The following is a 72,089-nucleotide window of genomic DNA, read 5'->3' as shown; positions in this document are numbered from 1 at the left end:
TTGCTAGAGTCCAGAAGTTGGGAATCCACTGGCGACAGTAGCCCACCATTCCCAAAAACTTCCTCACCTCCCTCCTTGTCTTGGGTGGACTCATTTGAAGTACGCTTGTTATTCTTTCCTTCATTATTCTCCGTGACCCTTTCTCTATCTGGTGACCCAAGTATTTCACTTTCTTCTGACAGAACTGCAATTTGGAAGGAGACACCTTGTGTCCATTCCTTCCCAAATGGTTCAACAGAGCAATGGTATCGGCTGTGCAGCCACTTTCTGTCTTTGACGCGATCAGTAAATCATCAATGTACTGTACTAGGGTTGACTCAAACGGCAATTCTAATGCTTCCAAATCTTTCTTTAGAATCTGATTGAAGATTGACGGTGACTCAGAAAACCTTTGAGGAATTCGACACCAACTGTACACTCTGTCTAAGAATTTGAAACAAAAGAGGAATTGGCTGTCCTCATGAAGAGGCACAGAAAAGAATGCTTGTGACAAGTCGATGACTTAGAACCATTCGGCATCGCAAGGGACTTGAAACATTATCACAGCTGGATTTGGTACGACAGGGCAACACTTGACTATGATGTCATTTATTTTCCTCAAGTCCTGCACAAGTCGGACCTTTCCACTTGGCTTTATTAGTCCCATTATTGGCGAATTACATGGACTGCTTAACACTTCTTTCAGTACTCCCTGCTTTACAAATTCGTCAATAAGTTTGAGCAACTTTCATGAGGGTATCTTGTGCCATGTGGTATTGTGGGGTCTGGGGAAAGATTGCATTGGGCTTTACAGTCACTTTCACTGGTTCCACTCCTTTCATCAATCCCACCTCTTTCCCTGTCATATCCCACACTTCCTTTCCGACTGTTTCCCGTAATTCAGCTGGAATATCTTCTTCAGTTATCATCGGGAAAAGACAAATCAGAGGATACTCTTCATCGACAGTTTCCATCTCATCCCCCTCTACACTGTCCTCTTCTTCCCCATCACTGCTCGTCTGGATTGTTATTCCTTCGTTCGAACACATGATCGAACAACCCAATTTGCACAGCAAGTCTCTCCCTAACAGTGCTATCGGGCTTGAGTCACATACCACAAACTGATGCACCCCTTGATAGTTACCGATGCTGACTGGTACCGGATCTGTTATTGGGTTCGTCAGGTGCCTGTTTGCTACTCCCACCACTTGAACTGTCCTCCCTGAGAGTGGCAAATTTGGTACTTCACTGCTCTTAACAGTTGAACGTGTGGCTCCTGTGTCAACCAAGAATGAAACACGATGACCCATTACTCTTCCCTCAACTTCCAAGAATGCTGCAAGCACACAATCTCCTTCTTCTTCTGAACTTTCACTCTCCCATACATTGTTTATTCCACTCTCACTGTGTAGTGGGAACTGTTGTACGGTGCCATTTGTACTCATTACCTGACCCGAGACCTGTGGAGGAACCATCACTTGCTGCTGACTCATTGGTGCCAAAGGTATTTGCATTTGCTGATTAGGTACCATGGGTAACTGCTGTTGCATTGGCTGCATTTGCGTCATCTGCATACGAGGCATCTGTATCTGCTGCGGCTGCATAGGTTGTAATCCCTGCAACTGATTTACGGTCTGAAAATTTGGGTTTGGACCTCTCATTTTCGGTCCCCTCATTGTCTGAAATGCATTGACATCATTGTTTTGCTGACCAACACCTGCACCTGCACCTGCACCTTCCTGCACCACCATCGGGCACTCGCGTTTCCAATGACCGACAATTCCGCACACGTGACACGGCATCACCTTCTTCATTGCCTGCACACCAGTCACAACAGTGTTCAAATCCGGACCATTATTCACAAAACCTCCTCTGCCTCTGCCTCTGGGCTGTGGCTGAAACATCATATTTCCCTGCAACTGCGGCTGCGGTTGCGGTACCTGCGGTTGGAACCCTTGCATCCCTTGCAAACCTTGCAGACCTGTCTGAGCTGCTTTAAGTTGCATCATCATCACCTTCTCTTTCAACTTTTTCTGTTTCACTTCAATTTCGTCGCTACAGTATTTCGCATAATTCAACACCTCATCGATCGGTTTCGACTGCCAGCAAATCAAATGCGACTTTATCATCTGACTTATCTCTGGTCTCAACCCTTCCACAAATCTAAACACAAAATGAAGCATGTCCTTCGCCTCTATTGTCTCCGTGCCACTGTAGTTCTTGAACGCCTTCAACAACCTCTCATAGTAACTATGAATCGACTCTTTAGCCTCTTGGGCTGTTCGATCGATCTTCTGCCAATCCACATTTTTCGCGGCAACCTTCGTCTTCAAATGCTCAATCACCTTGTAGTACAAGCTCATCACCATAGGTGATGGTGCACCCGTCTCCCTGTCTCTTTCTGGTTCACTTGTCGGCCAACCTACAGCTCTTTTGCAATCCTCCCATAAATCTGCTGGAACTACAATCTCAAAGAGAGTGTTCAGGTCTTCCCAGAGACATTTTGCAAGCTTCACAAACCTGTCAGTCTGCTGTCTCCCTCATTGGTAACATGGTTACTGCCTCGCTACTCTGTGGTCTTTTCTCATCGTGCTCTGTAGCACTGTCCCTCCTCTTTTCCTTTCTCTTTACCCATCTGCTTACCCACTTGTCTAAGCACCTCCACACTTGTGCACTCTGCAGCAGTTCTCTAAGGTGTGCCTTCATGCCTGCTGACCTCATGTGTTCAAAATCTGCGGTCCCAAAATCCAACCTATAGCTCCTGCTCAAGTGTTTCGTCTTGTCTATATCAACCCCGTTTTTGTCAGCTACTTCATGCAAGCTTTTGTGTACCTTGTTCACTTCTTTTGTTATCCTGGGACATAGATACCTCAGCTCTTCTTCCGAGTAGGACTCTAACCTATTCACACCCATAGTCCCTTCCACCAATTCTTGTGCTTCCATGTTCAACCTCATCCTATTCACATAATCTTCTCCCTTCCCACTGTCCGAGCTTTGTGTGGAATTTAGACTGTTGAACCATTGTGTCAGCTGTTGCGCATTCAACCCCATCAGTGTAGCGTTCACATCGACTGCCATTGATGGTTGCGGCAACTTTTCAGTGTTCGATGACAGAGGTATTATCAGTGGGGGACTCGACCTCACCAGTGTCGACTGAGCACATATGGGACTACACTCCATCAAGGTCCCAGATCCTGTTGGCTGAGCCGCTATCGGAGTTATCCCTGGAGTGTTTTCTATGCACCTCCTCTCTGTCCCATTCTGCAGCATTGATCCCTGACTGCTCATACCTAAGTTAGGCTGACTGTACAGAGGTACTGGCGGACCTACAGTAATGGGTAGTGATATCGCATCTGGGTTTTGTCCATTCCCCATGTTCTGAGGCATGTTCATTCCCACACCATGGGTCATCATTGCCGGCATGCCCATCTGACTCCCCGTCATCTGAGCATGTGCTGTTCCCCCCTGCATCTGCTTCTGATGCATCAAAAACTGGGTTGATTCAGCTTGTGCCATTGTTTGGTTGTGACCATTCTGTACTCCTCTTACGGTTGGATCTATAATCATCCCTGCACTGTTGTCACTGCTGTAGTACCCTGACATCTGCGGCTGATAATTTTCTGCTGGTTTCAACATGGGCACATCTGGGTACATTCTCCTAACCTGCGGTATCTGCGGGGTGAACAGTAAACTCGGGTCCTTAGATCCCGATGAAGCTCCTGAACTCTGAGTTTCACCGTTCCGTACCGATGCCGGAGGGGCAGAACTGGTACTTGGACCTTGTCCACTCTCTGCATAAGGTGGTGGACGGTCGTTCAGCAATTGCATGATTAACTCCTCATCCTCTAACTCCTCTTCTCTTCTCAACTTTTCCTCGTCCTCTCTATCCTTGGAACACCTCCTGTTTGTCTTACAGGTAGCTTTCTTACCTGTCTCCTCTTCTTCCTTAGTGATTGCGGGAAACAATTTTATCCCCTGCAGTACATCTGACCTCCACACCTTCTGTGCATTATCCCACCTAGCGTCCGCTAGTGTCTTTTCTACCTTCCTTATCCTGTTCTCGAACTTATTTTGCTGTTGCTGTCTAGCCATCAGTTCCCAAATTGCTAGCGCCTCAAACTGTGCTGGCCTTGGAGGTACCTTCATGTCGTACATCGTGAATCTCAAATTCTCCAGAATCCTTATATTGAATGTCCCGTGGATCGGGAATGCTACGCTCCCATGTTTCTCTGTCAGCTTGTGCCATTGCTTTAGCCAAAGGCACGGAGCTACCCCCTTTTCCTCCATTACAATATAAGCTGGTGTACCTTCGGGCGGCGTCTCCTCTCCTACGCTCGCTTTAATGTAAGACTCCCCCTTCATCGCACTCCTTAATGCTTTAAAAAATGTCATTTTCTCGTCTTTTATTTCACAAAGTTTGTAATCAATAGGTGACTTTAATTCCCGGAATACTCTTCGCTTGCCTTTCCCCTTTCAATCGAGCCCCACGGACTGCGTCCAATCCGTGCGCGACCCTTCTCTCCAATCAACCTATCCCAGCGCGGCTCCTAGTGACGTCACACTCACACACACTGCGGCTGGCAAAGCCTCGCGGCTAGTCCTACTTCACTCAGCTCCTCTCGTAACAACTTCTTGCATGTATCGCGAGCTACCAAAAAATAAAACAGATCTGTCGGTTTACTACAGGAAGGGTAACACAATCGCTTCAGGACCTTAGGGACTTTTCACTAGCCTCGGCCGCTATTCCGTCTTTCTCGGTCCCCACGTTCGCAAGCAAATCTGACCCGCAGACTTACTCTCAACTTGTCAATGATCTATTCTAGTGCACTTAGAATCTTGTCAAAGCCCGAAGTCGAAGTTCCTTTCACTCCCTAACACACGTACCGACTCGTTGACCACGCCCGATCAACCTACTAAACCGCCCAGACCACAACATGGATCAACATACTCCGGAGTCTCTTGACCTCGCAGGGCCCGTCTCAACAACAACAACCATGTGGACCTTTTTATGCACAAAGCGCCACACGCACATGAAGTTCGACGACTTCCCTACTCTCACACTCGGAGTCGCACCTCCGCTATTTCTATGAAGTTCGACGACTTCCCTACTTCTACACTCGGAGTCGCACCTCCGCTATCCTCTATAAAGAAAAAAAATCCTCGCAACCTTTTCACACACCCTGCGGCAATAAGCTGTGCAAGCGCAAAATCCTAACTTCACTCATACCATCACTAGTACTGCCAACGCCGATTCCACACCTCCGTTCTCTTCATTCGCAAGCTCCGAGATCCCGGGAAAGTCGCGGTGGACCTAGCCCATCATCATTCTGTCAATCAGTTTTATCCAAGAAAAATCTAATTCAACTTCTCGAATGGGGTCTCAAAAGTCGAAACCGTTAATTCAACACCATGTACTTTAAGAGTACAGGGTCCCAAAAGACGAAACCGTCCTCTGCTACCATCTACTGATAGAGCGGTCCGTACTAATAATTTACCTGTATTCGGACGCTCTTTAGGCCGATGAATCTTTTGGCTAAGTGGGAACTCTCCATACTCTTATATCGATCAATTGCATCAAATCAATAATCAATAACGAACATAAGCAATACCCTGATCAACGTAACACTTGACAATTAATCCAGAATACATTTCGGCGAACCCTGACCTTTCAGTCAGGAATAACCACACCAGTTTATTCAAAGTTAGTGAATTTATTTCCCTATATTAACAAAGCTAGCACAATATAAATGTGTCTTAACACCAAATGATAAACATAAATGAACATTAATAGTTGTCCATAACGGCGAAACAGGTGCAATCTATGTAGCATTTGAATCACAAGACATTCGATAATAGCAATGCAAATCACTAATACGATAATCTGTAATGAGCTAATTGCATACATTTAGTCAGCATAACAAGGTCTCAAATTGCATCGTGCAACAAAAGGAATCCTCATCTAACCTCAAATTAGCATCGGCATGTGGGACTTCATGCAAAAACAATTTAGCAACATTAATTTAGAAAACTCCTAGCTAGGGCTCTTATCAAAAATCAGCAGTTGGTTACCTAAGAGAAACACAATGCAATTGTACAATTTCCTTTCATATTTACCAATTACGATCAGCATACAAGGAAGTCTTCGTCTCACAGGTACCGTTTCTTGATCAGCATGGGTATCGTTTCGATCGGCATGGGACGGGGCAGAGGGGCAGGGGTGGACGGGGCAATTGCCTCACGGCGGCAAGGTAAAACTACTACTTCATGCAAAAGGGACAAATCAAAGTTAAAGTCTCTAGGGCAAGAATCATTTAAAGTCTCCTTCTCTCGATTAGAGAAAGCATCAAAGTCTCTCAAAATGGCGTCGCAGCAAAGTTGGCCATAATAGCTACAAAAATGGCGCAATGGGTGCAATGTCAGGTAATGGCTACTTTCCTCTCGTGCACCTGGTTTTTATAGACAACAGTTCAAATCCAGTAGGGTCTTCCATTGGAGGGTTCATAGGTTAGCTTCAAATTGTCCAATCAAAAACGACAGTTCTCAAGCTTTTACTTAAGCATACATTATCCTTGGAGATGGGTACGCAAGTTGCAACATTTTATACCAATTAGCTCACTTTCAGAGCCTCCATTGTCCGCACCTGCAGATTGACCTTGGAGTAAGGAGAGAAATATGCCAGGCTGGCACGAAACTTTAAGATAAGCATGTGAACGATCTCAGTGGAAAAGTACAGCTTCAAGCAAAATACACGTTTAATAGCACATTGGAAAAATACGAGCATCTAAACCGTGAGACCAGGCAACTAGGCCAAAGCCTCCGCTAAAGTTATGCTAAGCTAAAACATTTCAAGCAAGCAAATCGTAGCACACGTTTATGATTATGTCGGATTAGTGCAATTCTAATACATCACGTTATATAAAGCACGCTTATATATGTTGGCAAACTACTCTAAGGGCACATTTTATCCCCGTACAATCTTTATTAGTTCGGTTAAAGTCACACATGATTATTTCAACACTACGTTTAAGCGCTAATAAATGTAAAACCTTCATTTCTGCTTCATCAGACTCAAGAACGTGACATCTCAGGGGAGTCGTGGCTAAACGGAGAGTACCCTTTTCTCACGTGAGCAACAAGTCTCAGTCACACGCAGGCAACAAAGGAGATGCAGTAAAGTTTTCAATAGGTTTTATTAACAAGACTGCAATCTACTGTAAAATGCATAAGCCGCAATGATTAGGATAATGAACAATGCAAGAAGCAGAATTGTAAAAATGAGAGTCATGTATATAAAGACCCCCACCATCTTGCAATAACATGAGATGTCAATCAGGTGTGAAATAAACCCTAACACCCTAGCATGATAAACCTAATCTCTAACCTAAAGAGAGCTAGGTATGTTAAACCTAATCTGCCAGTACCATGTCCATGAAAAGAGCCCCCCTACCCTCGTTTTCTTGGAATGAGGTCTCGAGATCAGCCTCCGTGGGGACACGAAGGCTGGGTCTGCATCAAGGCTATGTGTAGCATCGATAGTAATGATTGCATCTGGTATAAATCCCTCTGATAACCTTGTCTGCATGAGATGTATTTTTACAGATCTTGTAGGACCCCTGACACAGGCATGTTCCCAAACAATAGATAAGAAGGCATGCTTGGGGCGGCAATTATATAAACAATTCCCTGAAAAGTAGATTATGTTCCTGTCACACTTAAGTGGGAAAGGGACATGATGAGAATACCTGCGTATATCACTTGTCTTTGACACTGATAATGACGCCTTCACGGAGTGGCACTGATAACGTGAAATCAAAACATCTTCCTAACTATAAACATAGCAGCTATCTTGGAAGAAATAATTAAATAAATGCGCTAAAAGAAAACAGGCTAAGTAGGTTCAAAGTCACTAGATGACAGGGGCACAGGTCTGCAAGCCAGAAGGCTAAGCGAACTCCTGATTCCCAATAAAACTAAATAGGATCCACTACACTTTTTTAAATATGGAAAGGTAGCCAGCGGTCAGCTGAGGAATTTGCCAATGAGGTTAATATGAATGACTTGAGTCTAGTGTTTACCCATAAAATAGGTAGCTGTGAGATGGAATTTCTGAATGTATTTTTATGGGTGGAAAAACAGAAAATGACAACTACATCATAAAGAAAATTGTCAGCAGGTAATAATAACTTAGGTACTCAGTGTTTCCACCACAAGTGTCTAATCAAGAATATTCCATTTAGTGATTTTTTTCATGGCAAGAGGGTTGTGCAGCACAGACATTGAATATGAAAAGACAGAGAAAGAAAGGAGGAATAGATTTAGACAGAGGGGCTACACACACACACAAATGTCTAACAGCTGCCATAAAAAGAGTCAGAAATATCAAGCGGGAAGAAGCACTGTTTAAGAGTGAAAATAAAGCACAACAAGGGACCCAACATAGATTAATAACTACTTTTAATGAAAAATATTTACTAATGAGATCAGCTTTAAATAGGCACTGGCACCTAATCAAGAGTGACCCCATTATACAGTAGGTGTTATAGTGGAGAGATGGCCTAAAACTTGTTACAGAACAGAAGCCTCAATGAGGGCCACCTAGTAAAATAGTGAAGTAAAACAGACACAGCAGGGTAGCAGCTGGTTAAAACCAAAGTAGGCTTTATAAAGTGTACCCACTGGAAAGCCTGCAAACAAGGACAGAATAGGAGTAAGAAACAAGTTCCCATTAGGGAAAGAATCACATGCAAAGCTAGGTTTGTGGTGTACATGTTAGAATGCCCTTGTCCTACGATAGGGAGCACTACCTTTCCACCCCATAGGAGGATTTTACAGCATTTGAGGGCAATAAAGAATGTAGACACCACATATGCAGAATTGGAGCATTTTGACAAACCGCATGAAAGGGGTGAGACAAAATTACGGCACAGTGGTTTAATAGATGTGTTCAAACAATGGAGGGGAGGAGACAAAGATCTAGAGCTGAGGAGATGGGAGGCCAGCCTTATTATAGAAATGGACAGCAAAAAGCATGTAGGGTTTAATGGGGATGAAGAATTGCACTGTTTTCAGTAACTACTATCATGTTTTTATGGTTGATTCTAACATTGTCTGATTTTTTAATCCTGAGACAAGGCATCAGTGGCATTTGGGATTTTATTTATTATACTGATTTACATTTTCTCTGGATATGGGAACTGAAAAGGACACTGACAGGCAGAATCATTACCGACTGGGGTGTTATTCTGATTGAGTAAACATAAGATAGTAACCCTGCCTAAATTAGGTGTAGTGATTAAAGGTTTTTGATTTACATTGTGTAATTGATTTTATTTATTTGTTTATGAGTAGCAAGGGTTGTTCTACACTTGGGTGATATATTGTTAGAACATTGTAAGGAAGTTAAGACCAACATTAGGATGAAGCACTGTTGCACATGGTGCTCTGTAGGGAAAAATCCTGATGCTTATCGCTCCCCCCTCCAGCCTTTGTAGTCTCCCTATGCCTGACCTTAGTACTCTGGATACTTCTCTGCATTTCTGGCAAAGGGGAAATGAGTCCTCGTCCTACCGAAGGTAGGGTAGGGTGGGAAAAGATGATGACTGGAGTGCTGCACCCCAGCTGGCCCCATATGATAGGTGTGCTAGATACCTGTGGGGTGCAGACCGGATTCTGAAGGGAAATTCTGGTCCATATGCTGCCCTGTTGGATACCCTGTTGGCCACGTCCGAGGCTTGTTTGAATAGGTCTGCAGGCACCTGTGCCCAGGCTAGGAATTCCTTGAAGTGGAGTAGCTGGTGCAGTAGCCCAGAATGCACCTGACCACTTCTGGGCACTATACGACCTAAGGGCCTAGAATTTGTGGATTTGAGTACCCAGGCTGTGCCAGGTATGGGTAGGGTTTGAGCTCTCTGGCCTGGGTGTTCATGTCTATGACCAGGTGGGGTGGCTCCTATGTGTAGACGCACAGGGCCGAAGTGACCACAATGCATGTATTTATGCACAAGTACTTCATGATAGGAACAGAGCTGGAGGGTTCAGGTCAACTGAGGCACAGTGGTGGTAGCTGTAGCCAAAGTGTCACCTCCCTTGGCAGGTTGGTGCGTGCACCAAGGTATAAGTGCCCAGGACATGCAGAAGAAATACACATGTTCACAGTGCCTACAAGAGCTGCTCTACCCCTTATTATATGGGATGCAGAGACTAATAAATTCCAGTTTCAGTAATGGATTGCAGGGGCGCAGCCTGATACTGTTTGGTATCATTGGACTCAGGATGACAAGGCCGAGCAGTTGGTAACTGTAGTTTCATCATCCCTGCCCAGGAAGTGTCACTCCTAGAAAGTTGGCATTTCTAGGCACAGGGACTGGTTCTGGTTCCTCCTAAATTAGGTGTCATTCCACACGTCTCGGGGGAGGTGCATATCTGCTGATTCTCCAGATGACCGCTATAAAACTCTGGCATCCAGAATGACAGATCCCTGCCATTTGTGGCCTGGTGAGATAGATGGGAGGAAAGGTTGTGACACTTGGCCTCCCGGAGCCAGAGCCTAGCACCCATAATGATAAAGATCTGAATTCCAGGTCTCAAGAGAAAATAAGGAGGGAATTCAGGGGAAACATCTGTGGTTCAACGGAACACCCTTTGTACCCCCCCACTTCAAAGGGTTTACCCAGTATAAATAAGGTGACTCAGTGTATGCAACTACAGATGGATACATGGGACGAGTGCAAGTGGACCATGTCAGCACACAGTCAGAGAAGTCTGGGTGCCCAGGAGGATAAGTGTCCAAGGAGGGGGATCTGCACACTCTTCCCAATTAGAGACTGGCCTGAGGCCGATTCCTACCTTAGTGTGATATCCTGAAGTGGCTTTCCAAGGGCAGGTTGTCTTGCTCCCTGTTCTTTGCGGAGGTCTCAGGGACATCAAAGACCTTCAGATGGGGATCTATCTCATGAACAGTGACATCTGGAGAGCGGCGCTCTCTTTTTCCGCATGCATTGTGCCTGACTCCACCTGGCAGGAGCAGTGTGCTTAAGGACCAAGAACTAAGTTTGTAGACCGGGCACAACAGGTGTGGGGTAGCAACGTACTTCTCGCATGACTGATGTGTGGCCTTCATTGTGAGGACCACTGCACCTCGAGACAACTTGTGAAGTGAACGTACCACTACTGCAGGACCCTGATGAGGGCTCGTTGAGGTTGAGTGTGAAGCATTTCTCTTGTGTGACCCTCAGCTGCATGCTCATTGTATGATGTGCCCGTTCAAAGGTTGGGTGTGGGTACAACCCAAGAAAGTACTTTACATGACTTAGTACTGCAGGACGGAACTTGCACCAAGCGTGTTCATCCGGAGAGTCTAGTACTGCTAAGGTCATCGCATACATGGGCAGAGTATCTCAATCCAGAGGGGTACGGCACTGAGCACTTTCTACATCAGATCAAACCTGTCTGTGGCCACTGGAAGTTCACGGGCACCAGACAGGGTGTCTCCAGTCCAGAGACATGAACCTGGTAACTTATTGTGTACAACCTGAAGTGTTGAGAGCGGTTCGAGTCAACACACCCGGATGGTGCTTCTCCATTCTGGAGGTGTTGAAGTTGGATACTATTTGATAACATTGGATTATGTGGCAGGGCTGGGTGCCTCCAAGTCTAACGGATGACCCTGGTGACCATCCCTCTGTGTTTTGCAGACCTCTGAGTGAACCTCCTATTGAGAGCCTGAACATCTCTTCCTTAATTGTTTACTGCCTATTGTCTTTCCAATCCCCCCTTCTTGACCCTGACACCTGTGGAGTTAGGAGCAGCTGGGTGGCCAGGAGAAAGTACTATACACTTTGAGAGTTGCAGTGGGGCAAGATTAACTGGAGGATAGTTGGCAGGTGGTGGTCGGGTTAGGATCCAGAGGGTTAGCAAACGTATGGGCATCCACTTACCAGTTATCACGGCATTGCATTAGGGTGCCAGAAGCTAGGGTGTTCGAGAGTGCGTGCATGCATACCTGCAGCAACTGATACCCAGGCCAGTGCATAGGTGAGGGTTGGATGTGAGGGAGTGAGTCTGAGGGAGAACGAGTGAATGCAGGGGCAGCACTGTGGTGTTGCTGGGTACTCTGGTTCTGCCAGGGAATTTATGAAGTTGGCATCACACATACTAGGCAACTGAGGCCATGGGCCCAGGCGAGAGTGTGGATATACTGTAATATACATTTTTTCAGCTACTGTCAACCCTGAGGCACATCCTGGATTGAACATGTTACACTGATCATGGGGAATGTGAGGGTGGACCTAGTGCTGACAGCAGGTGTACACTTTATGCCGGTGGGGGGAGGGTATCAGTGTTTTCCTCCAGTGTATATACAGTAATCAATGTTTAACACTGATGGGCTTATTATTATGTGTGGTGTTGTTCAGTGAGATTCATGCCCAAATTGACATTGCATATTAATGTGTGTTGTGTGCTTATTGACATTTACACTGAGTTCACATTGCAATCAAACTGCATTAATCATGTGTGGTGTTGAATACATTTTTTCTATACATACGACCTGTGTGAAGTCTCTTTTTGGGGTCGTTCAGCTGGGGTGTTGTGGAAATGTGCTGTGCTGTTGCTTTACACATTACCTCCGAGATAAGCCTGACTGCTCCACGCCAAGCTACCCAAATGTGAGTGCAGGTTATCTAGTACTTGACCACCTTGGACAGGAGTGGCACTATCCGCCTGACTAGGCATATGCTTTCTCCAACTGGACCGAGCTGCATCCAACCTGAATTATGGCAAATCTGCCTACTTTAGATGAAGGATCTGTTAGGCTAATGTGTGTCATGTCTTCTATTTGTATTTTTATTTATATGCGCCAAATGTGATAAGCATGTTGTAAGATTTGCAACTCTGAGCAGATTCAACGAGGGCTGTTTATAATATCCTGAGTGATTGTAGTTGACATGAGTGAGATTGATTGTAAATGTATGATAGATACCTTTGTTTTCTTTACTTATAAGTTTGTGACTATGTACAAACAGAGGCAAACATGAGTGATCAGGTTGTTTCTGACGTTTTGTCCTGTCTATGTTGAGCAATGTGGAAACTACATCTTCTTTTAACCCCTTCTGTGCCCAGGACGTAATGGTTACGTCCTGAGGCACAGTGATCGTGTGCCCTGAGGGAGCGCTATCACTCCCTCTGTGGGGTTCCCCCCTACCCACCCAAGGCAGGGATGGAAGGGAAAGCCCTTCCCCTTACACCCCTGACCCCCGAACCCCCCACCCCCATGACGTCAACACGCGACCGCGCGCTATCACAGAGGCCTCCTCCCATCGGAAGAGAAATGCAAAGCATTTCTCTTCCGATCACGTTGAGGAGGCCTGAGAGGCTTCAAAGGGAAGGAAAGGAATTTCCTTCCCTTTGAAGTCTCTCAGAGCATTTCAAAAGCCGGATTGTAAAGCAATCCGGCTTTTGAAATGCCCACTAGACACCAGGGATTTATTTCTTACAGAAAATTGGCATAAGGGGAGTGACTCCTTGGGCAAGGGTCGCTCCCCAGGGGGGTATTTTCTTTTAAGGCCTTTTAGATCGGCCTATTATTAGGCCGATCTGCCCCCAGGGGGGGGCAGAAACCTCTAGGCACCAGGGATCATTTTATTTTTTTTTGGTTTTTTTTTGGTTTTTTTAGAGGTGGGGAGCGGCCCCTTAGGCAAGGGTCTCTCCCCTAGGGGGCAAATTATATTTATGCCATTTCTGCCCCTCTTGGGGGCAGATAGGCCTATTTTTATTGGGCCAATCTGCCCCCAAGGGGGATAGAAACCACTAGACACCAGGGAGTTTTTTTGGGGGGGGATTTTCACGCAAGGGGAGCGACCTCTTAGGCAAGGGTCGTTCCCCTGGGGGGCACATTTATTTTAGGCCATTTCTGCCCCCCTGGGGGGCAGATCAGCCTATTTTAATTAGGCCGATCTGCCCCCAACGGGGACAGAAACCACTAGGCACCGCGGATTTTTTTGTTGTTGTTGTTTTACAGATGAGGAGCGACCCCTTAGACAAGGGTCGCTTCCCTGGAGGGGCAAATTGTATTTAGGCCATTTCTGCCCCACTCAGGGGCAGATCAGCCGATTTTAGGTCAATCTGCCCCCAAGGGGGGCAGGAACCACAAGGCACCTGGAACCTTTTTTTTTTGTGCCAATGTCACGCAAGGGGAATGACCCCTTAGGCAAGTGTCGCTCCCCAGGGGGGTGAGGGGTGGGGAGGCAGGGGGGCAAATAAATTTTAGGCCATTTCTGCCAACCCTGTTTTTTAGAGGTGGGGAGCAACCCCTTAGGCAAGGGTCGCTCCCCAGGGGGGGGATTTATTTTAGGCCTTTTCTGCCCCCCCTGGGGGGCAGATCGGCCTATTGTTATTAGGCTGATCTGCCCCCAGGTGTGGCAGAAACCTCTAGGCGCCAGTGTTAAAATAAATTGTTTTTTTGTTGTTGTGTTTTTAGAGGTGGTGAGCGACCCCTTAGTCAAGGGTCTCTCCCCTGGGGGGGGGGGGATTGTATTTGGACCATTTCTTCCCCCCTTTGTGGCAGATTAGTCGATTTCTGTTTGGCCAATCTGACCTCATGGGGGCAGAAACCACTTAGGCACCAGAAACCAATTAGGCACCAGGGTGTGTGTGTATGCGTGTGTTTTCTTTAGGGGGGCAGCCCCTTGGGTAAGGGTCGCCCCCCATGGGTGCACATTACTGTTGTCCATATCTGCCCCCGTTGGGGCAGATGGGCCTATTTTTGGAAGGCCCATCTGCCCCCGGGGGGGGGGCAGAAAGCCCACCAGAGGCCAAGGAAGTTTTTTTTTCAAAAATAAGAGTGTGGGGGTATGGCCATACTCCCACCCCAAATAAATGGGGCCAAAGTTGTTCTGCCCACCAGTAGGCAGATGGGGCAATTACCCCTGATCCACACCTGGGGGGGCAGAAAGTCTACTAGATACCAGGGAATTAAAAAATATATATATATATTGGGGTGGTGGCTACCAACCAGTATGGGCCTGATTACGCCCCCAACTCAACTGAAGGGGTAACAGTCTTTCAGTTCTACTCCGCACTCTAAAACATCTATCCCACAGCAAGCAAGAAGACGTTTGATTATTTTGAGTTTTAGTTTTACATTTGGGCCATGAGAGCTTGGCTTACTCTCAAAATCGTCCCACTTGGAATGGTGAGGGCTGCACTTTATGGACTTTGGGACGCTGCCATGTAGAAAAATCCACAAGACCTAGACACATCTGAAAACTAAACATCCGGGTGATTCCAGGGTGGTGTGTTTCACATGCACCCTGCACCATTTTTCTACCCACAATCTCCTGCAAACCTCCAACTTTCTGGAAATCACACATTTTTCCCATATTTTTGTGATGGAACCTTCCGGAATCTGCAGGAATCCACAAAATTCCTACCACCCAGCATTGTCTAATCTATACCGATAAAAATTCTGCTGCACTTGTCAGCCTAAAAATGTTTTTTTGCAAACTACCCTTTTGGACCCCTTTGTTCTCCCTCAATATTGACATGTTTTTGGCTCTTCCCTTTCACAAGCACTTGGCCCACCTACACAAATGAGGTATTATTTTTACTGGGAGACTGAGAGGAACATTGGGTGGTATGAAATGTGTCCTAGTGCGGTGATCCCACACAGAAATGTGGGAAAAATGTGATTTTGTTTGCTAAATTTGAGGTTTGCTGAGGATTCTGGGTAAGAAAACATTAGGGGATCCACGCTAGTCACACCTCACTGGACTCCCTCGGGTGTCTAGTTTTCAGAAATGTCTGGGTTTGGTAGGTTTCCCTACAAGGCTGCTGAGCCCAGGACCAAAAACGTAGGTGTCCCCCTGCAAAAACAGGTAGTTTTGTATTTGATAATTTTGATGTGTCCAGATAGTGTTTTGGGGCATTTCCTTTCGCGGGCAGTAGGCCCACCCACAAAAGTGAGGTACCATTTTTATCGGGGGAACGCTGGGTGGAAGGATATTTGTGGCTCCTCTCTGATTCCAGAACTTTCTGTCACCGAAATGAGAAGAAAAAGTGTTTTTTTGGCCAAATTTTTGAGGTTTGGAAAGGATTCTGGGTAACAGAAACTGGTCATGGCCCCACAAGTCACCCCATCTTGGATTCCCCTAGGTGTCAAGTTTTCAAAAATGTGCTGGTTTGCTAGGTTTCCCCAGGTGCCAGCTGAGCTAGAGGCCACAATCCACAGGTAGTCACTTTGTAAAAAAACACCACTGTTTTCTGTGAAAAAATGTGATGTGTCCACGTTGTGTTTTGGGCCATTTCCTTTTGTGGGCGCTAGGCCTGCCCACACAAGTGAGGTACCATTTTTATCGGGAGACTTGGGGGAACTCTGGGTGGAAGGAAATTTGTGGCTCCTATCAGATTCCAAAACCTTCTGTCACCGAAATGAGAGGAAAAAGTGGTTTTGGGCCAAATTTTGAGGTTTGCAAAGGATTCTGGGTAACAGAACCTGGTCAGAGCCCCACAAGTCACCCCATTTTTTATTCCCCTAGGTGTCTAGTTTTCAAAAATGCCCTAGTTTGCTAGGTTTCCCCAGGTGCCGGCTGAGCTAGAGGTCAGAATCCACAGGTAGGCACTTTGTAAAAAACACCTCTGTTTTCTGTGAAAAAATGTGATGTGTCCATGTTGTGTTTTGGGCCATTTCCGTTCGTGGGCGCTGGGCCTACCCACACAAGTGAGGTACCATTTTTATCGGGAGACTTAGGGGAACGCTGGCTGGAAGGAAATTTGTGGCTCCTCTCAGATTCCAGAACTTTCTGTCACCGAAATGAGAGGAAAAAGTGTTTTCTTGGCCAAATTTTGAGGTTTGCAAAGGATTCTGGGTAACAGAACCTGGTCAGAGCCCCACAAGTCACCCCATTTTGGATTCCCCTAGGTGTCTAGTTTTCAAAAATGTGCTGGTTTGCTAGGTTTCCTCAGGTGTCGGCTGAGCTAGAGGCCACAATCCACAGGTAGGCACTTTGTAAAAAACACCTCTGTTTTCTGTGAAAAAATTTGATGTGTCCACGTTGTGTTTTGGGCCATTTCCTTTCGTGGACGCTAGGCCTCCCACACAAGTGAGGTACCATTTTTATCGAGAGACTTGGGGGAACGCTGGGTTGAAGGAAATTTGTGGCTCCTCTCAGATTCCAGAACTTTCTGTCACCAGAATTAGAGCAAAAAGTGTTTTTTGGCCAAATTTTGAGGTTTGCAAAGGATTCTTGGTAACAGAACCTGGTCAGAGCACCACAAGTCACCCCATCTTGGATTCCTCTAGGTGTCTAGTTTTCAAAACTGCACAGGTTTGCTAGGTTTCCCTAGGTGCCGGCTGAGCTAGAGGCCAAAATCCACAGCTAGGCACTTTGCAAAAAACAGCTCTGTTTTCTTTGTGAAAATGTGATGTGTCCACGTTGTGTTTTGGGGCATTTCCTGTCGCGGGTGCTAGGCCTATCCATGCAAGTGAGGTACCATTTTTATTGGGAGACGTGAGGGAACACGAAATAGCAAAACAAGTGTCATTGCCCCTTGTCTTTCTCTACATTTTTTCCTTCCAAATGTAACACAGTGTGCAAAAAAGACATCTATTTGAGAAATGCCCTGTAATTCACATGCTAGTATGGGCACCCCGGAATTCAGAGATGTGCAAATAACCACTGCTTCTCAACGCCTTAGCTTGTGGCCATTTAGAAATGCAAAGGTTTTCTTAATACCTATTTTTCACTTTTTATATTTCAGCAAATTAATTGGTGCATACCCGGTATAGAATAAAAACCCAATGCAAGGTGCAGTTCATTTATTGGCTCTGGGTACCTAGGGTTCTTGATGAACCTACAAGCCCTATACATCCCTGCCACCAGAAGAGTCCAGCGGACGTAACGCTATATTGCTTTAAAAAATCTGACATTGCAGGAAAAAGTTACAGAGTAAAACGTGGAGAATAATTGCTGTTTTTTTCACCTCAATTTCAATATTTCTTTATTTCAGCGGTTATTTTCTGTAGGAAACACTTGTAGGATCTACACAAATGACCCCTTGCTGAATTCAGGCTTTTGTCTACTTTTCAGAAATGTTCAGCTTTCCGGGATCTAGCATTGGTTTCGTACCCATTTTGGTCACTAACTGGAAGGAGGCTGAAACCACAAAAAAATAGTAAAAATGGGGTATGTCCCAGTAAAATGTCAAAATTGTATAGAAAAAGTTTTTTTTTAATTCGAGTCTGCCTGTTCCTGAAAGCTGGGACGATGGTGATCTTGCCACCGCAAACCCTTTGTTGATGCTATTTTCAGGCAAAAAACCACAAGCCGCCTTCTGAAGCCCTTTTTTCCATTTTTTTTTAAAAAAACAAAATTTTCACTGTATTTTGGCTTATTTCTTGGTCTCCTTCAGGGGAACCCACAAAGTCTGGATACCTCTAGAATCCCTAGGATGTTGGGAAAGAAAGGACGTCAATTTGGCATGAGTAGCTTATGTGAACAAAAAGTTATGAGGGCCTAAGTGCGAACTTCCCCAAATAGCCAAAAAAAGGCTCGGCACAGGAGGGGAAAATGCCTGGCAGCTAAGGGGTTAAATTCAGAACTTTTGGTAATGGCATTTATGGTGAACAAGGCTTGGTCAAGCAGAAACATGTATATTGTTGCTTCTGCACATTAATAAATCAGGAGGAGTGCTGATCTCTTTTATGAGATTTTGAAAGAGGCTGGAGGATTTGTGCACATGCTGCAGAGTGTGTTTGTGGCACACCTGGCATTTTGGAGCGTGCCAGCTACTGCATTGTTGGATTCTGCAATATATATATATATAGATATATATACACACACATACCAACACACACACATTGTTCTGTATATCTGTATATATATTTTACCTACATGTATCCTTCCCAGCAACAAAATAGGAAGGAGCTTCCACCTTCGGATGTCCTCCAGTATGGCACGGCAGAGAGGAGGGCAATTTGCACTCGACCAGGTGACGAGGGTGGGTGTGAGGAATGGACCAGATATTTGATCTTATCTAGGCACCATTGAAACAGGGCCAGGCTGTTGAGGATGCTCGATTTAGCCATGTTAAATTTAAAGCCCAATACCATTGCAAAGTCTTTCAGGGAAGACACCATTGCTGATAGGGATGTGGCCAGTTGTGAGAAGGTAAGTGGGAGGTTGTGGGCAAACAAATTAATCTTATGCATCTGACCCCCAAAGGGTATGCCCTCTATGCTGTCAGTGCATCAGCTGGTAATGGCCAAGTGTTCTACTGCCAAGGCAAGTGGGGTGGCAAGGGACAGCCCTGTCTCGTCCCTCTCCGCATAGCAATGGGTTGGGTAAATGACCCGTTGAATCAGATAGTTACAACTAGGGCTATGTACGAAGCCATAATTCTGGAGCTCATGAGGAGGCCCAGTCGAATTTTTGTCAGAACTGCAGACAGGAAACCCCAGTTAACCCAATCAAAGGCCTTCTCCGCATCCAGCGATAGAAGGCAGGGCGGGATATGATAGCAATGAACTTTTTCCACTAAGTGTGCCACCCGACTGACATTATCAGTCTCCTGCCTATTGCAGATGATAACGCTCAATCCTAGAGGCCAGTACCTTAGTAAAGAGTTTGACATCTATATTTTATAATCCAATAGGGCGATGAGGGGAACGGAGTGTCCCGTCTTTTCCCGCCGTGGGGATAAGCGTGATTTCTGTGGTTGCTATGGACACAGTGAGGCCAGACACATGCCTCAATGAGTTAAGCAGGCGTAACAGGTGTTCACCCAGCTTGGAGAGAAGCAGCCTGTAGAAGCTAACCGGTATGCCATCTGGCCCTGGCGTACTGCCAAGTGACAAGGCTCGGAGTGTTAAGTGAAGCACCTCCATTGAGATGAGTGCCTCCAGTAGCTCCACATGTTGGGGGTGCAGGGGTTCCCACCCACAGCCCTCCAGGTACTTCTGAATGAGCATCTGTTGTGCCTCTATGTTGTTATAGAGGGCTTGATAGCAGTTAGAGAATTCACTCTGCTTATTGCGTTCAGATGTCGCCCAAGCCCCTGCCTTCAAGCACAGATTGGCAATGTGTGCTTTTGCCTGAACCTGGTCTCATCTATAACCGGAAGTGTACCTACTTTGTTACCCCCTTCATAATACTTTTGGTTGAGTGCTAAAAGGGAGCACTCTGCTCTGTTCATCCTGTGCACCCTCAGTTGCCCGCTCAGTACTGCTAAGTGTCTCTTGAGTCGCCGGTTGGGTGTCAGCGTGTCTTGATGTTTTAGCATTTTTATTTCTTCAGGCAAGTTATCCTCCACAATACATGCCTCCCTGTGTTGGGCTATGGCTATGGAAGATATTACCCCCTGAATAGTTGTCTTAACCCCATCCCATAGCATATGTAGTGTAACATCTTGTAGTGTCTCTGTGTGAAGTAGTCTACTATACCCTGGCAGATCTCTTCCACATCCACTGCGTCACGGAGGACTCGTCGGAGCAAGGACCAGCACAGGGAAGACCCAGAATGTAAAGTTGAGTGTCCACATCAATTCCAAACATGCATGGACCGAGATAGAGATGTCACACATGTCCACCATGTTGAGCGTGTGACACGAACAGGTAATCAATCCTAATATAGAAAGTATGAAAATGAGAATAGAAGGCGTAATCCCTAGTGTTGGGGTGCTTATAGCGCCAGGCATCAATGAATCCCAGGTCTATTATCTTTCTTTTCAGTTGAGCTGACATGGCCACCATGCTCTGCTACGATGAGGAGGTTCTGTGCATGGCAGGAGCCCATATCAAACTTGAATCTTTTCCTACAATCATGTCTCCCTCTGCCCCCCATAGTTGGTCTTGCAAACCTCGCCAGAGATGGAAATCTTGTGATGTTTTACGGGCATAGGCATTAAGCAAGCCGACCGTCACTGTCCCGTGCCACTTTAGTGATATAGGATCCAAGGTGTGAATTGCAAAGAATCCCCACACCCAGTGTTTTAGAATTCGTAAACGACCAGTGTCACGCGAGATATTTAGGATGTGCCATTCTATTTCTATCCGTCCCCAGAGTTGGGTCTTTTGTAAGAAGACCATGTCTGGGTCATGAAGAAGGATATATACTCAGGTTTGTTTATATTTGGGGAATTAAGGCCACAAATATTTAGGGAAAGTAATTTAAGACTTGTATCCATGGGAGGGGAGTGCAATAGTGGTAGCGGAACAACGGATATTGTGCTCAATCCTCAGCACTGCCCCCCCAGACAATGTAGGTGTTAGTAGCAGTGTCCATGTAGTCCTCTTACAAGCATCCCAGTCCCCACATTTGGTAGAAGACCTGAAAAGGAAAACAGTCTAAGACAAAGATCATTAGACTTTAAACAATATAAAACACACAAACGTTGATCATCTTGAATAAATACATCCCCAAAAATGACATACAGGAATTCAAATAATAAAAACCACACATAAAACCCAGTAAAACCCAGGACCCATATTTAAACTTTTTTAGTGCTGCATTTGCGCTGTTTTTTGACGCAAAAAACGGCACAAACGTACAAAATACAGTTGTTTTTTGCAAGTTTGCATCGCTTTTGCATCAAAAAATGACGCAAATGCAGCGCTAAAAAAAAGAATATATATAGGCCTCAATGTCATAAAATATGCACAGTATTTTGAGTCTCTACCTAGGCTTTGTGACTTTAGCACCAACACCTCTTCCTAAAGTGAATAAAAATAACTAGCCTTCTTATATTCCCATAAATACTTCTAAGGGCACATGCTATATCCAGGAAGTGCATGTCAGTTAAAAGTGCCACTGCTTGCATGCGATTACTAACACTATATTTTGTTTTTTAAAATAGGGCATAAAATGGTTTTCCGAACGGGCAAAACTTTTAGACAATCTATACGAATGTGCAAGTTTTCCTATTTAGAACTCAAAACGCAGATACGTTTACCCAATGAATCTACAATGCATATTTGAGGACATTTAGGTTTTACTTCTTTTTTAACATTTTTGTAATATTTTAAATTCTGGATGTCACTTTAGGGAATGTGTTTATTCAAGATGATCAATGTTTATGTGTTTATACTGTTTATGGACTAATGGTCTAAATAAACATACTTTGACTGAAGGTTGGAACTCTGTGACCCAGCTGGTTCAGTGCACTTACATAGGCCCTGAACAACAGATAGCCACCTGGGGAAATGTGTGGACAACTCCCAGGCTTAAGAACAAAGGAATTTGCTGCCAGGGCAAGGTGTGACCTCCCCTCTCAGGAAGTCAATCAGGGTTTTAGCTCAAAAGGCGAGCTCCAAAGGGGAAGCCACCTTTGAAGGGCAAATGTTCATGACACGCCTGAGAGTCTGTTTATTGTTCACTAAAACTATCTGAGACAGGGCCAGAGAGGGAAAGCCAGTTCTCAAACAGGTTTTCCTGTGAGCGTGTAGCCCACAGGTAGCCACATCTCTAGGATGGGCTACCAAGCTCCTCAGTGTCGAGGAAAGGTCCCAACATCTGCAGAATGGCAAGGTTATTGGAGAAGTGTGGCTCAATGGTTAGAGCGGCAGACTCTGAAGCAGAGATCTGGCTCAAGACCAGGGTTCAAGTCCCGCTTCGGCAGGTCTTGGGCTCAATTCCCCTTGACCAGATAATTCTCGCCTCGGTGCCTAATCTAATTCATGGGTCCCAATCCGCAACTCTGGGCAATAGCTTGCTTAATCTCCACAACGGCCCCAACAGCGCTTGGATGCCTGGCTTCACCCTGGGGGTGCTCAGGAGTGGGCACCTCACAGGGAAAAGCCAGGAGGGGTTCCATAGCGGTATGAGTACAGCGCCTTGAGACCCTAACGGGTGAGTAGTGCGCTATACAAGTGCTAATTTACATTGCACTCTCAGATTGCCAGGTGCCACACATCTCCGTAAATGTGATACAAAAGAGGAGTGGGCCAACTAGCCCATTGGCTAGTGACTGAGTTGTCACCTCTGGGCATTTTACCTGGATATGATGGGTAACCCCTGGCACCCGGGACCTTAGTACACTGTGGATTTAGAGAAAGGATCAAATGAGGACCATTGCTTCTAGTGCTGAAAGAGCACAAAGAGAGGTTGCACTATCAGAACTGTACATGCTGGCACTTTCTTTCTTTCCTTCTTTCTTTTTTTCTTTCTTTTTTCTTTCTTGCTTTCTTCTTTCTTTAACTTTCATTCTTGCCTTTCTTCTCTTTCTTTACTTCTTGCCTTTCACTTTCCTTCATTTGTGTTTTCCTCTTTCTTTCTTTCTTTCTTTCTTTCTTTCTTTCTTTCTTTCTTTCTTTCTTTCTTTCTTTCTTTCTCTGTTTCTTTCTTCCTTTTTTCCTTTTCTTTCTCTTTCTTCTCTTTCTTTACTTCTTGCCTTCCTCTTTGTTTTTCTTTCATTTGTTCTCTCTTTCTTTCTTTCTTTCTTTCCTTTTCTTTCTCTGTCTTCTCTTTCTTTACTTCTTGCCTTCCTCTTTCTTTTTCTTTCATTTGTTCTCTCTTTCTTTCTTTTTCCTTTTTCTTTCTTTCTTTCTTTCTTTCTTTCTTTCTTTTCTTTTCTTTTCTTTCTCTTTCTTCTCTTTCTTTACTTCTTGCCTTCCTCTTTCTTTTTCTTTCATTTGTGCTTTCTTTCTTTCGAGTGATCTGCTTTTTTAGCTCCGTGTTAACCAAGAGATTTTGTTGTCGGTAGAATTATATATATTACATAATTACTCATAGGAGATATCAGTCTGAATTCCTTCATTGGTCTGTGGTCGTGTCAGTCACATTTGTCGAGGGGCAGTGCTTCAGTGCGCTTAACCCAGTGACTGAGTTCACCTTGAGTTACAGCGTGCTGGGCTCTCACAAGGAACAAGTCCACACACACAGCAGTTCCCATCAGTATCACCTATTACTGCAGTGATGTGTGCTAACACAGTTTGGCCATTCAGACACTGTTTTATTTTACATTGATGAGGGCCACGTAGCTTCTTGAATACTAATGCTTGCAAAAAAAAACATGAAAAAAAACAACATGAAAATTGCCAAAAGGCTGACCCCCGAGCTGACCTATCCGCTTTTCCACTGCTTGTGTCTTCTGCTGTCAGGAAAATGCAGAGGTGTCAATACTTGCCCCATAATTTTGACAGATGTTTTTTTATTAAATGCATAAATGGTAGTAATACGATGTAATTAACTCATAGTGAATTAGAAATATACTGTTGAGAACCTGCGTTTATTTTAACATCTTTAATTAAGCTTGATAGAAATAAATCTTTCAGGGTCTGACCTTAGAGGGGTAAGACTGTTGTAGGGCTTCAGAAAGATGTGAGGCTATTAGGCCTGATTTACAAACGCTGCCGGCAGACACAAGATTGTCTTTTAGGGCCTAAAACAGTTTAACTATCTTAAGCATGGCGAAAAACCGGGGTTAATCAGGTCCAACTTTTTTTTGATTCTCTTATGCCAGAAAGACATCTTTGTAAACCAGACTTTTCATTAGATTCCCCCCACTATAAAAAATTAAACATCTGATTTACCAAATTTAGTTTTTTTTACCTTGGCTTAAAATAATCTTAAAACTGTTAAAGTAATTACAAAGGCAGGTATAACACTGTCTAAAACCAGGAAGGAAAGACTTGTGATGTGTCGTTATGTTTGTGCAAAAACAGAATAAAAACCTGTCTAAATCAAATCCATCTTTCCTTGCGTAAACAATCTTAGGAGGTTCTGTAGTAAGGGAACGAGTTTAGTTAAGCTGTTGGCACAGAATCCTTATGTAGGATTTCGGGGATTTATTTTCAAATCTCAACTCAAAACCTGTTCATAGTTTTAAGACTATTTGTGCTTGGTGTTTTATGTGTGTTTGGTCTCCTTCTATTTGTGTATGTCTGTTTGGGTGAATAAATATGTATACTAGTACTTTATGCCTTTGCATTTCCATATCTTTCTATGTGTGTGTGTGTGTTTGTCACAAAGAGCTCAGTCTGTGTGTAAGTTTCTGGCTGCATGTCAGTGTGGGTGTACATTTTTCTTTGTGTGTCTACAGATGTGTAACTAATTGTGCGGTTCGTGCATTTGTTTTGTTCGTGCAAGTATTTGCGGGTGTGTTTGTGAGTGTTCTTATATGTAGCCCACAAGGACTTTTCGGCAGTGGGGACTGGTGTAGCATTATCCAGACTACATTGGTGTCTGAAAAGTAAGGTTGGCAGTATGTGGAAACTGGACATAGATTATTTCGGATAGGTGTTTTTCGAGACTGGCATCTGTTACCTGCTCTTAGACTGTCGCTGTGTAGTGAAAGTTTCAGTCACTGAGAGCTAGCAGGAAACTGGGCTCCCCTCAACCATCCTTGCCAACATCTGCCAGTGCTGTGATGGTGACATTGACTATTCCAATGCGAGTGAAAACAAGAGACAGGTGCAAGCTGGAGCTGCTTATAACTGAGATTTATTTAGTCATAAGCCCAAACAAAAACAGTTATACTGGAAAGCAAACCCTGATCATTGATTTGCCAAATGTAATCCTTAATTACAACATTAGTTATCTTTGGTAGCTTAATCCCAATGGTGGGTTGGATAGAAATCGGAGATTATGGTTAGTTTTTCGAGACTTAAAATAAGAAGATAAAAACCCTACATGTACCAGTTTAAGCTGCAATATAACTAAAGCAAACATTAAAAAAGAAAAACTGAAAACAAACCTAAAATTCAGCACAGAAAATAGAGCTGCACATAAATGTTTCTGGTTTAAAAGATTCTGAAGCACATTAAAGATGTACATGAAGCCTGCACCTTCAGTTCTATCATTGCAACCTTGTGCACAGATGTGTTTACAGTGATTACCCACTCAGGCTTCATCTAGTTTATGTATTTACCCATCACAGCCATAAACAGTTGGAACAAGTCAACCTGCGTTTTTAACTAATGCTCAATATCTGGCCAAGCAAAGTTTCACAACAAAATATTACCAGCTTTTGTGTCTTAGCCATTGTCATTTCATGAAGGTATGCATCAATTTCAAGACATTTGAACTGTCCATCCATGATGAAAGACTACTACATGTGACTCATGTTCATAACTTATGATCTTTCCCATAGGTCATGAAAGACTATGCAGTTGGTCAGTCCTTGCCACAAACCTGCTTTGTACCCACACACGTCATAGTTACATCACTAAATAAAATACTGATGGCCGTGCTCAGTCAGGCTTCATCGGACTACATCTTCTGAAACAATTATTTCTACTGAATGTCTGCTAGATGGGCATTTTTAAAGGTATATCTTGTGCAGAGACACTTGTTGGATGTTCATATTGTTACCTTGTCCCGTGTTCTGAAAGAAACAGAATTGCTGCAGCATTGACACCCAGTGGACAGATGATGTTGGCACAGCAATTAACAGAAACCGATGCAGCAGTAAACCCAGTCTTACACCACTGAAGCATTGCCAGTAAGTGACCTGCATCACTATGGAGTATTCTAATGACCTGAGGAGAGCAGCAGATATAACCTTTGCCAACCACAGTACAGGTTTGGCTTGGGTTATGCAGAGAACACTCCCTCACTGGGCCTCTGATAGATCTGGTGGCCCATTAGAGTGTGGCACTGGTTCTCTGCATCGAAGGGGCAGTATGTAGACTAATCAGCAATGACCCCCCGTCCCCAATTCAGATAGGGAATTGGAGAAGATTCTGGTAGGGAATTACAGCTTGTTGCTACTCTACAGAATAAACCCCTTGAAGGGATTTTAAAAAGAGTTGGGTAAGAGGAAGGTGCATTCTGTCCATTACTGACTTTTGAAGTAAAGTCTGGGAAAATGTGATCTTTAAAGGAAAGGGTAATTCTCAAAGTTCTCAGTTTTCAGCAAAATACAATTATAATCAGTGAAAGATTAGCAAATCAATGTTGGAATATGGCCACTATGGAGAAAATGTGTGACTCCCGCTTGGATCAACTTATGGGAAGGGACTGCAGATCAATGCAGGCTTCTGTACCAGACTCACATCGGTATGTTCCAGTTTCGACATAAGTTTTATTGGCCCGGATGATTTTCAGCTCCAACAGCAATGAGATTGTGACTTCTTTGCACAGGAAATTAACAGTCAGTTTTGTATGTGGCGGGGCCTTCTTCAGAATGCTCAACTCTGTTTTTTCCTCGTGGTGAATGCCTCAGTTTCACCTTTCGTCACTGTGAAGGTGTTGGACACCTCTGCCTCAATATTGACCACTCCTTTCAAGGTAAAGGATGTCCCCACCTTGATTGATGTCTCATTGCTGAATTCGAAGCTATGGGAGATATATTTTTCAAACTCTTTGGAAGAATTGGTAGTGAACTACTGATCTACGTTTATGTTGTTGGTGTAAAGGTACTGATCTATCTGAACGTTTCTTTCACTCTGTACCTTTTTCTAGTTCCACAGAATTGTGGCTGTCACAGAGCATGTCCCAGCAAACAGGGGATACACTTGGGAGACTTGATCATTAAAACCGATATTGCAGTAATCTGGTAAATATTCACCTGCCCTGGCTACAATGCACCTGCCACCTCTGTTTACATCCTCATACAGAGCCCATGCTCCACTCTGGACCCTGTGAGAGCTCATTTTGTCATGCATGTTTGCAGACACTAGATTGGTCTCCTGAACCAAACCTTAAGCATTCTCCCTCGTCTAAGGCTACACACCGTCCCTCATAGTGTGGATGCTCATACAAGATCCAGGGCTGCCCGACGATCTTCACAGAGGAGGTGCAGTCATTGAAGCTTTCATTCACCAGATTTAGAACATCTGCAGTAAACGTCCTATTGAGTCCAACAAACAAACACCCGTTATAGATAGTGATTGAGTCCATGGTCAACAGCTATGGAGGTTTCAGTGCGGTCCCTATTTTGATGCTGTAACACAAATTAAAAGCCAGTTATCAGTTAGTGGTGATAAAGCAGCATTTTATGCAAATTTGCAGCACAGTTATTTTTTTCTCAAAAGAAAGCTTTCATCACCAAGATTGATGCATTCTGCTGTACATTTTGAACAATGGTTTTCAAGAATAGGAGCTTAATTTCCCAATAATTGCAGGACACCACGGATAAAGAAGTTTGCTGCTGCATTTTTCCAAGGTTCATTAGCAGTGAAGAACGGAACAAGCCCAAAAGGAACAGTCTGAAGAAGTCACTGGATGAGCCAGAATCTTTTGGCTTTGACACTGTAACAAAAACAAAAATGCTTCTACCTACTCATAACATAATCGCAGTATGTGTCAATAGCATTTTCATCTGCAGTCAATGTAATCTTGAAAATTACATAAAACAAAATTAGTTCAAATAATCATAACATGTCTCTGTTTTCTCCTCTCTCAAGCAGCGCAGAAGTAAGTGCAAGCTACTCTGGAGCACCAACATACTAAACTGTGTGTTAGTTAATAAAGTTGTATGAAATGGAAAGCGAACAAATATTCTATTAGAAAGCTCAGTAACTCAATCTTAGTTTGGCAAAGAAGAATACATCAACAATGTAAGGACCATAAAAGTACACAGAGAGAAAACATTCAATCAATATAACATCAATTCCAATAAACAGTAACATTCATAAAACATTCCATAAAAATATGTAATATAAATACACTACAAAGAATAAAACAGAACAGTCCTGAGCATAACACATCTGAGATACAGAGAGGATGCTGCACAAAGTTCCCCCAACCTACAGGACCCACGTTAACAAACAAAATGGGGAGATTTATACTTCAGGATATCTCTTTCTTATTCTCGGGCGAGATTACAAAGTTTCCCATGGCAACACACATCTCCAACTCTTTTAGTTTTTGCAGCAATTCAAAAGCCACCCTATGAAAATTAGGGCCAGAAGTATCAAAATATTTTGCATTCATAAACGATGCAAATCGGTAAATGTAACCGTTTGTGAATGCAAAATAACCTTTCACAATGTATGAAAGGCATTGAAATCCCATTTTTAGGGAATCACAATGTTTTGCAATTCGCTAAAATTGCGATTCCAAATAGGGAATCACACTTTACAATCCCCTAAATAGGAAATCACAATTGGGGCATTCCAATTTGCGATTCCCTATGCACATGTAATAAGCATTTCCTAAATGCGAATTGGTCATTTAGGAAATGCTATTAATATGAACTCCAAACTGATTGTAACCATGTGCAATTTTAAGAAATGCATTAAAAATTCATTTTTTAAAGTGTCATGTAGCGCACACATGCCCCAGGGGCATTTACATGTGCACATTTTTTTTGGGTGGTGCATCAATGGGGGCCTTAGACCCTCGGCACACTTTGTTTTGCATTTCCTAATTTGCAGCTTCCTAATAGGAAATCTCAAATTAGGAAATGCAAAACCATTCACATGTACGGGCCTTGAGGCGCATAGGAATGAATAGAGTCTCAAACCCTAATAGTGATTCCCTAAGAGCGATTGCGATTCTGTAGGACTCGCTATGAGAGAACCACTATTTTGTTACATAGCATTTTGCATTCCCTAAAGAGCGATTTCTTAAAATTCGCTATTTAGGGAATGCAAAATGTGATTTTGATACATCTTGCCCAAAGTATTCTCATAGGGGTCAGAAAACGTTTTCTGGCATAGGCATACAGGGTGCAAAATGCAATAAAGTTCATTGTGCTCATGGAGGTCATTTAGGGATTGCCTGGGGTCGCTACTGCAACCCCTGGCTTGCCCCTTGTGACCCCTTGCACACGTTCACAAGACATGACTGCCTGGACAGTCAGGTCCGCAGAGACGTCTACTTTGGTTATTCGGTCCTGCAGGACTTCTTAGTAAGATTTTGATTCGCAGCCCACCTGGTATTGCTTGGGCATCTATTCTAAGGTAAGGAATCGGCAACTAGAAGTCTCTGTCAGATGAACAACTTACTTACCTTTGGTAATGATTTATCTCGTAGAGACATATTCTAGTTGCAGATTCCTTAATGACCCACCCATCCTTCCCACTTGCAAACTGATTTCTAGGCTCAGAAATTCCCCATTCAGGCCCTTAGCGCTAGTGCTCCAATTTCAGTGTTATTCATGGCTCTGCGCTGCTGGTGTGGAAAGCCGTGAAAAGAAACTGACGTCAGCGAGCCTGGGTGGCACCTTTGTACGACTGCGACATCATCACAACACCACCCTGCAGATTCCTTTTTCCGACCCAATCCCTGGTGTTCTTCTGATTATTATGATCTCCCTAGGAAAGTCTATCGACCGACCCCTCTTACTCATAAACCAGTGAGTCACTTTGCTTCATTGGGCAGGATAGCTTTCCCTTGCGGTTGGTGTGAGCATAGCACATCTTTGAGGACTAAAACATATGGCCAGCACTCTTGGCATGACTAAAGATCATCGATAACAGTCTTGCATTCAGGACAGTGTCTGAGTTGAAATAGATGACCTGCTCCTGTCCAGGTAAGTTTAAAGAAAGGTGGTATGTAGCCTATGCATCTATCTATCTTACACTTCTTTGCCGCACACTTTGCATATGCATGACAAGATGATCACCATATCATGATCCTAGCACATCTCCTAAACTTCACATACAACCAACACTTCCCATGTATGCATTACAACATTACAACAAATCAACCAAGAACAACAAGTACGATAGTCTCCCACTCAATTACGAATGAGATGGTAAGTATTTGCAGAGCAAGCATCTCTCTCATGTCTGTGTTCTTTACCTCGTACACTCACAAGTTCACTGTGATATGATTGAAGCTTAGGTTAGTTAGGGACAGTTGTGGGTAATGAGTAGTTAGGGTAGATTAGGGTAGGTAAGGCTTTTCCCCGAGTTTTCTCTTCTGTTATTACCGTTTAATAAATATCTAGTGAACCCTTCACAGTATGTGTGAAATGCTTGTAGATCAGGGCCTTGGCATAAGTGTACATGAATTCTGTTGTATTACATTTGTGTCCTATGCTGCGAACAAATCCCAACTGAGCTGTAACATTGGCAGCTACCCCAGAGCTACCTTGAAAAGATTAGACCATTCATTGCAACCACCAATCACAGTTACTATGGATCCCAATGTGTTTTTTTTCATTAAGTGTGTTTTCAATGTCACATACAGTGCTTCCAGATTTATGATTGGGGACATTGTGTTATGTCTGACTGCAGTGTGATGTTCAAGGAAACCCTTATTAGCTGAGTGGTAGTAAGCACTCTTGTAATATTGTGTTCATGACTCACATAGATAATTTGTGACACTGTTCAGCATGATTACTTATTTGGATGTAAACTCAGACACCTTCATGCATGCAGTTTGTTGACTGTTTGCTTAGATTTGTGGGCAATGTTATATGTGTTAGTATTGCATGGTGCCAACATTCAGTTGCCACTATTTAATGGCTTAGATATCTCTTGAGGAAGCATTATTCTGTCCAACACAGCATTATGTTGTATGGTTTCTATTTTCATCAGATATTACCCTCAGGGAGGGCAGAGTATGGTGCAATCCAGGCCACTGTGCATAGTTAGCAGACTACATTATTTCAGGACAGTTGTATTGACAAGCTATGTAATTTGACAGGAGGAACATTTCAGTGATCTACTGCACGGTTGATGTGTCACATTACACAGAGACAAAGTGGTTGTGTAAGTGCTATTTATTGAACAGTGCTGTAGTGCGATATGTACATTGTCCATGATTGTGAGTCCATTATAGTGACATCTTCCATTGTGATCCTACACAAGTGCTAAAGGAAAATGCATTTGACATACTGGGGTGATGTGTCAGACAGTGCAGGGGGACAGGATTTGCCAATGAGTAAGAGAGAGACAAGCACTGGGCAGGCTGACAAGATATACAGTGGTTTGCAGAACAGTCAATGAGTGCAGTTATTGCAAGACTGGCATGTTACAAAGCACTGGACCTTGGTAATAGGTGGCCATGTGGCAGGGACTAGTGCTTCCGGGTACTTTTATGTGTGAATGTGATCTGTTCCATGTCTTCTTCTTCTGATGTGTGTGTTGCCTCCTCTGTCCTTGTTGGTGATGGTTGTGAAGGGGCAACACACACCTCAGTGTTAGAAGATGTGGAGTCAGACATCCCGGATGCTGCTACCTGTGAAGGTCTTAAGGGCAGTACTCCTGCAAGGAGGATCTGCTGGTTCTTGAGAATAGCAGCCACATCACGATGGTAGGCAGCCAGGTCGGCCCTGAGGGGTTCAATGTTGCATTCGTTCAGGCGTTGACAGGATTGCTGTTGTGGGTGTTGGTTCAACTGTATTACAGCTGTGCTGATTTCCTTCAGCCTTTTTTCAGGTTCCTGCAAGATAGTTGTTCGCCCTTGCATAGCTGCTGCCTGTTCTTCAGTTGACATCATGCACGACCGCACCCCCTCTAGGCTGGCTGCCATATTTTGCATCCCCACCCGCACCTCCTTGGCCAGCTCCCGCTGTACTCTGACTACAGTTCTCTCAAAGCTGGTGCCTGTGTCATCTGAGTCCTCATCTGTATTGGAGCTGGCAGGTCTTACAATTGGGGTTGTGGGTGGGTCCTCTGTGATGGCTGCTTGTTCTGTACTCCTCCTTGTGACAGAAGGTAGGGTCTGGACGGTTCCAAGGACATCTTGGAGGGTCTGGTGGCTGATGTTTGTCAGCTCGTCATCCATTTCATTAGGGTAGTCCTGGACAGGCATATCCGCAGGAGGTCCATCGTCCTCTGCAATGAAATAGGGTACAATTAGTGTGTCTGTGTTGTGGCATTGGTGATGTGACATGCCTGCCTTGTGAGGATTTCACATTGTGATCTTGTTTCAGATGGGCATTCTCCCAGGCCTATGCCCCACCTGCATGTCACATGTATTGTGGTAAGTTATTAGACTTGTCGGCATCATCTCCTCTAGTGTTGTCTTAGGCCAAATAGTGCATTGCCACCATCTTGTCCTACTCCACCCTCCGTCTACATCCTTTCTCATGGTGAGACCTTTCACTGGCTGTGGGTGCTCTGATGGCACTAACAGCACACTTAACAATCTGGACCTGCACCAGTCTCTGATCTTTCACATCCACTTATATGTAGTTGAAATGTCGCGTATCCTATGCATAGCATTGTTATGGCACGATATGGATGTTAGCATTGGTAATGGGTACAGCTGATGTTGGGGAATGTGTGGAGATTGGATTGCCCTGATAGTCGTGGCAGTGTCCTGTTTCCTCCTCTGACTGTGCAGGTGTATTTCAGTGACCAGTTACATGTGTCCTCCCCCTCAATGCTGTTGTTGGCGGCAACTATGGGCATTCACAATTGACAGGAATGGAACATTTGCCTTGTTTCAGGGGATTGTTAAAGTTATCATCCTCAACCCACTAATTTAGGTGTGTATGATCCATGGGGACGTTACTGCCATTGGCTGCTTGAGCTGCACACACAACGGAGGTGGTAGTGGCAACTGTTGTCACTGTTACACTCCAGTTGTTGGTATGGCTAGAGGTTGTTAATTGGGCCCTAGTTAATGTAGGGGGTGTAGTGGCTCACGTGTGACGGGATGTCAGTTTGACGTTGTGCCCTTACCTCCTGGCGTGGCTTTACCTTTGCTCCATCGTTGACATGGCAGCATACCCCCATGGAACTGTTGTTGGTGTTGTGTTATGGTGTGCCCCAGCTTCTCTCTGTACAGGCCATGCCCCCATGCCATACCCCTTTACCCATGCCACTCCATGTATATCATGACTTCCATGCATTTTGTGGTCGGTATCCCCCCCGGTTGTAGTTGACATTAGTGCATTTTAATTCCCCATGCGACTTACCCTGCATGTGTGTTTTCTCCTGATAGTCTGTGCTGTCCTGTCCTTGAATCCCTGTGACGATCTCCTCAGGGATGACGGCAGCGACCATCTCCACTCAACCTCAACGATGGGGGCTTGTTGAGGTTGAGTGGGAAGCATTTCTCTTGTGTGACCCTAGGTTGGAACCTGTAGAGGTGTGGGTACAACCCAAGAAAGTACTTTACATGACTTAGTACTGCAGGACGGAACTTGCACCAAGTGTGTCCATCCGGAGAGTCTAGTACTGCTAAGGTCATAGCGTACTGGGCAGAGTACCTCAATCCAGAGGGGTACGGCACTGAGCACTTTCTTCATCAGATCAAACCTGTCTGTGGCCACTGGAATTTCACGGGCACCAGCCAGGGTGTCTCCAGTCCAGTGACATGAACCTAGTGTTGAGAGCGGTTCGAGTCAACACACCCGGATGGTGCCTCTCCATTCTGGAGGTGTTGAAGTTGGATACTATTTGATAACATTGGATTATGTGGCGGGGCTAGGTGCCTCCAAGTCTAACGGCTGACCCCAGTGACCATCCCTCTGTGTTTTGCAGACCTCTGAGTGAACCTCCTATTGAGAGCCTGAACATCTCTTCCTTAATTGTTTTCTGCCTGTTGTCTTTCCGATCCCCAACCTTGACCTGACACCTGTGGAGTTAGGAGCAGCTGGGTGACCAGGAGAAAGTACTATATGCTTTGAGAGTTGCAGTGGGGCAAGATTAACTGGAGGATGGTTGGCAGGTGGTGGTCGGGTTGGGACCCAGAGGGTTAGCAAACGTATGGTCATTCACTTACCAGTTATCAGGGCATTGCATTAGGGTGCTAGAAGCTAGGGTGTTTGAGAGTGTGTGCATGCATACCTGCATCAACTGATTCCCAGGCCAGTGCATAGGTGAGGGTTGGATGTGAGGGAGTCAGTCTGAGGGAGAACGAGTGAATGCAGGGGCAGCACTGTGGTGTTGCTGGGTACTCTGGTTCTGCCAGGGAATTCATGAAGTTGGCATCACACGTACTAGGCAGCTGAGGCCGTGGGCCCAGGCAAGAGTGTGGATATACTGTAATATACATTTTTTTAGCTACTGTCAACCCTGAGGCACATCCTGGATTGAACATGTTACACTGATCATGGGGAATGTGAGGGTGGGCCTAGTGCTGACAGCGGGTGCACACCTTATACCGTTGGGGTGAGGGTATCAATGTTTTCCTCCAGTGTATATACAATAATCAATGTTTAACACTGTTAGACTGATTATTATGTGTGGTGTTGTTCAGTGAGATTCATGCCCAATTTGACATTGCATATTAATGTGCGTTGTGTGCTTATTGACATTTACACTGAGTTCACATTGCAATCAAACTGCAGCTGCTCGGGCTTCTGTGCACTTTTGCAAGACTTCCTTCATGCACAGCCTAGCCCAGGTCCCCAGCACTCTGTCCTGCATTGTCCAACTCACTGAGTTGGACTCCGACTTCGTGGGACTCTCTTTTGTTGTGCTGAGTCGACCGTTGTGCTCAGATCTTCTGAATGCCTGTTTAGGTGCTTCTGCAGGTGCTGTCTGCTTCTGCGTGGGCTCTCCGTATTGCTGAGCACCCCTTCTGTCTTCTCCTCCAAGGGGCGACCTCCTGGTCCTTTCTGGGCCCTGGCAGCACCCAAAACCTTTAACCGCAACTCTTGCAGCTAGCAAGGCTTGTTTGTGGTCTTTATGCGTGGAAACAACTCTGCATCCTCCAGCATGCCGTGGGACATCTTCTGACTAAAGGAGAATTTCCTGGCCCCTTCTGTTGTTGCAGAATCTTTGGCTTCTTCCACCCAGAGACAGCCCCTTTGCACCTTCATCTGGGGTTTAGTGGGCTCCTGTCCCCCCTGGACACTTGCGTGACTCTTGGACTTGGTCCCCTTCCTTTACAGGTCCTCAGGACCAGGACTCTGTCTTCAGTGCTTTGCAGTCAGTTGTTGTCTTTGCAGAATCTCTATCTCGTCTTTACTGTCTTTCTGGGGTAGTAGGGTAACTTTACTCCTACTTTTCAGGGTCTTGGGGTGGGGTATCTTGGACACCCTTGGTGTATTCTTACACTCCCAGTGACCCTCTACACACTACACTAGGCCTGGGGTCCATTTGTGGTTCGCATTCCACTTTTGGAGTATATGGTTTGTGTTGCCCCTAGGCCTATTGTCTCCTATTGCATTCTATTGTGTTCTACAGTGTTTGCACTATTTTTCTACCTGTTTACTTACCTGATTTTGGTTTGTGAGTATATTCTGTGTACTTTACTTACCTCATAAGGGAGTATATCCTCTGATATACTTTTGGCATATTGTCACTAAAATAAAGTACCTTTATTTTTAGTAACTCTAAGTATTGTGTTTTCTTTTGATATAGTGCTAAGTGATATATGTGGTATAGTAGGAGCTTTGCATGTCTCCTAGTTCAGCCTAAGCTGCTCTGCTATAGCTACTTCTATCAGCCTAAGCTGCTAGAACACTTCTAATCCACTAATAAGGGATAACTGGACCTGGCACAAGGTGTAAGTACCACAAGGTACCCACTATAAGCCAGGCCAGCCTCCTACACTTAGTAAAGAGTTTGACATCTATATTTTATAATCCAATAGGGCGATAAGGGGAACGGAGTGTCCGGTCTTTTCCAGGCGTGGGGATAAGCGTGATTTCCGTGGTTGCTATGGACACAGTGATGCCAGACACATGCCTCAATGAGTTAAGCAGGCGTAACAGGTGTTCACCCAGCTTGGAGAGAAGCAGCCTGTAGAAGCTAACCGGTATGCCATCTGGCCCTGGCGTATTGCCAAGTGACAAGGCTCGGAGTGTTAAGTGAAGCTCCTCCATTGAGATGAGTGCCTCCAGTAGCTCCGCATGTTGGGGGTGCAGGGGTTCCCACCCACAGCCCTCCAGGTACTTCTGAATGAGCATCTGTGGGGCCTCTATGTTGTTATAGAGGGCTTGATAGCAGTTAGAGAACTCACTCTGTTTATTGCGTTCAGATGTCTCCCAAGCCCCTGCCTTCAAGCACAGATTGGCAATGTGTGCTTTTGCCTGAACCTGGTCTCATCTATAAACCGGAAGTGTACCTACTTTGTTACCCCCTTCATAATACTTTTGGTTGAGTGCTAAAAGGGAGCACTCTGCTCTGTTCATCCTTTGCACCCTCAGTTGCCCGCTCAGTACTGCTAGGTGTCTCTTGAGTCGCCGGTTGGGTGTCAGCTTGTCTTGATGTTTTAGCATTTTTATTTCTTCAGGCAAGTTATCCTCCACAATACATGCCTCCCTGTGTTGGGCTATGGCTATGGAAGATATTACCCCCTGAATAGTTGCCTTAACCCCATCCCATAGCATTTGTAGTGTAACATCTTGTAGTGTCTCTGTGTGAAGTAGTCTACTATACCCTGGCAGATCTCTTCCACATCCACTGCGTCACGGAGGACTCATCGGAGCAAGGACCAGCACAGGAAAGACCCAGAATGTAAAGTTGAGAGTGTCCACATCAATTACAAACATGAATGTGTGAGATATAGATGTCATACATGACCACCATGTCGAGGGTGTGACACGAAGAGGTAATCAATCCTAAAGTAGAAAGTATGAAAATGAGAATAGAAGGCGTAATCCCTAGTGTCGGGGTGTTTATAGCGCCAGGCATCAATGAATCCCAGGTCTATTATCTCCCTTTTCAGTTGAGCTGACATGGCCACCATGCCCTGCTACGATGAGGAGGTTCTGTGCATGGCAGGAGCCCATATCAAACTTGAATCTTTTCCTACAATCATGCCCCCTCTGCCCCCCATAGTTGGTCTTGCAAACCTCGCCGGAGATGGAAATCTTGTGATGTTTTAGGGGCATAGATATTAAGCAGCCTAAGCTTCGGTTTACTCCCGGGTCATATGCAGTATCAAAAGCCGACCGTCACTGTCCCGTGCCACTTTAGTGATATAGGATCCAAGGTGTGAATTGCAAAGTATCCCCACACCCAGTGTTTTAGAATTCGTAAACGACCAGTGTCACGCGAGATATTTAGGATGTGCCATTCTATTTCTATCTGTCCCCCAGAGGTGGGTCTCTTATAAGAAGACAATGTCTGGGTCATGAAGTAGGATATATACTCAGGTTTGTTTATGTTCGGGGAATTAAGGCCACAAATATTTGGGGAAAGTAATTTAAGACTTGTACCCATGGGAGGGGAGTGCAATAGTGGTAGTGGAACAACGCATATTGTGCTCAATCCTCACCACTGCCCCCCCCCCAGACAATGTAGGTGTTCGTAGCAGTGTCCATGTAGTCCTCTTACAAGCATCCCAGTCCCCACATTTGGTAGAAGACCTGAAAAGGAAAACAGTCTAAGATAAAGATCATTAGACTTTAAACAATATAAAACACACAAACATTGATCATCTTGAATAAATACATCCCCAAGAATGACATACAGGAATTCAAATAATAAAAACCATACATAAAACCCAGTAAAACCTAGGGCCCATATTTAACCTTTTTTAGTGCCGCATTTGCGCCGTGTTTTGAAGTAAAAAACGGCACAAACGTACAAAATACAATTGTTTTTTGCAAGTTTGCGTCGCTTTTGCATCAAAAAATGACGCAAATGCGGTGCTAAAAAAAGTATGAATATGAGCCTAAATGTCATAAAATATGTACAGTATTTTGAATCTCTACATAGGCCTTGTGAATTTAGCACTAACACCTCTTCCTAAAGTGAATAAAAATAACTAGCCTTCTTATATTCCCATAAATACTTCTAAAGGCACATGCTACATCCAGGAAGTGCATGTCAGTTAAAAGTGCCGCTGCTTGCATGCGATTACTAACGCTATATATTGTATAAAAATAGGGCACAAAATTTTTTCCGAACGGGCAAAACTTTTAGACAATCTATACGAATGTGCAAGTTTTCGCATTTAGAACTCAAGCAGCAGATACGTTTACCCACTGAATCTACAGTGCATATTTAAGGACATTTAGGTTATACTTTTTTTTGTGCTTTTTTTATAATATTTTAAATTCTGTATGTCACTTTATGGAATGTGTTTATTCAAGATGATCAATGTTTATGTGTTTATACTGTTTAAAGACTAATGGTCTAAATAAACATATTTTGACTGAAGGTTGGAACTCTGTGACCTAGCTGGTTCAGTGCACTTACAAAGGCCCTGGACAACAGATAGCCACCTGGGGAAATGTGTGGACAACTCCCAGGCTTAAGAACAAAGGAATTTGCTGCCAGGGCAAGTTGTGACCTCCCCTCTCAGGAAGTCAATCAGGGTTTTAGCTCAAAAGGCGAGCGCCAAAGGGGAAGACACCTTTGAAGGGCAAATGTTCATGACACCCTGAGAGTCTGTTTATTGTTCACTCAAACTAGCTGAGACTGGACCAGAGAGGGAAAGCCAGTGCTCAAACAGGTTTTCCTGTGAGCGTGTAGCCCACAGGTAGCCACATCTCTAGGATGGGCTACCAAGCTCCTCAGAGTCGAGGAAAGGTCCCAACATCTGCAGAATGGCACGGTTATTGCACTCTCAGATTGCCAGGTGCCAGACATCACCGTAAATGTGATACCAAAAAGGAGTGGGCCAACTAGCCCATTGGCTAGTGACCGAGTTGTCGCCTCTGGGCATTTTACCTGGATATGATGGGCAACCCCGGGCACCCGGGACCTTAGTACACTGTGGATATAGAGAAAGGATCAAATGTGGACCATTGCTTCTAGTGCTGAAAGAGCACAAAGAGAGGCTGCACTATCAGAACTGTACATGCTGGCACTTTCTTTCTTTCTTTTTTTCCTTCTTTCTTTGTTTTTTTCTTTTTTCTTTCTTGCTTTCTTCTTTCTTTAACTTTCATTCTTGCCTTTCTTCTATTTCTTTACTTCTTGCCTTTCTCTATCCTCCATTTGTGTTTTCTTTCTTTCTTTCTTTTTTTCTTTCTTTCTTTCTTTCTTTCTTTCTTTCTTTCTTTCATTCCTTTTCTTTCTCTTTCTTCTATTTCTTTACTTCTTGCCTTTCTCTTTTCTTCATTTGTGTTTTCCTCTTTCTTTCTTTCTTTCTTTCTTTCTTTCTTTCTTTCTTTCTTTCTTTCTTTCTTTCTCTGTTTCTTTCTTCCTTTTTTCCTTTCCTTTTCTTTCTTTCTCTTTCTTTACTTCTTGCCTTTCTTTCTTTCTTTCTTTCTTTCATTCCTTTTCTTTCTCTTTCTTCTCTTTCTTTACTTCTTGCCTTCCTCTTTCTTTTTCTTTCATTTGTGCTTTCTTTCTTTCGAGTGATCTGCTTTTTTAGCTCCGTGTTAACCAAGAGATTTTGTTGTCGGTAGAATTATATATATTACATAATTACTCATAGGAGATATCAGTCTGAATTCCTTCATTGGTCTGTGGTCGTGTCAGTCACATTTGTCGAGGGGCAGTGCTTCAGTGCGCTTAACCCAGTGACTGAGTTCACCTTGAGTTACAGCGTGCTGGGCTCTCACAAGGAACAAGTCCACACACACAGCAGTTCCCATCAGTATCACCTATTACTGCAGTGCTGTGTGCTAACACAGTTTGGCCTTTCAGACACTGTTTTATTTTACATTGATGAGGGCCACGTAGCTTCTTGAATACTAATGCTTGCAAAAAAAAACATGAAAAAAAACAACATGAAAATTGCCAAAAGGCTGACCCCCGAGCTGACCTATCCGCTTTTCCACTGCTTGTGTCTTCTGTTGTCAGGAAAATGCAGAGGTGTCAATACTTGCCCCATAATTTTGACAGATGTTTTTTTATTAAATGCATAAATGGTAGTAATACGATGTAATTAACTCATAGTGAATTAGAAATATACTGTTGAGAAGCTGCGTTTATTTTAACATCTTCAATTAAGTTTGATAGAAATACAACTTTCAGGGTCTGACCTTAGAGGGGTAAGACTGTTGTAGGGCCTCAGAAAGATGTGAGGCTATTAGGCCTGGTTTACAAACGCTGCCGGCAGACACAAGATTGTCTTTTAGGGCATAAAACGGTTTAACTATCTTAAGCATGGCGAAAAACCGGGGTTAATCAGGTCCAACCTGTTTTTAATTCTCCTATGCCAGAAACACATCTCTGTAAACCAGACTTTTCATTAGATTCCTTCCCACTATAAAAAATTAAGCATCTGATTTACCAAATTTAGTTTTTTTACCTTGGCTTAAAACATTCTTAAAACTGTTAAAGTAATTAAAAAGGCAGGTATAACACTGTCTAAAACCAGGAAGGAAAGTCTTGTGATGTGTCACTATGATCGTGCAAAAACAGAATAAAAACCTGTCTAAATCAAATCCATCTTTCCTTGCGTAAACAATCTTAGGAGGTTCTGTAGTAAGGGAACGAGTTTAGTTAAGCTGTTGGCACAGAATCCTTATGTAGGATTTCGGGGATTTATTTTCAAATCTCAACTCAAAACCTGTTCATAGTTTTAAGACTATTTGTGCTTGGTGTTTTATGTGTGTTTGGTCTCCTTCTATTTGTGTATGTCTGTTTGGGTGAATAAATATGTATACTAGTACTTTATGCCTTTGCATTTCCATATCTTTCTGTGTGTGTGTGTGTTTGTCACAAAGGGCTCAGTCTGTGTGTAAGTTTCTGGCTGCATGTCAGTGTGGGTGTACATTTTTCCTTGTGTGTCTACAGATGTGTAACTAATTGTGCGGTTCGTGCATTTGTTTTGTTCGTGCAAGTATTTGCGGGTGTGTTTGTGAGTGTTCTTATATGTAGCCCACAAGGACTTCTCGGCAGTGGGGACTGGTGTAGCATTATCCAGACTACATTGGTGTCTGAAAAGTAAGGTTGGCAGTATGTGGAAACTGGACATAGATTATTTCGGATAGGTGTTTTTCGAGACTGGCATCTGTTACCTGCTCTTAGACTGTCGCTGTGTAGTGAAAGTTTCAGTCACTGAGAGCTAGCAGGAAACTGGGCTCCCCCAACCATCCTTGCCAACATCTGCCAGTGACGTGATGGTGACATTGACTATTCCAATGCGAGTGAAAACAAGAGACAGGTGCAAGCTGGAGCTGCTTATAACTGAGATTTATTTAGTCATAAACCCAAACAAAAACAGTTATACTGGAAAGCAAACCCTGATCATTGATTTGCCAAATGTAACCCTTAATTACAACATTAGTTATCTTTGGTAGCTTAATCCCAATGGTGGGTTGGATAGAAATCGGAGATTATGGTTAGTTTTTCGAGACTTAAAATAAGAAGATAAAAACCCTACATGTACCAGTTTAAGCTGCAATATAACTAAAGCAAACATTAAAAAAGAAAAACTGAAAACAAACCTAAAATTCAGCACAGAAAATAGAGCTGCACATAAATGTTTCTGGTTTAAAAGATTCTGAAGCACATTAAAGATGTAAATGAAGCTTGCACCTTCAGTTCTATCATTGCAACCTTGTGCACAGATGTGTTTACAGTGATTACCCACTCAGGCTTCATCTAGTTTATGTATTTACCCATCACAGCCATAAACAGTTGGAGCAAGTAACCTGCGTTTTTAACTAATGCTCAATATCTGGCCAAGAAAAGTTTCACAACAAAATATTACCAGCTTTTGTGTCTTAGCCATTGTCATTTCATGAAGGTATGCATCAATTTCAAGACATTTGAACTGTCCATCCATGATGAAAGACTACTACATGTGACTCATGTTCATAACTTATGATCTTTCCCATAGGTCATGAAAGACTATGCAGTTGGTCAGTCCTTGCCACAAACCTGCTTTGTACCCACACACGTCATAGTTGCATCACTAAATAAAATACTGATGGCCGTGCTCAGTCAGGCTTCATCGGACTACATCTTCTGAAACAATTATTTCTACTGAATGTCTGCTAGATGGGCATTTTTAAAGGTATATCTTGTGCAGAGACACTTGTTGGATGTTCATATTGTTACCTTGTCCCGTGTTCTGAAGGAAACAGAATTGCTGCAGCATTGACACCCAGTGGACAGATGATATTGGCACAGCAATTAACAGAAACCGATGCAGCAGTAAACCCAGTCTCACACAACTGAAGCATTGCCAGTAAGTGACCTGCATCAGTATAGAGTTTTCTAATGACCTGAGGAGAGCAGCAGATACAACCTTTGCCAGCCACAGTACAGGTTTGGCTTGGGTTATGCAGAGAACACTCCCTCACTGGGCCGCTGTTAGATCTGGTGGCTCATTAGAGGGTGGCACTGGTTCTCTGCTTCGAAGGGGCAGTATGTAGACGAATCAGCAATGACCCCCCGTCCCCAGTTCAGATAGGGAATTGGAGGAGATTCTGGTAGGGAATTACAGCTTGTTGCTACTCTACAGAAGAAACCCCTTGAAGGGAATTTAATAAGAGTTGGGTAAGAGGAAGGTACATTCTGTCCATTACTGACTTTTGAATTAAAGTCTGGGAAAATGTCATCTTTAAAGGAAAGGGTCATTCTCAAAGTTCTCAGTTTTCAGCAAAATACAATTATAATCACTGAAAGAATAGCAAATCAATGTTGGAATATGGCCACTATGGAGAAAATGTGTGGCTCCCGCTTGGATCAACTTATTGAAGGGGACTGCAGATCAATGCAGGCTTCTGTACCAGACTCACATCGGTATGTTCCAGTTTCGACATAAGTTTTATTGGCCCGGATGATTTTCATCTCCACCAGCAATGAGATTGTTACTTCTTTGCACAGGAAATTAACAGTCAGTTTTGTATGTGGCGGAGCCTTCTTCAGCATGCTCAACTCTGTCTTTTTCCTCGTGGTGAATGCCTCAGTTTCACCTTTCTTCACTGTGAAGGTGTTGGACACCTCTGCCTCAATATTGACCACTCCTTACAAGGTAAAGGATGTCCCCACCTTGATTGATGTCTCATTGCTGAATTCAAAGCTATGGGAGACATATTTTTCAAACTCTTTGGCAGAATTGGTGGTGAACTGATGTTCTACATTTATGTTGTTGGTGTAAAGGTACTGATCTATCTGAACGTTTCTTTCACTCTGTACCTTTTTCTTGTCCCACAGAATTGTGGCTGTCACAGAGCATGTCCCAGCAAACAGGGGATACACTTGGGAGACTTGATCACTAAAACCGATATTGCAGTAATCTGGTAAATATTCACCTGCCCTGGCTACAATGCACCTGCCACCTCTGTTTACATCCTCGTACAGAACCCATGCTCCACTCTGGACCCTGTGAGAGCTCATCTTGTCATGCATGTTTGCAGACACTAGATTGGTCTCCTGAACCAAACCTTAAGCATTCTCCCTCGTCTAAGGCTACACACCGTCCCTCATAGTGTGGATGCTCATACAAGATCCAGGGCTGCCCGACGATCTTCACAGAGGAGGTGCAGTCATTGAAGCTTTCATTCACCAGATTTAGAACATCTGCAGTAAACGTCCTATTGAGTCCAACAAACAAACACCCGTTACAGATAGTGATTGAGTCCATGGTCAACAGCTATGGAGGTTTCAGTGCGGTCCCTATTTTGATGCTGTAACACAAATTAAAAGCCAGTTATCAGTTAGTGGTGATAAAGCAGGATTTTATGCAAATTTGCAGCACGGTTATTTTTTTATCAAAAGAAAGCTTTCATCACCAAGAATGATGCATTCTGCTGTATATTTTGAGCAATGGTTTTCAAGAATAGGAGCTTAATTTCCCAATAATTGCAGGACACCACGGATAAAGAAGTTTGCTGCTGCATTTTTCCAAGGTTCATTAGGAGTGAAGAACAGAACAAGCCCAAAAGGAACAGTCTGAAGAAGTCACTGGATGAGCCAGAATCTTTTGGCTTTGACACTGTAACAAAAACAAAAATGCTTCTACCTACTCATAACATAATCGCAGTATGTGTCAATAGCATTGTCATCTGCAGTCAATGTAATCTTGAAAATTACATAAAACAAAATTAGTTCAAATAATCATAACATGTCTCTGTTTTCTCCTCTCTCAAGCAGCGCAGAAGTAAGTGCAAGCTACTCTGGAGCACCAACATACTAAACTGTGTTTTAGTTAATAAAGTTGTATGAAATGGAAAGCGAACAAATATTCTATTCGAAAGCTCAGTAACTCAATCTTAGTTTGGCAAAGAAGAATACATCAACAATGTAAGGACCATAAAAGTACACAGAGAGAAAACATTCAATCAATATAACATCAATTCCAATAAACAGTAACATTCATAAAACATTCCATAAAAATATGTAATATAAATACACTACAAAAAATAAAACAGAACAGTCCTGAGCATAACACATCTGAGATACAGAGAGGATGCTGCACAAAGTTCCCCCAACCTACAGGACCCACGTTAACGAACAAAATGGGGAGATTTATACTTCAGGATATCTCTTTCTTATTCTCGGGGCGAGATTACAAAGTTTCCCATGGCAACACACATCTCCAATTTTTTTAGTTTTTGCAGCAATTCAAAAGCCACCCTATGAAAATTAGGGCCAGAAATATCAAAATATTTTGCATTCATAAACTATGCAAATCGGTAAATTTAACCGTTTGTGAATGCAAAATAACCTTTCACAATGTATGAAAGGCATTGAAGTCCCATTTTTAGGGAATCACAATGTTTTGCAATTCGCTAAAATTGCGATTCCAAATAGGGAATCACACTTTACAATCCCCTAAATAGGAAATCACAATTGGGGCATTCCAATTTGCGTTTCCCTATGCACATGTAATAAGCATTTCCTAAATGCGAATTGGTCATTTAGGAAATGCTATTAATATGAACTCCAAACTGATTGTAACCATGTGCAATTTTAAGAAATGCATTAAAAATTCATTTTTTAAAGTGTCATGTAGCGCACACATGCCCCAGGGGCATTTACATGTGCACTTTTTTTTTGGTGGTGCATCAATGGGGGCCTTAGACCCTCGGCACACTTGGTTTTGCATTTCCTAATTTGCAGCTTCCTAATAGGAAATCTCAAATTAGGAAATGCAAAACCATTCACATGTACGGGCCTTGAGGCGCATAGGAATGAATAGAGTCTCAAACCCTAATAGTGATTCCCTAAGAGCGATTGCGATTCTGTAGGAATCGCTATGAGAGAGCAACTATTTTGTTACATAGCATTTTGCATTCCCTAAAGAGCGATTTCTTAAAATTCGCTATTTAGGGAATGCAAAATGTGATTTTGATACATCTTGCCCAAAGTATTCTCATAGGGGTCAGAAAACGTTTTCTGGCATAGGCATACAGGGTGCAAAATGCAATAAAGTTCATTGTGCTCATGGAGGTCATTTAGGGATTGCCAGGGGTCGCTACTGCAACCCCTGGCTTGCCCCTTGTGACCCCTTGCACACGTTCACAAGACATGACTGCCTGGACAGTCAGGTCCGCAGAGACGTCTACTTTGGTTATTCGGTCCTGCAGGACTTCTTAGTAAGATTTTGATTCGCAGCCCACCTGGTATTGCTTGGGCATCTATTCTAAGGTAAGGAATCGGCAACTAGAAGTCTCTGTCAGATGAACAACTTACTTACCTTTGGTATTGATTTATCTCGTAGAGACATATTCTAGTTGCAGATTCCTTACTGACCCACCCATCCTTCCCACTTGCAAACTGATTTCTAGGCTCAGAAATTCCCCATTCAGGCCCTTAGCGCTGGTGCTCCAATTTCAGTGTTATTCATGGCTCTGCGCTGCTGGTGTGGAAAGCCGTGAAAAGAAACTGACGTCAGCGAGCCTGGGTGGCACCTTTGTACGACTGCGACATCATCACAACACCACCCTGCAGATTCCTTTTTCCGACCCAATCCCTGGTGTTCTTCTGATTATTATGATCTCCCTAGGAAAGTCTATCGACTGACCCCTCTTACTCATAAACCAGAGAGTCACTTTGCTTCATTGGGCAGGATAGCTTTCCCTTGCGGTTGGTGTGAGCATAGCACACCTTTGAGGACTAAAACATAGGGCCAGCACTCTTGGCAAGACTAAAGATCATCGATAGCAGTCTTGCATTCAGGACAGTGTCTGAGTTGAAATAGATGACCTGCTCTTGTCCAGGTAAGTTTAAAGAAAGGTGGTATGTAGCCTATGCATCTATCTATCTTACACTTCTTTGCCACACACTTTGCTTATGCATGACAAGATGATCACCATATCATGATCCTAGCACATCTCCTAAACTTCACATACAACCAACACTTCCCATGTATGCATTACAAAATTACAACCAATCAACCAAGAACAACAAGTATGATAGTCTCCCACTCAATTATGAATGAGATGGTATGTATTTGCAGAGCAAGCATCTCTCTCATGTCTGTGTTCTTTACCTCGTACACTCACAAGTTCACTGTGATATGATTAAAGCTTAGGTTAGTTAGGGACAGTTGTGGGTAATGAGTAGTTAGGGTAGATTAGGGTAGGTAAGGCTTTTACCCGAATTTTCTCTTCTGTTATTACCGTTTAATAAATATCTAGTGAACCCTTCACAGTATGTGTGAAATGCTTGTAGATCAGGGCCTTGGCATAAGTGTACTTGAATTCTGTTGTATTACATTTGTGTCCTATGCTGCAGACAAATCCCAACTGAGCTGTAACATTGGCAGCTACCCCAGAGCTACCTTGAAAAGATTAGACCATTCATTGCAACCACCAATCACAGTTACTATGGATCCCAATGTGTTTTTTTTTCATTAAGTATGTTTTCAATGTCACATACAGTGCTTCCAGATTTATGATTGGGGACATTGTGTTATGTCTGACTGCAGTGTGATGTTCAAGGAAACCCTTATTAGCTGAGTGGTAGTAAGCACTCTTGTAATATTGTGTTCATGACTCACATAGATAATTTGTGACACTGTTCAGCATGATTACTTATTTGGATGTAAACTCAGACACCTTCATGCATGCAGTTTGTTGACTGTTTGCTTAGATTTGTGGGCAATGTTATATGTGTTAGTATTGCATGGTGCCAACATTCAGTTGCCACTATTTAATGGCTTAGATATCGCTTGAGGAAGCATTATTCTGTCCAACACAGCATTATGTTGTATGGTTTCTATTTTCATCAGATATTACCCTCAGGAAGGGCAGAGTATGGTGCAATCCAGGCCACTGTGCATAGTTAGCAGACTACATTATTTCAGGACAGTTGTATTGACAAGCTATGTTATTTGACAGGAGGAACATTTCAGTGATCTACTGCACGGTTGATGTGTCACATTACACAGAGACAAAGTGGTTGTGTAAGTGCTATTTATTGAACAGTGCTGTAGTGCGATATGTACATTGTCCATGATTGTGAGTCCATTATAGTGACATCTTCCATTGTGATCCTACATAAGTGCTGAAGGAAAATGCATTTGACATACTGGGGTGATGTGTCAGACAGTGCAGGGGGACAGGATTTGCCAATGAGTAAGAGAGAGACAAGCACTGGCCAGGCTGACAAGATATACAGTGGTTTGCAGAACAGTCATTGAGTACAGTTGTTGCAAGACTGGCATGTTACAAAGCACTGGACCTTGGTAATAGGTGGCCATGTGGCAGGGACTAGTGCTTCCGGGTACTTTTATGTGTGAATGTGATCTATTCCATGTCTTCTTCTTCTGATGTGTGTGTTGCCTCCTCTGTCCTTGTTGGTGGTGGTTGTGAAGGGGCAACACACACCTCAGTGTTAGAAGACGTGGAGTCAGACATCCCGGTTGCTGCTACCTGTGAAGGTCTTAAGGGCAGTACTCCAAGGCAAAAAGGATCTGCTGGTTCTTGAGAATAGCAGCCACATCACAATGGTAGGCAGCCAGGTCAGCCCTGAGGGGTTCAATGTTGCATTCGTGCACGCGTTGACAGGATTGCTGTTGTGGGTGTTGGGTCAACTATATTACAGCTGTGCTGATTTTCTTCAGCCTTTTTTCAGGTTCCTGCAAGATAGTTGTTCGCCCTTGCATAGCTGCTGCCTGTTCTTCAGTTGACATCATGCCCGAACGCACCCCCTCTAGGCTGGCTGCCATATTTTGCATCCCCACCCACACCTCCTTGGCCAGCTCCCGCTGTACTCCGAATACAGTTCTCTCAAATCTGGTGCCTGTGTCATCTGAGTCCTCATCTGTATTGGAGCTGGCAGGTCTTACAATTGGGGTTGTGGGTGGGTCCTCTGTGATGGCTGCTTGTTCTGTACTCCTCCTTGTGACAGAAGGTAGGGTCTGGACGGTTCCAAGGACATCTTGGAGGGTCTGGTGGCTGATGTTTGTCAGCTCGTCATCCATTTCATTAGGGTAGTCCTGGACAGGCATATCCGCAGGAGATCCATCGTCCTCTGCAATGAAATAGGGTACAATTAGAGTGTCTGTGTTGTGGCATGGTGATGTGACATGCCTGCCTTGTGAGGATTTCACATTGTGATCTTGTTTCCTGTTCATTGCTCCAGTCTTTCAGATGGGCATTCTCCCAGGCCTATGCCCCACCTGCATGTCACATGTATTGTGGTAAGTTATTAGACTTGTCGCCATCATCTCCTCTAGTGTTGTCTTAGGCCAGATAGTGCATTGCCACCTTCTTGTCCTACTCAACCCTCCGTCTACATCCTTTCTCATGGTGAGACCTTTCACTGGCTGTGGGTGCTCTGATGGCACTAGCAGCACACTTAACAATCTGGACCTGCATCAGTCTCTGATCTTTCACATCCACTTATATGTAGTTGAAATGTCGCGTATCCTATGCATAGCATTGTTATGGCACGATATGGATGTTAGCATTGGTAATGTGTACAGCTGATGTTGGGGAATGTGTGGAGATTGGATTGCCCTGATAGTCGTAGCAGTGTCCTGTTTCCTCCTCTGACTGTGCAGGTGTATTTCAGTGACCAGTTACATGTGTCCTCCCCCTCAATGCTGTTGCCTGAGCAGTATGACATTTGGGATGTTGCATTGTGATCCATGCACAGGGTGGACCCTGACATATGCAGCATATGTGCGACCTTAGTGCTGTATAGCTCCTCATGTTGATGACATTGGCTGATGTTTGCGGCAACTATGGGCATTCACAATTGACAGAACTGGAACATTTGCCTTGTTTCAGGGGATTGTTAAAGTTGTCATCCTCAACCCACTAATTTAGGTGTGTATGATCCATGGGGACGTTACTGCCATTGGCTGCTTGAGCTGCACACACAACGGAGGTGGTAGTGGCAACTGTTGTCACTATTACATTCCAGTTGTTGGTATGGCTAGAGGTTGTTAATTGGGCCCTAGTTAATGTAGGGGGTGTAGTGGCTCATGTGTGACGGGATGTCGGTTTGACATTGTGCCCTTCCCTCCTGGCGTGGCTTTACCTTTGCTCCATCATTGGCATGGCAGCATACCCCCATGGAACTGTTGTTGGTGTTGTGTTATGGCGTGCCCCAGCTTCTCTCTGTACAGGCCATGCCCCCATGCCATACCCCTTTACCCATGCCACTCCATGTACATCATGACTTCCATGCATTTTGTGGTCAGTATCCCTCCCCCCGGTTGTAGTTGACATTAGTGCATTTTAATTCCCCATGCGACTTACCCTGCATGTGTGTTTTCTCCTGATAGTCTGCGCTGTCCTTGAATCCCTGTGACGATCTCCTCAGGGATGACGGCAGCGACCATCTCCACTCAACCTCAACGATGGGGGCTCGTTGAGGTTGAGTGGGAAGCATTTCTCTTGTGTGACCCTCAGCTGCATGCTCATTGTGTGCTGTGCCCGTTCATAGGTTGGAACCTGTGGAGGTGTGGGTACAACCCAAGAAAGTACTTTACATGACTTAGTACTGCAGGACGGAACTTGCACCAAGTGTGTTCACCTGGAGAGTCTAGTACTGCTAAGGTCATAGCGTACTGGGCAGAGTACCTCAATCCAGAGGGGTAAGGCACTGAGCACTTTCTACATCAGATCAAACCTATCTGTGGCCACTGGAATTTCACGGGCACCAGACAGGGTGTCTCCAGTCCAGAGACATGAACCTGGTAAAGTGTTGAGAGCGGTTCGAGTCAACACACCCTGATGGTGCCTCTCCATTCTGGAGGTGTTGAAGTTGGATACTATTTGATAACATTGGATTATGTGGCGGGGCTGGGTGCCTCCAAGTCTAACGGCTGACCCCGGTGACCATCCCTCTGTGTTTTGCAGACCTCTGAGTGAACCTCCTATTGAGAGCCTGAACGTCTCTTCCTTAATTGTTTACTGCCTGTTGTCTTTCCGATCCCCCACCTTGACCCTGACACCTGTGGAGTTAGGAGCAGCTGGGTGACCAGGAGAAAGTACTTTATGCTTTGAGAGTTGCAGTGGGGCAAGATTAACTGGAGGATGCTTGGCAGGTGGTGGTCGGGTTGGGACCCAGAGGGTTAGCAAACGTATGGGAATTCACTTACCAGTTATCAGGGCATTGCATTAGGGTGCCAGAAGCTAGGGTGTTTGAGAGTGCGTGCATGCATACCTGCATCAACTGATTCCCAGGCCAGTGCATAGGTGAGGTTTGGATGTGAGGGAGTCAGTCTGAGGGAGAACGAGTGAATGCAGGGGCAACACTGTGGTGCTGCTGGGTACTCTGGTTCTGCCAGGGAATTCATGAAGTTGGCATCACACGTACTAGTGAGCTGAGGTCGTGGGCCCAGGCAAGAGTGTGAATATACTGTAATATACATTTTTTCAGCTACTGTCAACCCCGGGGCACATCCTGGATGTTACACTGATCATGGGGAATGTGAGGGTGGGCCTAGTGCTGACAGCAGGTGTACACCTTATGCCGGTGGGGGGAGGGTATCCGTGTTTTCCTCCAGTGTATATACAGTAATCAATGTTTAACACTGTTAGGCTGATTATTATGTGTGGTGTTGTTCAGTGAGATTCATGCCCTATTTGACATTGCATATTAATGTGTGTTGTGTGCTTATTGACATTTACACTGAGTTCACATTGCAATCAAACTGCGTTAATCATGTGTGGTGTTGAATATGTTTTTTCTATACATACGACTTGTGTAGAGTCTCTTTTTGGGGTCGTTCAGCTGGGGTGTTGTGGAAATGTGCTGTGCTGTTGCTTTACACATTACCTCCGAGATAAGCCTGACTGCTCCATGCCAAGCTACCCAAGCGCCTCATCCTGCCGGCTTTCTCGACTGTTTCCTGGTGGTGCATGCTCTGAGGGATGTCTGCCTTCACCCTGCACTGGAAGCCAAGAAGAAATCTCCCGTGGGTCGACGGAATCTTTCCCCTACCAACGCAGGCAACAAACCTCTGCATCACCGGTCCTCTGGGTCCCCTCTCATCTTGACGAGCGTGGTCCCTAGAACACAGGAGCTGGATCCAAGTGTCCCCGACAGTCCAGTGGCCCTTCTGTCCAAATTTGGTGGAGATAAGTCCTTGCCTCCCCACGCCAGACAGTAATCCTGTGTACTGCATGAACTGCAGCTGCTCGGGCTTCTGTGCACTTTTGCAAGACTTCCTTCATGCACAGCCTAGCCCAGGTCCCCAGCACTCTGTCCTGCATTGCCCAACTCACTGAGTTGGACTCCGACTTCGTGGGACTCTCTTTTGTTGTGCTGAGTTGACCGTTGTGCTCAGATCTTCTGAATGCCTGTTCAGGTGCTTCTGCAGGTGCTGTCTGCTTCTGCGTGGGGTCGACGTATTGCTGAGCACCCCTTCTGTCTTCTCCTCCAAGGGGCGACCTCCTGGTCCTTCCTGGGCCCTGGCAGCACCCAAAACCTTTTACTGCAACTCTTGCAGCTAGCAAGGCTTGTTTGTGGTCTTTCTGCGTGGAAACAACTCTGCATCCTCCAGAATGCCGTGGGACATCTTCTGACTAAAGGAGAAGTTCCTGTCCCCTTCTGTTGTTGCAGAATCTTTGGCTTCTTCCACCCAGAGACAGCCCCTTTGCACCTTCATCTGGGGTTTAGTGGGCTCCTGTCCCCCCTGGACACTTGCGTGACTCTTGGACTTGGTCCCCTTCCTTTACAGGTCCTCAGGACCAGGAATCCGTCTTCAGTGCTTTGCAGTCAGTTGTTGTCTTTGCAGAATCCCTATCTCGTCTTTACTGTCTTTCTGGGGTAGTAGGGTAACTTTACTCCTACTTTTCAGGGTCTTGGCGTGGGGTATCTTGGACACCCTTGGTGTTTTCTTACACTCCCAGCGACCCTCTACACACTACACTAGGCCTTGAGTCCATTTGTGGTTCGCATTCCACTTTTGGAGTATATGGTTTGTGTTGCCCCTAGGCCTATTGTCTCCTATTGCATTCTATTGTGTTCTACAGTGTTTGCACTACTTTTCTACCTGTTTACTTACCTGATTTTGGTTTGTGAGTATATTTTGTGTACTTTACTTACCTCATAAGGGAGTATATCCTCTGAGATACTTTTGGCATATTGTCGCTAAAATAAAGTACCTTTATTTTTTGTAACTCTAAGTATTGTGTTTTCTTTTGATATAGTGCTAAGTGATATAAGTGGTATAGTAGGAGCTTTGCATGTCTCCTAGTTCAGCCTAAGCTGCTCTGCTATAGCGACTTCTATCAGCCTAAGCTGCTAGAACACTTCTAATCCATTAATAAGGGATAACTGGACCTAGCACAAGGTGTAAGTACCACAAGGTACCCACTATAAGCCAGGCCAGCCTCCTACACTTAGTAAAGAGTTTGACATCTATATTTTATAATCCAATAGGGCGATAAGGGGAACGGAGTGTCCGGTCTTTTCCAGGTGTGGGGATAAGCGTGATTTCCGTGGTTGCTATGGACTCAGTGAGGCCAGACACATGCCTCAATGAGTTAAGCAGGCGTAACAGGTGTTCGCCCAGCTTGGAGAGAAGCAGCCTGTAGAAGCTAACCGGTATGCCATCTGGCCCTGGCGTATTGCCAAGTGACAAGGCTCGGAGTGTTAAGTGAAGCTCCTCCATTAAGATGAGTGCCTCCAGTAGCTCCGCATGTTGGGGGTGCAGGGGTTCCCACCCACAGCCCGCCAGGTACTTCTGAATGAGCATCTGTGGGGCCTCTATGTTGTTATAGAGGGCTTGATAGCAGTTAGAGAACTCACTCTGTTTATTGCGTTCAGATGTCGCCCAAGCCCCTGCCTTCAAGCACAGATTAGCAATGTGTGCTTTTGCCTGAACCTGGTCTCATCTATGAACCGGAAGTGTACTTACTTTGTTACCCCCTTCATAATACTTTTGGTTGAGTGCTAAAAGGGAGAACTCTGCTCTGTTCATCATTTGCATCCTCAGTTGCTTGCTCAGTACTGCTAGGTGTCTCTTGAGTCGCCGGTTAGGTGTCAGCTTGTCTTGATATTTTAGCATTTTTTTATTTCTTCAGGCAAGTTATCCTCCACAATACATAGCTCCCTGTGTTGGGCTATGGCTATGGAAGATATTACCCCTTGAATAGTTGCCTTAACCCCATCCCATAGCATGTGTAGTGTAACATCTTGTAGTGTCTCTGTGTGAAGTAGTCTACTATACCCTGGCAGATCTCTTCCACATCTGCCTCGTCACGAAGGACTCGTCGGAGCAAGGACCAGCACAGGAAAGTCCCAGAATGTAAAGTTGAGTGTCCACATCAATTCCAAACATACATGGACCGAGATAGAGATGTCATACATGTCCGCCATGTCGGGGGTGTGACACGAAGAGGTAATCAATCCTAAAGTAGAAAGTATGAAAATGAGAATAGAAGGCGTAATCCCTAGTGTTGGGATGCTTATAGTGCCAGGCATCAATGAATCCCAGGTCTATTATCTCCCTTTTCAGTTGAGCTGACATGGCCACCATGCCCTGCTACGATGAGGAGGTTCTGTGCATGGCAGGAGCCCATATCAAACTTGATTCTTTTCCTACAATCATGTCTCCCTCTGCCCCCCATAGTTGTTCTTGAAAGACTCACTGGAGATGGAAATCTTGTGATGTTTTAGGGGCATAGATATTTAGCAGCCTGAGCTTCAGTTTACTCCCGGGTCATATGCAGTATCAAAAGCCGACCGTCACTTTTCCGTGCCACTTTAGTGACATTGGATCCACGGTGTGAATTGCAAAGTATCCCCACACCCAGTGTTTTAGAATTCGTAAACGACCAGTGTCACGCGAGATATTTAGGATGTGCCATTCTATTTCTATCTGTCCCCCAGAGGTGGGTCTCTTATAAGAAGACAATGTCTGGGTCATGAAGTAGGATATATACTCAGGTTTGTTTATGTTCGGGGAATTAAGGCCACAAATATTTGGGGAAAGTAATTTAAGACTTGTACCCATGGGAGGGGAGTGCAATAGTGGTAGTGGAACAACACCTATTGTGCTCAATCCTCACCACTGGTCCGCCCCCCAGACAATGTAGGTGTTAGTACCAGTGTCCATGTAGTCCTCCTACAAGCATCCCAGTCCCCACATTTGGTAGAAGACCTGAAAAGGAAAACAGTCTAAGACAAAAATCATTAGACTTTAAACAATATAAAACACACAAACATCGATCATCTTGAATAAATACATCCCCAAGAATGACATACAGGAATTCAAATAATAAAAACCATACTTAAAACCCAGTAAAACCTAGGGCTCATATTTAGACTTTTTTAGTGACGTATTTGCGCCACTTTTTGACACAAAAATGGCACAAACGTACAAAATACAATTGTTTTTTGCAAGTTTGCGTCGCTTTTTCATAAAAAAATGACGCAAATGCGGCGCTAAAAAAAGTATAAATATGAGCCTAAATGTCATAAAATATACACAGTATTTTGAGTCTCTACCTAGGCCTTGTGAATTTAGCACCAACACCTCTTCCTAAAGTGAATAAAAATAACTAGCCTTCTTATATTCCCATAAATACTTCTAATGGCACATGCTACATCCAGGAAGTGCATGTCAGTTAAAAGTGCCACTGCTTGCATGCGATTACTAACGCTATTTATTCTTTTTAAAATAGGGCATAAAATGGTTTTCCGAACGGGCAAAACTTTTAGACAATCTATACGAATGTGCAAGTTTTCGCATTTAGAACTCAAGCCGCAGATACGTTTACCCACTGAATCTACAGTGCATATTTAAGGACATTTAGGTTTTACTTTTGTTTTTGCTTTGTTTGTAATATTTTAAAATCTGTATGTCACTTTAGGGAATGTGTTTATTCAAGATGATCAATGTTTATGTGTTTATACTGTTTAAAGACTAATGGTCTAAATAAACATTTTTGTGACTGAAGGTTGGAACTCTGTGACCTAGCTGGTTCAGTGCACTTACATAGGCCCTGGACAACAGATAGCCACCTGGGGAAATGTGTGGACAACTCCCAGGCTTAAGAACAAAGGAATTTGCTGCCAGAGCAAGGTGTGACCTCCCCTCTCAGGAAGTCAATCAGGGTTTTAGCTCAAAAGGCGAGCTTCAAAGGGGAAGCCACCTTTGAAGGGCAAATGTTCATGACACGCCTGAGAGTCTGTTTATTGTTCACTCAAACTAGCTGAGACTGGACCAGAGAGGGAAAGCCAGTGCTCAAACAGGTTTTCCTGTGAGCGTGTAGCCCACAGGTAGCCACATCTCTAGGATGGGCTACCAAGCTCCTCAGAGTCGAGGAAAGGTCCCAACATCTGCAAAATGGCACGGTTATTGCACTCTCAGATTGCCAGGTGCCACACATCACCGTAAATGTGATACCAAAAAGGAGTGGGCCAACTAGCCCATTTGCTAGTGACCGAGTTGTCGCCTCTGGGCATTTTACCTGGATATGATCGGCAACCCCTGGCACCCGGGACCTCAGTACACTGTGGATTTAGAGAAAGGATCAAATGAGAGGCTGCACTATCAGAACTGTACATGCTGGCACTTTCTTTCTTTATTTCTTTCCTTCTTTCTTTTTTCTTTCTTGCTTTCTTCTATCTTTAACTTTCATTCTTGCCTTTCTTCTATTTCTTTACTTCTTGGCTTTCTCTTTCCTCCATTTGTGTTTTCTTTCTTTCTTTCTTTCTTTCTTTCTTTCTTTCTTTCTTTCTTTATTTCTTTCTTTCTTTCTTTCTTCCTTTCTTTCTTTCATTCCTTTTCTTTCTCTTTCTTCTCTTTCTTTACTTCTTGCCTTCGTCTTTGTTTTTCTTTCATTTGTTCTCTCTTTCTTTCTTTCTTTCTTTCATTCCTTTTCTTTCTCTTTCTTCTCTTTCTTTACTTCTTGCCTTCCTCTTTCTTTTTCTTTCATTTGTGCTTTCTTTCTTTCAAGTGATCTGCTTTTTTAGCTCTGTGTTAACCAAGAGATGTTGTTCTCTGTAGAATTATGTATATTACATAATTACTCATAGGAGATTTCAGTCTGAATTCCTTCATTGGTCTGTGGTCGTGTCAGTCACATTTGTCGAGGGCAGTGCTTCAGTGCGCTTAAGCCAGTGACTGAGTTCACCTTGAGTTACAGCGTGCTGGGCTCTCACAAGGAACAAGTCCACACACACAGTAGTTCCCTTCAGTATCACCTATTACTGCAGTGCTGTGTGCTAACACAGTTTGGCCTTTCAGACACTGTTTTATTTTACATTGATGAGGGCCACGTAGCTTCTTGAATACTAAAGCTTGCAAAAAACCATGAAAAAAAACAACATGAAAATTGCCAAAGGCTGGCGCCCAAGCTGACCTCTCCGCTTTTCCACTGCTTGTGTCTTCTGTTGTCAGGACAATGCAGAGGTGTCAATACTTGCCCCATAATTTTGACAGATGTTTTTTTATTAAATGCATAAATGGTAGTAATACGATGTAATTAACTCATAGTGAATTCGAAATATACTGTTGAGAACCTGCGTTTATTTTAACATCTTTAATTAAGTTTGATAGAAATAAAACTTTCAGGGTCTGACCTTAGAGGGGTAAGACTGTTGTAGGGCTTCAGAAAGATGTGAGGCTATTAGGCCTGGTTTACAAACGCTGCCGGCAGACACAAGATTGTCTTTTAGGGCATAAAACGGTTTAACTATCTTAAGCATGGCGAAAAACCGGAGTTAATCAGGTCCAACCTGTTTTTAATTCTCCTATGCCAGAAACACATCTCTGTAAACCAGACTTTTCATTAGATTCCTTCCCACTATAAAAAATTAAGCATCTGATTTACCAAATTTAGTTTTTTTTACATTGGCTTAAAACAATCTTAAAACTGTCAAAGTAATTAAAAAGGCAGGTATAACACTGTCTAAAACCAGGAAGGAAAGACTTGTGATGTGTCGTTATGTTTGTGCAAAAACAGAATAAAAACCTGTCTAAATCAAATCCATCTTTCCTTGCGTAAACAATCTTAGGAGGTTCTGTAGTAAGGGAACGAGTTTAGTTAAGCTGTTGGCACAGAATCCTTATGCAGGATTTCGGGGATTTATTTTCAAATCTCAACTCAAAACCTGTTCATAGTTTTAAGACTATTTGTGCTTGGTGTTTTATGTGTGTTTGGTCTCCTTCTATTTGTGTATGTCTGTTTGGGTGAATAAATGTGTATACTAGTACTTTATGCCTTTGCATTTCCATATCTTTCTGTGTGTGTGTGTGTTTGTCACAAAGGGCTCAGTCTGTGTGTAAGTTTCTGGCTGCATGTCAGTGTGGGTGTACATTTTTCTTTGTGTCTCTACAGATGTGTAACTAATTGTGAGGTTCGTGCATTTGTTTTGTTCGTGCAAGTATTTGCGGGTGTGTTTGTGAGTGTTCTTATATGTAGCCCACAAGGACTTCTCGGCAGTGGGGACTGGTGTACCATTATCCAGACTACATTGGTGTCTGAAAAGTAAGGTTGGCAGTATGTGGAAACTGGACATAGATTATTTCGGATAGGTGTTTTTCGAGACTGGCATCTGTTACCTGCTCTTAGACTGTCGCTGTGTAGTGAAAGTTTCAGTCACTGAGAGCTAGCAGGAAACTGGGCTCCCCCAACCATCCTTGCCAACATCTGCCAGTGCTGTGATGGTGACATTGACTATTCCAATGCGAGTGAAAACAAGAGACAGGTGCAAGCTGGAGCTGCTTATAACTGAGATTTATTTAGTCATAAGCCCAAACAAAAACAGTTATACTGGAAAGCAAACCCTGATCATTGATTTGCCAAATGTAACCCTTAATTACAACATTAGTTATCTTTGGTAGCTTAATCCCAATGGTGGGTTGGATAGAAATCGGAGATTATGGTTAGTTTTTCGAGACTTAAAATAAGAAGATAAAAACCCTACATGTACCAGTTTAAGCTGCAATATAACTAAAGCAAACATTAAAAAAGAAAAACTGAAAACAAACCTAAAATTCAGCACAGAAAATAGAGCTGCACATAAATGTTTCTGGTTTAAAAGACTCTGAAGCACATTAAAGATGTACATGAAGCCTGCACCTTCAGTTCTATCATTGCAACCTTGTGCACAGATGTGTTTACAGTGATTACCCACTCAGGCTTCATCTAGTTTATGTATTTACCCATCACAGCCATAAACAGTTGGAACAAGTCAACCTGCGTTTTTAACTAATGCTCAATATCTGGCCAAGCATAGTTTCACAACAAAATATTACCAGCTTTTGTGTCTTAGCCATTGTCATTTCATGAAGGTATGCATCAATTTCAAGACATTTGAACTGTCCATCCGTGATGAAAGACTACTACATGTAACTCATGTTCATAACTTATGATCTTTCCCATAGGTCATGAAAGACTATGCAGTTGGTCAGTCCTTGCCACAAACCTGCTTTGTACCCACACACGTCATAGTTGCATCACTAAATAAAATACTGATGGCAGTGCTCAGTCAGGCTTCATCGGACTACATCTTCTGAAACAATTATTTCTACTGAATGTCTGCTAGATGGGCATTTTTAAAGGTATATCTTGTGCAGAGACACTTGTTGGATGTTCATATTGTTACCTTGTCCCGTGTTCTGAAAGAAACAGAATTGCTGCAGCATTGACACCCAGTGGACAGATGATATTGGCACAGCAATTAACAGAAACCGATGCAGTAGTAAACCCAGTCTCACACCACTGAAGCATTGCCAGTAAGTGACCTGCATCACTATGGAGTATTCTAATGACCTGAGGAGAGCAGCAGATATAACCTTTGCCAACCACAGTACAGGTTTGGCTTGGGTTATGCAGAGAACACTCCCTCACTGGGCCTCTGATAGATCTGGTGGCCCATTAGAGTGTGGCACTGGTTCTCTGCATCGAAGGGGCAGTATGTAGACTAATCAGCAATGACCCCCCGTCCCCAATTCAGATAGGGAATTGGAGGAGATTCTGGTAGGGAATTACAGCTTGTTGCTACTCTACAGAATAAACCCCTTGAAGGGATTTTAAAAAGAGTTGGGTAAGAGGAAGGTGCATTCTGTCCATTACTGACTTTTGAAGTAAAGTCTGGGAAAATGTCATCTTTAAAGGAAAGGGTAATTCTCAAAGTTCTCAGTTTTCAGCAAAATACAATTATAATCAGTGAAAGATTAGCAAATCAATGTTGGAATATGGCCACTATGGAGAAAATGTGTGACTCTCGCTTGGATCAACTTATGGGAAGGGACTGCAGATCAATGCAGGCTTCTGTACCAGACTCACATCGGTATGTTCCAGTTTCGACATACGTTTTATTGGCCCGGATGATTTTCAGCTCCAACAGCACTGAGATTGTGACTTCTTTGCACAGGAAATTAACAGTCAGTTTTGTATGTGGCGGGGCCTTCTTCAGAATGCTCAACTCTGTTTTTTCCTCGTGGTGAATGCCTCAGTTTCACCTTTCGTCACTGTGAAGGTGTTGGACACCTCTACCTCAATATTGACCACTCCTTACAAGGTAAAGGATGTCCCCACCTTGATTGATGTCTCATTGCTGAATTCGAAGCTATGGGAGATATATTTTTCAAACTCTTTGGAAGAATTGGTAGTGAACTACTGATCTACGTTTATGTTGTTGGTGTAAAGGTACTGATCTATCTGAACGTTTCTTTCACTCTGTACCTTTTTCTAGTTCCACAGAATTGTGGCTGTCACAGAGCATGTCCCAGCAAACAGGGGATACACTTGGGAGACTTGATCATTAAAACCGATATTGCAGTAATCTGGTAAATATTCACCTGCCCTGGCTACAATGCACCTGCCACCTCTGTTTACATCCTCATACAGAACCCATGCTCCACTCTGGACCCTGTGAGAGCTCATCTTGTCATGCATGTTTGCAGACACTAGATTGGTCTCCTGAACCAAACCTTAAGCATTCTCCCTCGTCTAAGGCTACACACCGTCCCTCATAGTGTGGATGCTCATACAAGATCCAGGGCTGCCCGACGATCTTCACAGAGGAGGTGCAGTCATTGAAGCTTTCATTCACCAGATTTAGAACATCTGCAGTAAACGTCCTATTGAGTCCAACAAACAAACACCCGTTATAGATAGTGATTGAGTCCATGGTCAACAGCTATGGAGGTTTCAGTGCGGTCCCTATTTTGATGCTGTAACACAAATTAAAAGCCAGTTATCAGTTAGTGGTGATAAAGCAGCATTTTATGTAAATTTGCAGCACGGTTATTTTTTTCTCAAAAGAAAGCTTTCATCACCAAGAATGATGCATTCTGCTGTATATTTTGAGCAATGGTTTTCAAGAATAGGAGCTTAATTTCCCAATAATTGCAGGACACCACGGATAAAGAAGTTTGCTGCTGCATTTTTCCAAGGTTCATTAGCAGTGAAGAACGGAACAAGCCCAAAAGGAACAGTCTGAAGAAGTCACTGGATGAGCCAGAATCTTTTGGCTTTGACACTGTAACAAAAACAAAAATGCTTCTACCTACTCATAACATAATCGCAGTATGTGTCAATAGCATTTTCATCTGCAGTCAATGTAATCTTGAAAATTACATAAAACAAAATTAGTTCAAATAATCATAACATGTCTCTGTTTTCTCCTCTCTCAAGCAGCGCAGAAGTAAGTGCAAGCTACTCTGGAGCACCAACATACTAAACTGTGTGTTAGTTAATAAAGTTGTATGAAATGGAAAGCGAACAAATATTCTATTAGAAAGCTCAGTAACTCAATCTTAGTTTGGCAAAGAAGAATACATCAACAATGTAAGGACCATAAAAGTACACAGAGAGAAAACATTCAATCAATATAACATCAATTCCAATAAACAGTAACATTCATAAAACATTCCATAAAAATATGTAATATAAATACACTACAAAGAATAAAACAGAACAGTCCTGAGCATAACACATCTGAGATACAGAGAGGATGCTGCACAAAGTTCCCCCAACCTACAGGACCCACGTTAACAAACAAAATGGGGAGATTTATACTTCAGGATATCTCTTTCTTATTCTCGGGGCGAGATTACAAAGTTTCCCATGGCAACACACATCTCCAACTTTTTTAGTTTTTGCAGCAATTCAAAAGCCACCCTATGAAAATTAGGGCCAGAAATATCAAAATATTTTGCATTCATAAACTATGCAAATCGGTAAATTTAACCGTTTGTGAATGCAAAATAACCTTTCACAATGTATGAAAGGCATTGAAGTCCCATTTTTAGGGAATCACAATGTTTTGCAATTCGCTAAAATTGCGATTCCAAATAGGGAATCACACTTTACAATCCCCTAAATAGGAAATCACAATTGGGGCATTCCAATTTGCGAATCCCTATGCTCATGTAATAAGCATTTCCTAAATGCGAATTGGTCATTTAGGAAATGCTATTAATATGAACTCCAAACTGATTGTAACCATGTGCAATTTTAAGAAATGCATTAAAAATGCATTTTTTAAAGTGTCATGTAGCGCACACATGCCCCAGGGGCATTTACATGTGCATATTTTTTTTATGTGGTGCATCAATGGGGGCCTTAGACCCTTGGCACACTTGGTTTTGCATTTCCTAATTTGCAGCTTCCTAATAGGAAATCTCAAATTAGGAAATGCAAAACCATTCACACGTACGGGCCTTGAGGCGCATAGGAATGAATAGAGTCTCAAACCCTAATAGTGATTCCCTAAGAGCGATTGCGATTCTGTAGGAATCGCTATGAGAGAACCACTATTTTGTTACATAGCATTTTGCATTCCCTAAAGAGCGATTTCTTAAAATTCGCTATTTAGGGAATGCAAAATGTGATTTTGATACATCTTGCCCAAAGTATTCTCATAGGGGTCAGAAAACGTTTTCTGGCATAGGCATACAGGGTGCAAAATGCAATAAAGTTCATTGTGCTCATGGAGGTCATTTAGGGATTGCCTGGGGTCGCTACTGCAACCCCTGGCTTGCCCCTTGTGACCCCTTGCACACGTTCACAAGACATGACTGCCTGGACAGTCAGGTCCGCAGAGACGTCTACTTTGGTTATTCGGTCCTGCAGGACTTCTTAGTAAGATTTTGATTCGCAGCCCACCTGGTATTGCTTGGGCATCTATTCTAAGGTAAGGAATCGGCAACTAGAAGTCTCTGTCAGATGAAAAACTTACTTACCTTTGGTAATGATTTATCTCGTAGAGACATATTCTAGTTGCAGATTCCTTACTGACCCACCCATCCTTCCCACTTGCAAACTGATTTCTAGGCTCAGAAATTCCCCATTCAGGCCCTTAGCGCTGGTGCTCCAATTTCAGTGTTATTCATGGCTCTGCGCTGCTGGTGTGGAAAGCCGTGAAAAGAAACTGACGTCAGCGAGCCTGGGTGGCACCTTTGTACGACTGCGACATCATCACAACACCACCCTGCAGATTCCTTTTTCCGACCCAATCCCTGGTGTTCTTCTGATTATTATGATCTCCCTAGGAAAGTCTATCGACCGACCCCTCTTACTCATAAACCAGTGAGTCACTTTGCTTCATTGGGCAGGATAGCTTTCCCTTGCGGTTGGTGTGAGCATAGCACATCTTTGAGGACTAAAACATAGGGCCAGCACTCTTGGCATGACTAAAGATCATTGATAACAGTCTTGCATTCAGGACAGTGTCTGAGTTGAAATAGATGACCTGCTCCTGTCCAGGTAAGTTTAAAGAAAGGTGGTATGTAGCCTATGCATCTATCTATCTTACACTTCTTTGCCGCACACTTTGCATATGCATGACAAGATGATCACCATATCATGATCCTAGCACATCTCCTAAACTTCACATACAACCAACACTTCCCATGTATGCATTACAACATTACGACAAATCAACCAAGAACAATAAGTACGATAGTCTCCCACTCAATTACGAATGAGATGGTAAGTATTTGCAGAGCAAGCATCTCTCTCATGTCTGTGTTCTTTACCTCGTACACTCACAAGTTCACTGTGATATGATTGAAGCTTAGGTTAGTTAGGGACAGTTGTGGGTAATGAGTAGTTAGGGTAGATTAGGGTAGGTAAGGCTTTTCCCCGAGTTTTCTCTTCTGTTATTACCGTTTAATAAATATCTAGTGAACCCTTCACAGTATGTGTGAAATGCTTGTAGATCAGGGCCTTGGCATAAGTGTACATGAATTCTGTTGTATTACATTTGTGTCCTATGCTGCGAACAAATCCCAACTGAGCTGTAACATTGGCAGCTACCCCAGAGCTACCTTGAAAAGATTAGACCATTCATTGCAACCACCAATCACAGTTACTATGGATCCCAATGTGTTTTTTTTCATTAAGTGTGTTTTCAATGTCACATACAGTGCTTCCAGATTTATGATTGGGGACATTGTGTTATGTCTGACTGCAGTGTGATGTTCAAGGAAACCCTTATTAGCTGAGTGGTAGTAAGCACTCTTGTAATATTGTGTTCATGACTCACATAGATAATTTGTGACACTGTTCAGCATGATTACTTATTTGGATGTAAACTCAGACACCTTCATGCATGCAGTTTGTTGACTGTTTGCTTAGATTTGTGGGCAATGTTATATGTGTTAGTATTGCATGGTGCCAACATTCAGTTGCCACTATTTAATGGCTTAGATATCTCTTGAGGAAGCATTATTCTGTACAACACAGCATTATGTTGTATGGTTTCTATTTTCATCAGATATTACCCTCAGGGAGGGCAGAGTATGGTGCAATCCAGGCCACTGTGCATAGTTAGCAGACTACATTATTTCAGGACAGTTGTATTGACAAGCTATGTAATTTGACAGGAGGAACATTTCAGTGATCTACTGCACGGTTGATGTGTCACATTACACAGAGACAAAGTGGTTGTGTAAGTGCTATTTATTGAACAGTGCTGTAGTGCGATATGTACATTGTCCATGATTGTGAGTCCATTATAGTGACATCTTCCATTGTGATCCTACACAAGTGCTAAAGGAAAATGCATTTGACATACTGGGGTGATGTGTCAGACAGTGCAGGGGGACAGGATTTGCCAATGAGTAAGAGAGAGACAAGCACTGGGCAGGCTGACAAGATATACAGTGGTTTGCAGAACAGTCAATGAGTGCAGTTATTGCAAGACTGGCATGTTACAAAGCACTGGACCTTGGTAATAGGTGGCCATGTGGCAGGGACTAGTGCTTCCGGGTACTTTTATGTGTGAATGTGATCTATTCCATGTCTTCTTCTTCTGATGTGTGTGTTGCCTCCTCTGTCCTTGTTGGTGGTGGTTGTGAAGGGGCAACACACACCTCAGTGTTAGAAGACGTGGAGTCAGACATCCCGGTTGCTGCTACCTGTGAAGGTCTTAAGGGCAGTACTCCAAGGCAAAAAGGATCTGCTGGTTCTTGAGAATAGCAGCCACATCACAATGGTAGGCAGCCAGGTCAGCCCTGAGGGGTTCAATGTTGCATTCGTGCACGCGTTGACAGGATTGCTGTTGTGGGTGTTGGGTCAACTATATTACAGCTGTGCTGATTTTCTTCAGCCTTTTTTCAGGTTCCTGCAAGATAGTTGTTCGCCCTTGCATAGCTGCTGCCTGTTCTTCAGTTGACATCATGCCCGAACGCACCCCCTCTAGGCTGGCTGCCATATTTTGCATCCCCACCCACACCTCCTTGGCCAGCTCCCGCTGTACTCCGAATACAGTTCTCTCAAATCTGGTGCCTGTGTCATCTGAGTCCTCATCTGTATTGGAGCTGGCAGGTCTTACAATTGGGGTTGTGGGTGGGTCCTCTGTGATGGCTGCTTGTTCTGTACTCCTCCTTGTGACAGAAGGTAGGGTCTGGACGGTTCCAAGGACATCTTGGAGGGTCTGGTGGCTGATGTTTGTCAGCTCGTCATCCATTTCATTAGGGTAGTCCTGGACAGGCATATCCGCAGGAGGTCCATCGTCCTCTGCAATGAAATAGGGTACAATTAGTGTGTCTGTGTTGTGGCATTGGTGATGTGACATGCCTGCCTTGTGAGGATTTCACATTGTGATCTTGTTTCAGATGGGCATTCTCCCAGGCCTATGCCCCACCTGCATGTCACATGTATTGTGGTAAGTTATTAGACTTGTCGGCATCATCTCCTCTAGTGTTGTCTTAGGCCAAATAGTGCATTGCCACCATCTTGTCCTACTCCACCCTCCGTCTACATCCTTTCTCATGGTGAGACCTTTCACTGGCTGTGGGTGCTCTGATGGCACTAACAGCACACTTAACAATCTGGACCTGCACCAGTCTCTGATCTTTCACATCCACTTATATGTAGTTGAAATGTCGCGTATCCTATGCATAGCATTGTTATGGCACGATATGGATGTTAGCATTGGTAATGGGTACAGCTGATGTTGGGGAATGTGTGGAGATTGGATTGCCCTGATAGTCGTGGCAGTGTCCTGTTTCCTCCTCTGACTGTGCAGGTGTATTTCAGTGACCAGTTACATGTTTCCTCCCCCTCAATGCTGTTGTTGGCGGCAACTATGGGCATTCACAATTGACAGGAATGGAACATTTGCCTTGTTTTAGGGGATTGTTAAAGTTGTCATCCTCAACCCACTAATTTAGGTGTGTATGATCCATGGGGACGTTACTGCCATTGGCTGCTTGAGCTGCACACACAACGGAGGTGGTAGTGGCAACTGTTGTCACTGTTACATTCCAGTTGTTGGTATGGCTAGAGGTTGTTAATTGGGCCCTAGTTAATGTAGGGGGTGTAGTGGCTCACGTGTGACGGGATGTCAGTTTGACGTTGTGCCCTTACCTCTTGGCGTGGCTTTACCTTTGCTCCATCGTTGACATGGCAGCATACCCCCATGGAACTGTTGTTGGTGTTGTGTTATGGTGTGCCCCAGCTTCTCTCTGTACAGGACATGCCCCCATGCCATACCCCTTTACCCATGCCACTCCATGTATATCATGACTTCCATGCATTTTGTGGTCGGTATCCCCCCCGGTTGTAGTTGACATTAGTGCATTTTAATTCCCCATGCGACTTACCCTGCATGTGTGTTTTCTCCTGATAGTCTGTGCTGTCCTGTCCTTGAATCCCTGTGACGATCTCCTCAGGGATGACGGCAGCGACCATCTCCACTCAACCTCAACGATGGGGGCTCGTTGAGGTTGAGTGGGAAGCATTTCTCTTGTGTGACCCTAGGTTGGAACCTGTAGAGGTGTGGGTACAACCCAAGAAAGTACTTTACATGACTTAGTACTGCAGGACGGAACTTGCACCAAGTGTGTCCATCCGGAGAGTCTAGTACTGCTAAGGTCATAGCGTACTGGGCAGAGTACCTCAATCCAGAGGGGTACGGCACTGAGCACTTTCTTCATCAGATCAAACCTGTCTGTGGCCACTGGAATTTCACGGGCACCAGCCAGGGTGTCTCCAGTCCAGTGACATGAACCTAGTGTTGAGAGCGGTTCGAGTCAACACACCCGGATGGTGCCTCTCCATTCTGGAGGTGTTGAAGTTGGATACTATTTGATAACATTGGATTATGTGGCGGGGCTAGGTGCCTCCAAGTCTAACGGCTGACCCCAGTGACCATCCCTCTGTGTTTTGCAGACCTCTGAGTGAACCTCCTATTGAGAGCCTGAACATCTCTTCCTTAATTGTTTTCTGCCTGTTGTCTTTCCGATCCCCAACCTTGACCTGACACCTGTGGAGTTAGGAGCAGCTGGGTGACCAGGAGAAAGTACTATATGCTTTGAGAGTTGCAGTGGGGCAAGATTAACTGGAGGATGGTTGGCAGGTGGTGGTCGGGTTGGGACCCAGAGGGTTAGCAAACGTATGGCCATTCACTTACCAGTTATCAGGGCATTGCATTAGGGTGCTAGAAGCTAGGGTGTTTGAGAGTGTGTGCATGCATACCTGCATCAACTGATTCCCAGGCCAGTGCATAGGTGAGGGTTGGATGTGAGGGAGTCAGTCTGAGGGAGAACGAGTGAATGCAGGGGCAGCACTGTGGTGTTGCTGGGTACTCTGGTTCTGCCAGGGAATTCATGAAGTTGGCATCACACGTACTAGGCAGCTGAGGCTGTGGGCCCAGGCAAGAGTGTGGATATACTGTAATATACATTTTTTTAGCTACTGTCAACCCTGAGGCACATCCTGGATTGAACATGTTACACTGATCATGGGGAATGTGAGGGTGGGCCTAGTGCTGACAGCGGGTGCACACCTTATACCGTTGGGGTGAGGGTATCAATGTTTTCCTCCAGTGTATATACAATAATCAATGTTTAACACTGTTAGACTGATTATTATGTGTGGTGTTGTTCAGTGAGATTCATGCCCAATTTGACATTGCATATTAATGTGCGTTGTGTGCTTATTGACATTTACACTGAGTTCACATTGCAATCAAACTGCAGCTGCTCGGGCTTCTGTGCACTTTTGCAAGACTTCCTTCATGCACAGCCTAGCCCAGGTCCCCAGCACTCTGTCCTGCATTGTCCAACTCACTGAGTTGGACTCCGACTTCGTGGGACTCTCTTTTGTTGTGCTGAGTCGACCGTTGTGCTCAGATATTCTGAATGCCTGTTTAGGTGCTTCTGCAGGTGCTGTCTGCTTCTGCGTGGGCTCTCCGTATTGCTGAGCACCCCTTCTGTCTTCTCCTCCAAGGGGCGACCTCCTGGTTCTTTCTGGGCCCTGGCAGCACCCAAAACCTTTAACCGCAACTCTTGCAGCTAGCAAGGCTTGTTTGTGGTCTTTATGCGTGGAAACAACTCTGCATCCTCCAGCATGCCATGGGACATCTTCTGACTAAAGGAGAATTTCCTGGCCCCTTCTGTTGTTGCAGAATCTTTGGCTTCTTCCACCCAGAGACAGCCCCTTTGCACCTTCATCTGGGGTTTAGTGGGCTCCTGTCCCCCCTGGACACTTGCGTGACTCTTGGACTTGGTCCCCTTCCTTTACAGGTCCTCAGGACCAGGACTCTGTCTTCAGTGCTTTGCAGTCAGTTGTTGTCTTTGCAGAATCTCTATCTCGTCTTTACTGTCTTTCTGGGGTAGTAGGGTAACTTTACTCCTACTTTTCAGGGTCTTGGCGTGGGGTATCTTGGACACCCTTGGTGTATTCTTACACTCCCAGTGACCCTCTACACACTACACTAGGCCTGGGGTCCATTTGTGGTTCGCATTCCACTTTTGGAGTGTATGGTTTGTGTTGCCCCTAGGCCTATTGTCTCCTATTGCATTCTATTGTGTTCTACAGTGTTTGCACTATTTTTCTACCTGTTTACTTACCTGATTTTGGTTTGTGAGTATATTCTGTGTACTTTACTTACCTCATAAGGGAGTATATCCTCTGATATACTTTTGGCATATTGTCACTAAAATAAAGTTTATTTTTAGTAACTCTAAGTATTGTGTTTTCTTTTGATATAGTGCTAAGTGATATATGTGGTATAGTAGGAGCTTTGCATGTCTCCTAGTTCAGCCTAAGCTGCTCTGCTATAGCTACTTCTATCAGCCTAATCTGCTAGAACACTTCTAATCCACTAATAAGGGATAACTGGACCTGGCACAAGGTGTAAGTACCACAAGGTACCCACTATAAGCCAGGCCAGCCTCCTACACTTAGTAAAGAGTTTGACATCTATATTTTATAATCCAATAGGGCGATAAGGGGAACGGAGTGTCCGGTCTTTTCCAGGCGTGGGGATAAGCGTGATTACCGTGGTTGCTATGGACACAGTGATGCCAGACACATGCCTCAATGAGTTAAGCAGGCGTAACAGGTGTTCACCCAGCTTGGAGAGAAGCAGCCTGTAGAAGCTAACCGGTATGCCATCTGGCCCTGGCGTATTGCCAAGTGACAAGGCTCGGAGTGTTAAGTGAAGCTCCTCCATTGAGATGAGTGCCTCCAGTAGCTCCGCATGTTGGGGGTGCAGGGGTTCCCACCCACAGCCCTCCAGGTACTTCTGAATGAGCATCTGTGGGGCCTCTATGTTGTTATAGAGGGCTTGATAGCAGTTAGAGAACTCACTCTGTTTATTGCGTTCAGATGTCGCCCAAGCCCCTGCCTTCAAGCACAGATTGGCAATGTGTGCTTTTGCCTGAACCTGGTCTCATCTATAAACCGGAAGTGTACCTACTTTGTTACCCCCTTCATAATACTTTTGGTTGAGTGCTAAAAGGGAGCACTCTGCTCTGTTCATCCTGTGCACCCTCAGTTGCCCGCTCAGTACTGCTAGGTGTCTCTTGAGTCGCTGGTTGGGTGTCAGCTTGTCTTGATGTTTTAGCATTTTTATTTCTTCAGGCAAGTTATCCTCCACAATACATGCCTCCCTGTGTTGGGCTATGGCTATGGAAGATATTACCCCCTGAATAGTTGCCTTAACCCCATCCCATAGCATTTGTAGTGTAACATCTTGTAGTGTCTCTGTGTGAAGAAGTCTACTATACCCTGGCAGATCTCTTCCACATCCACTGCGTCACGGAGGACTCATCGGAGCAAGGACCAGCACAGGAAAGACCCAGAATGTAAAGTTGAGAGTGTCCACATCAATTACAAACATGAATGTGTAAGATATAGATGTCACACATGACCACCATGTCGAGGGTGTGACACGAAGAGGTAATCAATCCTAAAGTAGAAAGTATGAAAATGAGAATAGAAGGCGTAATCCCTAGTGTCGGGGTGTTTATAGCGCCAGGCATCAATGAATCCCAGGTCTATTATCTCCCTTTTCAGTTGAGCTGACATGGCCACCATGCCCTGCTACGATGAGGAGGTTCTGTGCATGGCAGGAGCCCATATCAAACTTGAATCTTTTCCTACAATCATGCCCCCTCTGCCCCCCATAGTTGGTCTTGCAAACCTCATCGGAGATGGAAATCTTGTGATGTTTTAGGGGCATAGATATTAAGCAGCCTAAGCTTCGGTTTACTCCCGGGTCATATGCAGTATCAAAAGCTGACCGTCACTGTCCCGTGCCACTTTAGTGATATAGGATCCAAGTTGTGAATTGCAAAGTATCCCCACACCCAGTGTTTTAGAATTCGTAAACGACCAGTGTCACGCGAGATATTTAGGATGTGCCATTCTATTTCTATCTGTCCCCCAGAGGTGGGTCTCTTATAAGAAGACAATGTCTGGGTCATGAAGTAGGATATATACTCAGGTTTGTTTATGTTCGGGGAATTAAGGCCACAAATATTTGGGGAAAGTAATTTAAGACTTGTACCCATGGGAGGGGAGTGAAATAGTGGTAGTGGAACAACACCTATTGTGCTCAATCCTCACCACTGGTCCGCCCCCCAGACAATGTAGGTGTTAGTACCAGTGTCCATGTAGTCCTCCTACAAGCATCCCAGTCCCCACATTTGGTAGAAGACCTGAAAAGGAAAACAGTCTAAGACAAAAATCATTAGACTTTAAACAATATAAAACACACAAACATCGATCATCTTGAATAAATACATCCCCAAGAATGACATACAGGAATTCAAATAATAAAAACCATACTTAAAACCCAGTAAAACCTAGGGCTCATATTTTGACTTTTTTAGTGACGTATTTGCGCCACTTTTTGACACAAAAATGGCACAAACGTACAAAATACAATTGTTTTTTGCAAGTTTGCGTCGCTTTTTCATAAAAAAATGACGCAAATGCGGCGCTAAAAAAAGTATAAATATGAGCCTAAATGTCATAAAATATACACAGTATTTTGAGTCTCTACCTAGGCCTTGTGAATTTAGCACCAACACCTCTTCCTAAAGTGAATAAAAATAACTAGCCTTCTTATATTCCCATAAATACTTCTAAAGGCACATGCTACATCCAGGAAGTGCATGTCAGTTAAAAGTGCCGCTGCTTGCATGCGATTACTAACGCTATATATTGTATAAAAATAGGGCACAAAATTGTTTTCCGAACGGGCAAAACTTTTAGACAATCTATACGAATGTGCAAGTTTTCGCATTTAGAACTCAAGCAGCAGATACGTTTACCCACTGAATCTACAGTGCATATTTAAGGACATTTAGGTTTTACTTTTTTTTGTGCTTTTTTTATAATATTTTAAATTCTGTATGTCACTTTAT

The 72,089-nt window shown here is 43.9% G+C and overlaps 3 pseudogenes; all 3 read right to left on the bottom strand.

Annotated features, from left to right (window-relative positions):
• Positions 1–26,909: 26,909 nt before the first annotated feature.
• Positions 26,910–27,809, bottom strand: LOC138247194 (epidermal differentiation-specific protein-like; annotated as a pseudogene).
• Positions 27,810–43,300: 15,491 nt separating this feature from the next.
• Positions 43,301–48,986, bottom strand: LOC138246825 (epidermal differentiation-specific protein-like; annotated as a pseudogene).
• An 11,225-nt stretch (positions 48,987–60,211) lies between these two features.
• On the bottom strand, positions 60,212–61,111 carry LOC138247193 (epidermal differentiation-specific protein-like; annotated as a pseudogene).
• Between the last annotated feature and the right edge of the window lie 10,978 nt (positions 61,112–72,089).

Source organism: Pleurodeles waltl, chromosome 7 (assembly GCF_031143425.1).
Source record: "Pleurodeles waltl isolate 20211129_DDA chromosome 7, aPleWal1.hap1.20221129, whole genome shotgun sequence".
Taxonomy (NCBI): domain Eukaryota; kingdom Metazoa; phylum Chordata; class Amphibia; order Caudata; family Salamandridae; genus Pleurodeles; species Pleurodeles waltl.
This window is presented reverse-complemented; position numbering and strand designations above follow the sequence as displayed.